The sequence below is a fragment of the Trematomus bernacchii genome, unplaced genomic scaffold (genome assembly GCF_902827165.1).
Source record: "Trematomus bernacchii unplaced genomic scaffold, fTreBer1.1, whole genome shotgun sequence".
Classification (NCBI taxonomy): domain Eukaryota; kingdom Metazoa; phylum Chordata; class Actinopteri; order Perciformes; family Nototheniidae; genus Trematomus; species Trematomus bernacchii.
In genome coordinates this window covers 989364-1055369 of record NW_022987552.1, presented here as the reverse complement: position 1 = coordinate 1055369, position 66006 = coordinate 989364, and the positions used below count along the sequence as shown (strand labels likewise).

At 42.1% G+C, this 66006-nt stretch overlaps 2 protein-coding genes across 2 annotated transcripts; both read right to left on the bottom strand.

The window, feature by feature from the left end:
* Positions 1–34422: 34422 nt before the first annotated feature.
* LOC117477212 lies at positions 34423–38035 on the bottom strand. Its single transcript, XM_034123884.1, has 6 exons — positions 37497–38035; positions 36438–36767; positions 35987–36304; positions 35775–35861; positions 35663–35691; positions 34423–34978 (listed from the first exon to the last, which is right to left on the bottom strand). The coding sequence occupies exons 1-6, from the start codon at positions 37555–37557 to the stop codon at positions 34904–34906; spliced, it is 900 nt and encodes a 299-aa protein (XP_033979775.1). The 5' UTR covers positions 37558–38035; the 3' UTR covers positions 34423–34903.
* A 3589-nt stretch (positions 38036–41624) lies between these two features.
* LOC117477172 lies at positions 41625–65735 on the bottom strand. Its single transcript, XM_034123820.1, has 8 exons — positions 65591–65735; positions 64176–64496; positions 63770–64042; positions 63359–63436; positions 63191–63277; positions 63078–63106; positions 62607–62642; positions 41625–41630 (listed from the first exon to the last, which is right to left on the bottom strand). The coding sequence occupies exons 1-8, from the start codon at positions 65649–65651 to the stop codon at positions 41625–41627; spliced, it is 891 nt and encodes a 296-aa protein (XP_033979711.1). The 5' UTR covers positions 65652–65735.
* Between the last annotated feature and the right edge of the window lie 271 nt (positions 65736–66006).

Genomic DNA, 66006 nt, shown 5'->3' with positions numbered 1-66006 from the left:
GAGAGAGAGAGAGAGAGACAGAGAGGAGAAGAGAGAGAGCGAAGAAGACAGAGAGAGAGAGAAGAGAGAGACAGAGAGAGACAGAGAGAGAGAGAGAGAGACAGAGAGAGACAGAGAGAGAGACAGAGAGAGACAGAGAGAGACAGAGAGAGACAGAGAGAGACAGAGAGAGAGAGAGAGAGAGAGAGAGAGAGAGAGAGAGAGACAGAGAGAGACAGAGAGAGACAGCGCACCAGTTACGGGGGTTGTTGTTAGCATCTGGTGCTAGCTCTGAGCTAACAGAGATTGTAAGCTGTCTCAACAGTAAGGAGAGGGAGAGCTCTCTCCTGCGGGACTGAGAGAGATCACGTCCGCTCAGTGAGCTAAAGGACTCTCTGAGGGATTAGATTGTAAACTTTAGTCTAAGTTATCTCAGTGGCTCTCAAACGCTTTGCTCATCTTTGTAAACTAATATCTCCATCTATTTAATATAGGCCTAGTTGTAACAAACAAGTTAATAAATCATTCCACTGTGTGCTATAGGTCAGTAACAAAATAAAAGACACAGTTTGAAAGGGGAGTGATTAGTAACATATGCATCAATAAAAAGAAAGGATGCAGACTAGGTGAGATACAGAGAGGAGAGAGGAGGTGATCAAATATGTGTTATTGCTTGTGAGCATACTCTAATGGTTTTTGATGATTGAAATATATACAGTTCTGTTTCATCTGAGTGTTGAGAGCTGTATCCATACATCTCTTCATGTGGCCCTCAAAGTGCACCAGATTGATGCTTTAGCTTCAATGTAAAGATACAAATCTTCCTGGGGAGCATGCCCCCGGACCCCCCTAGAGGATGTGAGGTCATCACAAATAAAACAGGTTCACATGGAGAGGATACTAGATAAGTGTGCACACTCTTATATACACTACACATTTTTCTTGGATTTGTTAACACCATAGTCCCTAATATATTTGTAGAAAGGCAGGAAATGGAATTAAATTGAGAAAATATTTCATTGCGGAGGACCCCCTGTTTTGTGCCCCCCCACTTCTCAAACCAAAGTTACACCCTTGCACACACACACCTACACACTGTACAACACGCACCTACAGCTCCTAAAGCATATCATATATATCAGGATACAGCCGTTGTGTATTTTATTATGTGAAGCACTAAATGGTTTTAGAAAAATATCGACTTTGTTTGTAGATATCTACTAAACTAAAGCAAATAAAGAGAGTAGGCCTGTTATACTGAGTGATATATATTTTACACACTGCTCTGCTTTCTGCACGGACCTCACAGCTGTTCTCGCATCGCGATGAAAGCAGTTGATAAAATAATATCCAGGGGATGCATGCAGAGCTGTCATTGGCTGAGATCAGTCCGGCCGTGCGTCACGACTCTTTGAAACATCTCTGTTGCCGGAAATGAATCCGCGGAAGAGCCGTGGAGGACCGTGGAGGACCCATCAGTCTATCCTCGGTTAGAGCTCCTCCAGAGAGCCTACTCGACGCTCGATGCTCGGTCCTCGATGTGCATTTAGAGAAATGAGATGTCCTTCAACATGGCACGCCGAAATCCATTTCAGGGTCACTACCGGAGGACCGAGGAGTCGAGGAGTCGAGGAGGGGAAACAAGAGAAATGAGAAAGGGCCAAACACAGCAGCACGTGGTGAAGGAAGCACTAAAGGAGAGTTAAACTGAAGGTAATTCACTCACATGTTGTTGAATTTGAACAGATCATCGCAGTTAAAGGGTCTTAATGTTGTCATGTCGGCTGTTTGTGTCCTTTCACCCCCCAGAGGAAGAGAGGATTACTTTACCCGAGATCAGAAAGAGAGCAGCGCCCCCTGGCGACAAGGAGGAGGTACTACACCCACTTTTACTCCACTACATGTATTTAATACCTTTAGTTACTTCACAGATGTGGATGAATGATGTGAAATCTAATCAAGTGTTAATCAGACTTTAGTTCCACCTGGAGTAAATTCACAAGCTACCCTGCAGTATACAAAGTCATTCAAACTAGCTGCACCTTTACCAGCTTTGAGAACACTTTCATGATCAATCATTATAAAACATATCATATATATTATTCTGAAATGGACCAATCTGCACAACGACTACTTTTACTGTCGCTACTTTCACTATATTTTGATGATAATACTTTTCTACTTTTACTTCAGGAACATATTGAATGCAGGACTTTCACTGTAACAGAGTATTCCTACACTCTGGTACTTCTACTTTTACAAGACCTGAGTACTTCTACTTTTCTCATTTTAGTTTGCATTCAGTGCTTAGTTATCGCCATCTGCTGTTGAAATAAGGAACATCAACCACATTTTCTACACAGTGGAGTTTGAAAGCAGAGTTGAAATCCTTTTTAACCTTTATTATTGTATTCCTTTGAAATACACTGATGACATGCTTTGAAATGAGTGAACAATAACGTAATTCTAGCATGTTTTAAAACGACCCAATGTAACCGGTGTCGTTAAGCGGTCTCTGCGTTGTGTTTTGTGTTGTTCATGGATGAGACCCGAGCCAGCATACAGCTTTAGACGATTTCCGTTTAATCATTGACAATCTGACAGCAGATATAACAATCAGTCTTATATTAGATATCCCTCACAGTGACTCCTCTCACGTGGAACATTTACAAAAAGGGAAGAGGAAACATGAGGGAGGGGAAGTCCTCAGAAAAATAATCTCCTGAGCACGGCGACCACACTTCAGAGGTTCCGCTCACTGATCTCTGACCTTGTCAGGTATTGAACGTTTAATAAATAAAGAACACAGAATTATTTAATATAAAACACAGAATTTGTGTGATTATACAAAATGATTTACAAATAAACCCCACTGCATATTTACAACTGTTACACCAATACATCAAGTAAAAGAAAAATGCATAACCTGTTAAGCCAGATATTTAAGGCTCAGTTTACCCACATTAAAATATATATTATTCTATTATATTTGCTAATATTGAATCAGAACAAATTTAAAAAAAAATCCGGGCTTTCGTTAATAACTATGGTGCTAGAAAAATACTCAAGTGATCATTTAAAGTGGACCTATCATGCTATATTTGAATAATATAGTGTAGGACCATACCTATATAAGGCATATTTATACTTTTTTTTTTCAAAATACCAAACAGATCATGCATTTTAGCCATGAGTAGTAGTAATGATGCTGTTTCAATCACATTAGTATGCATAACAAGTGACAGGTGCTGTGACAGGTCACACCTACTACCAATTATGCTAATGAGCCCCTTTGATATGCTAACGAGCCCCTTTGTTCGAGGTGTTATCGCGTGTAGGTGTGATATCACAGATAGGTGTGATATCCTTTGATGTGAGGGGTGAGGTGTTGTAACATGTAGGTGTGATATTCCCCATTGTAGTACATCCTTTGTTGTCTAATCTAATTAGCCGTTGATGTCTGCTCCTTTGTTGTCTAATCTAATTACCCTTTGATGTCTATCCTTTGATGTGAGGGGTGAGGTGTTGTGACATGTGGGTGTGATATTCCCCCTTGTAGTAGATCCTTTGTTGTCTAATCTAATTAGCCTTTGATGTCTGCCCTTTGTTGTCTAATCTAATTACCCTTTGATGTCTGTCCTTTGATGTAAGGGGGTGAGGTGTTGTAACATGTAGGTGTGATATCACACCGACGTGTTATAAGCCTTTGATGTCAATCTAATTAGCCCTTTGATGTCAGTCCTTTGATGTAAGGTGGGTGAGGTGTTATAACATGCCGGTGTAATATCGCACCGGCGTGTTATAAGCCTTTGATGTCAATCTAATTAGCCCTTGAAGTCAATCTAATTAGCCCTTTGATGTATGTCCTTTGATCAGTGTTTGTAACTAGTATTAATACAGTCTCTTTGAAGTTGTGTGAGACTGTCTCGCACCCTGTCCTCCTCCCACCCCGTCCCCCTCTCACCTCTTCTGTCACCCCCCTTCCTTTTGCTGTGATGTCAGAAGATAGAGGTGGGGGTGGAGTTAGGTAAAAAAGAAATCCGTGCAAACTAGATAAAAAGCCAGTCATTTCCACTCACCAAGTAACCTAAACTTTCAAAAACGAAAATGGCAAAGAGACGCATCGATATGGGTTTAATCAGCGAGACACCTGTGACAACTTACCGCCATCCGTCGGGAGCTCCAGTCTGGATGTGTGAGACTGCCTCCCCTCCCTCCCCTCCCACCCCTCCCCTCCCCCAGCCGGTCACCTCCTGATTTGGCTGTCAGCCATTAATTTTCACTCACCAAGTCACCTAAAACTTTTATTGTCCTCTCTAAATTAGATTAGTTTTAATATGATTTGTGTTAACTATGGATGTTCTCTTAAGTTGCAGGGCTTGTGAACTAATGTTTAATTATTTTACTAACTACAACAAAGTCTCGTTGAGAGGAAAATAATAATTTAAAGATCTTAATGACCCCTTGATCTTGTCTTTTTATTGTTTAATTACTTTATTAACTATAAGGAAGATTTACTGGTATGCTTCCCTAGATGATGTAAATAGTCTAAGTGTCATGTTAGGGGGACATTACGGAACTCAGGAGTCCGCCCTTGGAGGCTTGGAGAGCGGATAAAGAGAGGTGTATTTACTGGTGTTGAGCCCTGGATGATGTAAATAGTCCAAGTGCCGTGGTAGGGGGACATTACGGAACTCAGGAGTCCGCCCTTTGAGGCGTTGTTAACATTAATGCTTTTTGCTTTTGTTTTTGTTACTAAGATACTTTTTAGATACACTTTTGAAGTGAGCAACACTTTACAACTGGTAGAAAGTTAAGTACTTTGTATGGAATTGGGTTTTCTTTTAGAGCTGTTTTCAGTGAGACAATGCAGTTTCTGATCATTTTAAGTTTTCAAGTTTCAAGGCTTTATGGCATATGCCCATTAGCTACAGTGTAGATATGTCAATGAAAAACATAGGTCACAGGCTCCTCCAACAGTGCAACAAACAAATATATATATATATATATATATATATATATATATATACATATAGAGCACATAAAACAGATAAAATACTGCAATAGAATGTTTTGATATGACAGATTTGTGCGTAATTCTCTCACAAAGGAACTGTAAGATACACGTTTATGTATGGAAAACTTTATAACTTGGTAAAATATTCATTCATTTGTAATGAATTACTTGACTAACATTACTTTTTTTAAATATATGTTTTTAGATGCTTTACTTTTGATTTCTTTCATGTTATTTTAACACAACATTACTTTTTTCATATTTTTCAACATACTGTGATATTTGTTTTTTCTCTCCTTTTTCCATTATATTTTTGAATATACAGACATTCAACGCAATAAGTCCCACCCCAATCAGCAAATCATCTAAAACTAAGGACCCCCACTAAGACGAACAGATTTTCTTTAAGACTGTGACTCTTAAAGGCACTTTGGGATTTTAGTAAGACAATCCAGTTTTCTGGAAATAACTTAAATGATTTTTGTTTTTTCTCCTACAAAGATACTTATAGTTACACTTTAATGGATGCAAAACTTTATAACTTGGTAAAATATTCATTAATTTGTAATGAATTGAGATTCTTAAAGAATCAAACTCTAAATGGAGAGTTTGTGATTTTAACACTGTTTCGATGAAACAATGCAGTTTTGATAACTTGACTTGACTAACATTACTTTTTTAAATATATGTTTTGTTAGATGACTTTACTGATTTTTGCTTTTTTCTTCCTTGCTTTTGTTTGTGTTACTAAGATACTTTTAGATACACTTTGAAGTGTGCAACACTTTACAACTGATAGAATAGTACTTTGTAAGGAATTCGTTTTCTTGGTAGAATATAAAGTACTTTGTAAGGAATTGGGTTTCTTAACAATCCTGCTCCACCATTAAATCACTTAATCTGCTACTTCCAGGCAAAGCTTTAAAACTTGTATCGTGTATTAAGTCATGTCTTGGCAAAAATGAGAGTCCTGGGTGCTTTAAAACATTTCTTAGAACATTTTGATATATTCCAACACATAATGAACTGCAATGACTCTGGCTCACTGCTGCATCACATTTATTTTACACTGTTGTGAGGACAAGACTGTGAGACTCTCAGACCCTTTGTTGTCAATCTAATTAGCCTTGATCTATAAAAAAGTCACCTACTACTTTTATTTGTCCTCTCTAAATTAGATTTAGGGTTTTTTAAATTCTGAAAAGGCGTGCTGTGAGGGGGAAAAAACAGATGTATGTATGCGGTTTTGAATGGTGGCTGGTTGATGAAAACTGATCCAAAATAAGGGGTCAGGAATAATATGGCTTGAAATATGAGCAATCATGTTAATAGCTACAGATACGGTAAAGTACTACAACAACAACATAGGAGTGCTTATACTGCATGTTGTAAAAGCAGGACAAACAAATAAATAAAATGCTGCATTGTTTTTGAAACATATGCCCAAGGCATTTCTACATTTAGATGACATGTTCAGAACTCAGTACATTTGAACCAATAACTAATTTAACCATCAACATCAATTTAAGTGCACACAGCAGTGCAAACAAACAAAAAACAGGCTTGTGTGCATCAGACAACTCAAATTACTCCACTTTAACCATATTTAGAATGTCCTCATTTTAACTAAAGTAATTTAACCTAAGTGGAGCCAACCTAAGGAGTGGGCACTACAGTCAGGGACTAGCTTACTTTTTAACATTCTACTCAAAGGGCCCGTAAATATTATCTCCGCCAATATGCTATATTAAAATATCATTAAAAAAAAAAAAAACTTTCATGTTGAAATGATCAAGGAAAAGCCAGTCAATGTTATGTTAACACAAACAAAAGTTCTGTTTTATATGTTGAAATATAATTTAAAAAACAACGATATAGTATTTTCAAGTCTTACTTTAGTATGGCAAATTTAAGAATAAGTCACATTAAAGTTTGTCATGATTTTCCGTAAAAAAGTCAAGTATAGTTTGTCAAAAGAATATGAAAAAATCATTTTGTAGAGTAGTATGTTGAAAATCTCAGTGTTTAACTGAACACACCTACATGTGATAACACCTCGAACAAAGGGGTAATTAGCATACAAAGGGGGGTCACTAGCATCAGTAGGGGAAAGGTGCTACGAAAATGAACTTTAAGGAGGGGGAACTTGTAAGAATTTCCAAGGTGAGAGGGGGTCTTTGATAAAAAATATGAACAGAGTTATACCGACTAATTATTTACGGCGTCCGAACGCATACCTCGTCAACCATCTGTTTACAAACTCAAAAATTATGATGGAGAAGAGATCAAGGGGACTTTTTATGAGAAAGAGTTACAAAAAGTGAAGGTAGTACTTTTTTCTGAACATATTTTCTTTAAGACTGTGACTCTTAAAGGCATTTTCTAGTAAGACAATCCAGTTTTCTGGAAATAACTTAAATGATTTTTGTTTTTTCTCCTACAAAGATACTTATAGTTACACTTTAATGGATGCAAAACTTTATAACTTGGTAAAATATTCATTAATTTGTAATGAAATTAGTTTCTTAAAGAATCAAACTCTAAATGGAGAGTTTGTGATTTTAACACTGTTTCGATGAAACAATGCGGTTTTGATAACTTGACTTGACTAACATAACTTTTTTTTTTTAAATATATGTTTTTAGATGCTTTACTTTGATTTCTTTCATGTTATTTTAACACAACATTACTTTTTTCACATTTTTCAACATACTGTGATATTTATTTTTCTCTCCTTTTTCCATTATATTTTTGAAAAACTACACAGTGATTTTTATCAAAATACAACATGCAACTAATACATTATACAATATTACGACTTTTTGCGATATTTACAACACAATATACTTGTACCTTTTTTTTTTGTACGGCTTCAGGATATTTGGCATGTCATGCATAAAACCGGTGTCATCTTTCCTGAAACTGACGTGCTGTCCGTTTTACAAACAAGTTATCTTTCTGCTTCTTCACCCTCTGAATTTTCCTCCCCCGTCCCTCTTCCTTCAGCCATCACAACAACAATCAAGTCAGATCTGTGAAATTAAACACCTCTTCCCAAAGCGTGACTTCCCTATTGAGGGAGTGGGGCAGTAGGGCCTAACCCGATTGGCCTAATATACTAACATGCAGAACGTATGTTATGTTTGAAAAAAGACTAACCATCTATCCAGTTCAAGCTGTCTTTAAGATGCGACATCGCGCTCTGACTTTTTCCGTAAAATCGTGACAAACTATTACTTATTCTTAAAATTGACCTCTTGCTGCTTGGTTGAAAATGATAGATGAAAAAGCTACAACGCTTAAAGAACTTTCTAAAAACTCTCAATTCTACAGATGACTCCCCCCACTCAACGCAATAAGTCCACCCCCCACTCAGCAAATCATCTAAAATGAAGGACCCCACTAAGACGACCGTTGAAAACTAGCCAGGGATCTGAGAAAAACCAAGTATCCCCCCGCAAGTTGCAGCCAGGAAGAAACTCCTGGACTACTATCATTACCACCATTGTGGACACCCACATCTTGCAGTACTACTGCTGCTGATGTTACTCCTTGGGCCAAGACGTCTCTGTTTTTGGACATAGTGAAATCGGAGTTGGTTGATATTCTGGAGAGGGTGCTGCATCGGTACAGAGAAGAAATCTGCAATGGATGCCGAGTCAGTCACCCCGGCCAGAGGCAACACGATTGTCTGAATGACATTCCAGAATATTTCTTCAGAAACAATTACAATGCGTTAATGAAAAGACTTTGGCTCGCCGACTTCATTACAGTGATTGACCAGAGTCTTAATGATAAAAAACATTTACACGGCTGAATGGAGGATCCAAGGCGCTTCGGAGGCTTTTCTGTACAATCTCAAAAACTGCAGACGCCTCAAGGAGAGACTTGAAAAGATCCATGCCGAGCTGGATGGAGAAGAAGAAGACTAATAACCAGCGGTTGATTGAAGCCAGGATTTTTATTTATTTTTTTCGATACTTTGACTTTTCTTTAAAGTAAAATAAAAAAAATGGGTAACTACTATGGAAAACAATCTGTATATATTTATCAGAATGCAGTCAATACCTGTTTAATAAGTGTGTTGTTGATGACGATTGAAAACAGAATGAGTAGTGACCCCCGTGTAAACAGAATGGCTGAAGTTTGTAAACTAGAAGACATTTTGGATATCGTTCATTCTGGCAGTACTATTCCGGGTCATTGGGAAACGATTGTAAACTAAGTGTTTCAGTGTTTTGTGTTTCTGTGTTTCTGTGTTTTTGTGTGTCAGTGTTTTCAGTGTTTCAGTGTTTCAGTGTTTCAGTGTTTTGTGTGTCCCTGGAAGGAATATAGCAGGATGAGAGAAAAACATTTAAAAAAACGTATCTTAGAAGTGGCTATAGCATTTGATGCAATTCTAAAAGATAGTCAGATTCCTAAAAAGTTACAAACGGATGCTGGAAAAGAATTATTTAACAAGATTTTTGAAGCCTTGCTGAAGAAACAAATAATTATTTTCCAGCATCCGTTTGTAACTTTTTAGGAATCTGACTATCTTTTAGAATTGCATCAAATGCTATAGCCACTTCTAAGATACGTTTTTTTAAATGTTTTTCTCTCATCCTGCTATATTCCTTCCAGGGGAGGATCCCTGAGGATTGATCAGAGCAAAGAAAGGCTGTAAACACTGACACACTGACACACTGAAACACTGAAACACTGAAACACTGACACACAAAACACTGAAACACTGAAACACTGAAACACAAAACACTGAAATACTGAAACACTGAAAACACTGACACACAAAAACACAGAAACACAGAAACACAAAAACACTGAAACACTGAAACACTGAAACACAAAACACTGAAAACACTGAAATACTGAAACACAGAAACACTGAAACACTGAAAACACTGACACACAAAAACCTGAAACACTGAAATACTGAAACACTGAAACACTGACACACCGAAACACTGAAACACAAAACACTGAAAACACTGAAACACTGAAACACATAAACACATAAACACTGAAACACTGACACACAAAAACACAAAACACTGAAACACTGAAATACTGAAACACTGAAACACTGACACACTGAACCACTGACACACAAAACACTGACACACTGAAACACTGACACACAAAACACTGAAACACTGAAACACTGAAACACTGACACACTGAAACACTGACACACAAAACACTGACACACTGAAACACTGAAACACTGCAACACTGACACACTGACACACTGAAACACTGAAACACTGACACACAAAACACTGACACCCTGAAACACTGAAACACTGAAACACTGCAACACTGACACACTGACACACAAAACACTGAAACACTGAAACACTGAAACACTGAAACACTGAAATACTGAAACACTGAAAACACTGACACACAAAAACACAGAAGCACAAAACACTGAAACACTGAAACACTGAAACACTGAAACACTGAAACACTGAAATACTGAAACACTGAAAACACTGACACACAAAAAACACAGAAGCACAAAACACTGAAACAACGACACACAGAAACACCGAAAACTATTAAACAGCCCTGCTATATACTATGACCATTCTTTACTTATTTATAATATGATTCAAATGGAGTAATTTGAGTTGTCTGATGCACTTGATACAATTTTACTTTTTTAAATACTGATGTGTTTATTCAAAACCATTTCAACACACAATGTCATGACTTTTTCAAGATCTGTTTGTCAAACTATACTATGACTTTCTCTCATTTTTTTTTTAATTTTAGAGATCCTATACTGACATTGCAGACAAACTATATAATATAATTCTTAACTACATACTATACTAGTACTTTTACAAATAAATGTTCGGACATTCTACACTGTGACTCTTTTTTAAAATGATATGTAGGAAATACTATACTATGATTTGAAGACAAAAGTTTTTTAAAATGTAAAAACACTTTTTATTATTTGCAGAATTTCAATTTATTGTTTTCACCCCATAGGAAGCAGTAATACATTTATACTGATTGCAACATCCCCATGATCTTCTCCAGCACAGAATCCCCCAGATGAAGGGAAATATTATAATGGAGTTTTTGCACTTCGGCCAAAGTATTCGTGTTTATGCTGTTTTTGACACAAAGATGCATTACATCTATAAACAGAGCATACAATGCGAGCACATGATACACTTTTGGTGTTTGTTTCATTCTTCGGTAATGTTACAGAATGTTTCGGAAAATGAAGATTCCAGTACCACTTTAAAAGTTTAGTTTACAATCGTTTCCCAATGACCCGGAATAGTACTGCCAGAATGAACGATATCCAAAATGTCTTCTAGTTTACAAACTTCAGCCGTTCTGTTTACACGGGGATCACTATTCATTCTGTTTTCAATCGTCATCAACAACACACTTATTAAACAGGTATTGACTGCATTCTGATAGATATATACAGATTGTTTTCCATAGTAGTTACCCATTTTTATTTTACTTTAAAGAAAAGTCAAAGTATCGAAAAAAAAAAATCCCCGGCTTCAATCAACCGCTGGTTATTAGTCTTCTTCCTATCCATCCAGCTCGGCATGGATCTTTTCAAGTCTCTCCTTGAGGCGTCTGCAGTTTTTGAGATTGTACAGAAAAGCCTCCGAAGCGCCTTGGATCCTCCATTCAGCCGTGTAAATGTTTTTTTGTATCATTAAGACTCTGGTCATTCACTGTAATGAAGTCGGCGAGCCAAAGACTTTTCATTAACGCATTGTAATTGTTTCTGAAGAAATATTCTGGAATGTCATTCAGACAATCGTGTTGCCTCTGGCCGGGGTGACTGACTCGGCATCCATTGCAGATTTTTTCTCTGTACCGATGCAGCACCCTCTCCAGAATATCAACCAACTCCGATTTCACTATGTTCATAAACAGAGACGTCTTGGTCCCAGGAGTAACATCAGCAGCAGTAGTACTGCAAGATGGGGGTGTCCACAATGGTGGTGATGATAGGAGACAGGAGTTTGTTCCTGGCTGCAACTCGCGGGGGGAGACTTGGTTTTTCTCAGATCCCTGGCTAGTTTTCAACGGTCGTCTTAGTGGGGTCCTTCGTTTTAGATGATTTGCTGAGTGGGGGGTGGACTTATTGCGTTGAGTGGGGGGATTCATCTGTAGAATTGAGAGTTTTTAGAAAGTTCTTTAAGCGTTGTAGCTTTGTCATCTATCATTTTCAACCAAGCAGCAAGAGGTCAAATTTAAGAATAAGTAATAGTTTGTCACGATTTTACGGAAAAAGTCAGAGCGCGATGTCACATCTTAAAGACAGCTTGAACTGGATAGATGGTTAGTCTTTTTTTCAAACATACCATACGTTCTGCATGTTAGTATATTAGGCCAATCGGGTTAGGCCCTACTGCCCCACTCCCTCAATAGGGAAGTCACGCTTTGGGAAGAGGTGTTTAATTTCACAGATCTGACTTGATTGTTGTTGTGATGGCTGAAGGAAGAGGGACGGGGGAGGAAAATTCAGAGCAGAAAGATAACTTGTTTGTAAAACGGACAGCACGTCAGTTTCAGGAAAGATGACACCGGTTTTATGTATGACATGCCAAATATCCTGAAGCCCTACAGAAAAAGGTACAAGTATATTGTGTTGAAAATATCGCAAAAAGTCGTAATATTGTATAATGTATTAGTTGCATGTTGTATTTTGATAAAAATCACTGTGTAGTTTTTCAAAAATATAATGGAAAAAAGGAGAGAAAAACAAATATCACAGTATGTTGAAAAATATGAAAAAAGTAATGTTGTGTTAAAATAACATGAACGAAATCAAAGTAAAGCATCTAAAAACATATATTTAAAAAAAGTTATGTTATTCAAGTCAAGTTATCAAAACCGCATTGTTTCATCGAAACAGTGTTAAAATCACAAACTCTCCATTTAGAGTTTGATTCTTTAAAGAAAATCTGTTCAGAAAAAAGTACTACCTTCACTTTTTTTTAACTCTTTCTCATAAAAAAGTCCCCTTGATCTCTTCTCCATCATAATCTTTGAGTTTGTAAACAGATGGTTGACGAGGTATGCGTTCGGACGCCGTAAATAATTAGTCGGTATAACTCTGTTCATATTTTTTATCAAAGACCCCTCTCGCCTTGGAAATTCTTACAAGTTCCCCCTCCTCAAAGTTCATTTTCGTAGCACCTTTCCCCCACTGATGCTAGTGACCCCCCCTTTGTATGCTAATTACCCCTTTGTTCGAGGTGTTATCACATGTAGGTGTGTTCAGTTAAACACTGAGATTTTCAACATACTACTCTACAAAATGATTTTTCATATTCTTTTGACAAACTATACATGACTTTTCTTACGGAAAATCATGACAAACTTTAATGTGACTTATTCTTAATTTTGCCATACTAAAGTAAGACTTGAAAATACTATATCGTTGTTTTTTAAATTATATTTCAATATATAAAACAGAACTTTTGTTTGTGTCAACATAACATTGACTGGCCTTGATCATTTCAACATGAAATGAGTTTTATTTTTTTTTATTTTTTTTAAATGATATTTTAATATAGCATATTGGCGGAGATAATATTTACGGGCCCTTTGAGTAGAATGTTAAAAAGTAAGCTAGTCCCAGACTGTAGGGCCCACTCCTTAGGTTGGCTCCACTTAGGTTAAATTACTTTAGTTAAAATGAGGACATTCTAAATATGGTTAAAGTGGAGTAATTTGAGTTGTCTGATGCACACAAGCCTGTTCTTTTGTTTGTTTGCACTGCTGTGTGCACTTAAATTGATGTTGATGGCTAAATTAGTTATTGGTTCAAATGTACTGAGTTCTGAACATGTCATCTAAATGTAGAAATGCCTTGGGCATATGGTTCTTGTTTCAAAAACAATGCAGCATTTTATTTATTTGTTTGTCCTGCTTTTACAACATACAGTATAAGCACTCCTATGTTGTTGTTGTAGTACTTTACCGTATCTGTAGCTATTAACATGATTGCTCATATTTCAAGCCATATTATTCCTGACCCCTTATTTTGGATCAGTTTTCATCAACCAGCCACCATTCAAAACCGCATACATACATCTGTTTTTCCCCCTCACAACACGCCTTTTCAGAATTTTAAAAACCCTAAATCTAATTTAGAGAGGACAAATAAAAGTAGTAGGTGACTTTTTTATAGATCAAGGCTAGTTAGATTGACAACAAAAGGGTCTGAGAGTCTCACAGTCTTGTCCTCACAACAGTGTAAAATAAATTTGATGCAGCAGTGAGCCAGAGTCATTGCAGTTCATTATGTGTTTGAATATATCAAAATGTTCTAAGAAATGTTTTAAAGCACCCAGGACTCTCATTTTTGCCAAGACATGACTTAATACACGATGCAAGTTTTAAAGCTTTTGCCTGGAAGTAGCAGATTAAGTGATTTAATGGTGGAGCAGGATTGTTAAGAAACCCAATTCCTTACAAAGTACTTTATATTCTACCAATAAAACGAATTCCTTACAAAGTACTATTCTATCAGTTGTAAAGTGTTGCACACTTCAAAGTGTATCTAAAAGTATCCTAGTAACACAAACAAAAGCAAGGAAGAAAAAAGCAAAAATCAGTAAAGTCATCTAACAAAACATATATTTAAAAAAAGTAATGTTAGTCAAGTCAAGTTATCAAAACTGCATTGTTTAATCGAAACAGTGTTAAAATCACAAACTCTCCATTTAGAGTTTGATTCTTGAAGAAAACTCAATTCATTACAAATGAATGAATATTTTACCAAGTTATAAAGTTTTCCATACATAAACGTGTATCTTACAGTTCCTTTGTGAGAGAATTACGCACAAATCTGTCACATCAAAACATTCTATTGCAGTATTTTATCTGTTTTATGTGCACTGTTGGAGGAGCCTGTGACCTATGTTTTTCATTGACATATCTACACTGTAGCTAATGGGCATATGCCATAAAGCCTTGAAACTTGAAAACTTAAAATGATCAGAAACTGCATTGTCTCACTGAAAACAGCTCTAAAGAAAACCCAATTCCATACAAAGTACTTAACTTTCTACCAGTTGTAAAGTGTTGCTCATTTCAAAAGTGTATCTAAAAAGTATCTTAGTAACAAAAACAAAAGCATTAATGTTAACAACGCCTCAAAGGGCGGACTCCTGAGTTCCGTAATGCCCCCCTACCCTGGCACTTGGACTATTTACATCATCCAGGGCTCAACACCAGTAAATACACCTCTCTTTATCCGCTCTCCAAGCCTCCAAGGGCGGACTCCTGAGTTCCGTAATGTCCCCCTAACATGACACTTAGATTATTTTCATCATCCAGGGCTCAACACCAGTAAATGTAGCCTCATGTAACTTCATATGGGGATTCATTAATAGTTGTGTGAAGTAATTAAACAATAAAAAGACAAGATCAAGGGGTCATTAAGATCTTTAAATTATTATTTTCCTCTCAGAGAGACTTTGTTGTAGTTAGTAAAGTAATTAAACATTAGTTCACAAGCCATACAACTTAAGAGAACATCCATAGTTAACACAAATCATATTAAAACTAATCTAATTTAGAGAGGACAATAAAAGTTTTAGGTGACTTGGTGAGTGAAAATTAACGGCTGATAGGCAAATCAGGAGGTGACAGGCAGGGGGAGGGGAGGGTGTGAGAGGGTTTGTGAGGGGAGACAGTCTCACACATCCAGACTCCATTTTTCATGAAGAGCCTCAGACGGAGGGTCTGAACCCGGCACAGATACTGCATCCGTTTCTTGACTGGCGCTCCCGACGGATGGTGGTAAGTTGTCACAGGCGTCTCGCTGATTAAACCCATATCGATGCGTCTCTTTGCCATTTTCGTTTTTGAAAGTTTAGGTGACTTGGTGAGTGGAAATGACTGGCTTTTTATCTAGTTTGCACGGATTTCTTTTTTTTTATCTAACTCCACCCCTCACTATCTTCTGACATCACAGCAAAAGGAAGGGGGAAGGGGTGAGAGGGGGACGGGGTGAGAGGGGGACGGGGTGACAGGAAGGCGTGAGAGGGGGACGGGGTGTGGGGTGCAAGGGGGATGGGGTGACAGGAAGGGATGAGAGGGGGACGGGGTGCAAGGGGGATGGGGTGCGAGACATGTGACAACCCCTCACCACCCTCACATCAAAGGACATACATCAAAGGGCTAATTAGAGTGACATCAAAGGCTTATAACACGCCGGTGCGATATCACACCTACATGTTACAACACCTCACCCCCTTACATCAAAGGACAGACATCAAAGGCTAATTTGATTAGACAACAAAAGGATCTACTACAAGGGGGAATTCACACCTACATGTTACAAACACCTCACCCCTCACATCAAAGGATAGACATCAAGGGGTCAGACATCAAAGGCTAATTAGATTACACAACAAAGGATCTACTACAATGGGGAATTCACACCTACATGTTACAAACACCTCACCCCTCACATCAAAGGATAGACATCAAAGGGTCAGACATCAAAGGCTAATTAGATTACACAACAAAGGATCTACTACAATGGGGAATATCACACCTACATGCTACAACACCTCACCCCTCACATCAAAGGATATCACACCTATCTGTGAAATCACACCTACACGTGATAACACCTCGAACAAAGGGGCTCATTAGCATATCAAAGGGGCTCATTAGCATAAGTAGGAGGCGGGACATAGCAGGTGTGACCTGTCACTTTTTATGCATACTAATGTGATTGAAACAGTATTTGTATAACTACTGGAGGGTCTGAACCCGGCACAGATAATGCATCCGTTTCTTGACTGGAGCTCCCGACGGATGGCGGTAAGTTGTCACAGGCGTCTCGCTGATTAAACCCATATCGATGCGTCTCTTTGCCATTTTCGTTTTTGAAAGTTTAGGTTACTTGGTGAGTGGAAATGACTGGGTTTTTATCTAGTTTGCACGGATTTCTTTTTTACCTAACTCCACCCCCACCTCTATCTTCTGACATCACAGCAAAAGGAAGGGGGGTGACAGAAGAGGTGAGAGGGGGACGGGGTGGGAGGAGGACGGGGTGCGAGACAGTCTCACACAACTTCAAAGAGATTGTCTTAATACTAGTTACAAACACTTATCAAAGGACATACATCAAAGGGCTAATTAGATTGACTTCAAGGGCTAATTAGATTGACATCAAAGGCTTATAACACGCCGGTGCGATATCACACCGGCATGTTATAACACCTCACCCACCTTACATCAAAGGACTGACATCAAAGGGCTAATTAGATTGACATCAAAGGCTTATAACATGTCGGTGTGATATCACACCTACATGTTACAACACCTCACCCCCCTTACATCAAAGGACAGACATCAAAGGGTAATTAGATTAGACAACAAAGGGCAGACATCAAAGGCTAATTAGATTAGACAACAAAGGATCTACTACAATGGGGAATATCACACCTACATGTCACAACACCTCACCCCTCACATCAAAGGATAGACATCAAAGGCTAATTAGATTAGACAACAAAGGGGCAGACATCAAAGGCTAATTAGATTAGACAACAAAGGATATACTACAATGGGGAATATCACACCTACATGTTACAACACCTCACCCCTCACATCAAAGGATATCACACCTATCTGTGATATCACACCTACACGCGATAACACCTCGAACAAAGGGGCTCATTAGCACATCAAAGGGGCTCATTAGCATAAGTAGTAGTAGGTGTGACCTGTCACGGCACCTGTCACTTTTTATGCATACTAATGTGATTGAAACAGCATCATTACTACTACTGCCATGCCTCATTTTGCTCAATTTGAAAAATGTTGGCTCTGTTTTTGCAAGGGTTGATTCTGTGAGAACAGCACCATCTACTGGCCTGGCATATGTACTACAACGTCTCCAGCACTTTCGAACGGCAATGCCGTGGTTGTCTCAATAGCCGTAGCGCCACTGTCCTGACGTCAGGACAGTGTTCAAATCTGGATCAGTTTTGATCAGATCCGTTGCAGCCTCTTTTTTAGAGATTTGGGTATGGAGGAAAATAGAGAGGGTTGTGTTTTCTGACACTTGGTGAGTTCCCTGGAACACCGGGGACACATATTCATGTATCAAAGACGTACAAAAGTGCATTTTGCATGATAGGTCCCCTTTAAGTTATAACTTTTAATTCTGAGGTGGACATGAATGCGTACAACCATATTATGACAATATATTCAATAATTTTTCAGATATTTCCCCCAAAAACTACAAATACTAAAGTCATGTTGGCACTAAAGGAAATGTCAGAGGATGACTAAACTCAGCAGGGTTCATCCTCTGGGGAACAACATCTAATATCAGACACAACACAACAGTGTGCTTGTGATCCTCTGGGAACATTTCCTCTTTGTTCAGAAGTGAAAGTTAAACTCACACATTTGGGCCCTCGGGAGTCCGCCTACTTTCAGACTGACCCACAGACATTATCAATCAGTATGTAGTGTCTCTACTTTAAAGAGTCTTCTCCTGCTGATGTGCAGGTGTATATCAGTATGTAGTGTCTCTACTTTAAAGAGTCCTCTCCTGCTGATGTTCAGGTGTATATCAGTATGTAGTGTCTCTACTTTAAAGAGTCCTCTCCTGCTGATGTTCAGGTGTATATCAGTATTTAGTGTCTCTACTTTAAAGAGTCCTCTCCTGCTGATGTTCAGGTGTATATCAGTATTTAGCAGAGGTGGGGACTCGAGTCACATGACTTGACTCGAGTCAGACTCGAGTCGCATATTTTTTGACTTGAGACTTGCTTGACTAACATTGATAAAAGACTTGACTTGACTTTGACTTGGTATTCATGACTTGAGACTTGACTTAAGCTTGAGACAGATGACTTGAAAGGACTTGACTGTTTAAAATTAAATATTTGCGTTTGTTTTTGTATTGAGATATTACGTTTAGTTTTTTCGAAAAACGTGATTGGGTGATTATAGCGTTGTCGAAGTTTGGATTCAAGGATTATGTTGTCGATGACGCTAATAAGAAGAGAACAGCGGTATGCAGGGTCTGCAGCATAAAGATCAGTGACACGACCACCACAACATCCAACTTCATTCGTCACTACAAAAAAACCCACAGAGAAAGGTGCGTGAATGTGTTGTGTTAGCTAGAAAGCTAACGTTAAGTTTAAGCTACGTTAGACTTGGTTTCAAATCGATTAAGCATTACAAAGAGAAGACAAAACGGTAAATGAACACGAGAACCGCCAAGGGATTCATTTGTACTAACCCTGATACTGACGGGCTGTCAGGAGAGGGAGAGAGAGAGAGAGGAAAAGAGATGCCTCGTTTATTTCCCGTGTTATTATCAGAAGTTACTGTAAACTGTTGAATAATGTAGTTCATCTACTTTTAGTAGTTTGTTTAAATGTTTTAATTATGTTGTTTTTGTTTGTAGAAGTGCATCATTCCTTGATTTATTGTAAAATGAATCTGAACTTTTTGATCTGTTATGATGATAAACTGAAGCAATTTCTAAATTAACCCAATTAAGTGAGTTTTAAATCGTCCTACTTAGTTTATAAGGAAATTATGAAGAGGAACAAATTAAATGATTTGAAAATGATATCTATGTAGGTGCTGATGCTGTTGGCGGTTCTAGTGTTAACAGAAATTTAAATTAAATATGTGTAATGGCAAATGCCATAAATAATTTTCTTACCTGGAATTCTGCCTTTTTGAACAGACTTTTTGATTGAGTCCTAGCTATATTGTCTGCAGTTCTAGGGTTAATATGAATCTAATATGATTGTCATCGGTCTAAATTAGATTTCAAATGATTAACTGTGTATGTAATGAAGATCATAGTGTGGGTTAAATCCATTTTCATAACCACTGTCTTTTAACTGATTTAAATGCGGAAACTGAGCTTATTCATCAGAATTTTGTATGACTTGACTTGACTTGCTTGACCTGCTTGACCTGAGCAATGACTTGACTTGACTTGCTTGACTCTCACCACAGTGACTTGGGACTTGCTTGATACTTGTAGGTCAAGACTTGAGACTTGCTCATGACTTGCACATGTAGGACTTACTCCCACCTCTGGTATTTAGTGTCTCTACTTTAAAGAGTCCTCTCCTGCTGATGTTCAGGTGTATATCAGTATGTAGTGTCTCTACTTTAAAGAGTCCTCTCCTGCTGATGTTCAGATGTATATCAGTATGTAGTGTCTCTACTTTAAAGAGTCCTCTCCTGCTGATGTTCAGATGTATATCAGTATGTAGTGTCTCTATTTTAAAGAGTCCTCTCCTGCTGATGTTCAGGTGTATATCAGTATGTAGTGTCTCTACTTTAAAGAGTCCTCTCCTGCTGATGTTCAGGTGTATAGCAATGTGTTGGAGCGCTAGCCAATAGGAGCGTGAGTATTCCATAGTGATGTCACCATGTTCAGGAATTAAACAGAGGAGTCAGTTTCAGGCTTCTTACTTCAAAAGTTCCTATTGGACCAGGGAGATGCTGCCTTCAGGGTCCACTATAGAAATATGTATTTTAACATAATAATAATCACTTTTATTTGATATATAATAACTGTTGCCAAAAATAAATGAAATTAAAAAATGTTGGTTTCAAGTTGAAATGGATAGATCCTTCAGTAAGGCTTTTACTGATATCCAAGTAGAAAAATAGCTAAAAAAAGACAAAACATGAGACAATCTGACAACACAGAAGTTATTTTAATTAATGACATTATGTAATAAGCTTTAGAAAATACACATTTAGTAATACAAGTACAACTGCTGATAATGAAGTCTAAATTAGAATCTGACTGCTTTGTTACACAGAGCTGAACAAAGGAAATGACACACTGATGCATTTTTACGCCTATAGAGACTTGTGTGTGTGTGTGTGTGTGTGTGTGTGTGTGTGTATGAGTGTTTGAATTATTTGGATAATGTCAATGTTGACATTATCCAAAGAACTATTTTGGGGGTACATTTTTTCGAGAATGACGATATTTTTGAAGTGAAGAAGTGGGGAAAAATTCATAATTGGGAATTTTTGGAAAAGGAAAGACAGTTTTTGAAGGACGATTGTAAAAGCGTAAAAAGTGTCTTTGGTTGAAATAACAGTGATGGATGTACCTGAGACGAAGAGTTTCGAGAAGAGAACATTAGTTTGTAAACTACACAAAAGAAGGGTTAGGGTTCAAGATGTTTTTTCTCATTTCCTAAAATGTTGTCTCTTTGGCCCAAAACTCGATGGGTATGAACAAAGAACAAGATTATACACAACTCTAAAACAGACAGGGCTCAAGATCCCCCAAATACCAGAACATCTAAACCAATACTGTCAAGTTATGATCTTGTCTTCATGATTGACTCCTGCCTAAACTTGAAAACGGCCCGATTCCCTCCAAAAGGACACATGGGACAACTCAGATTTGCATCATTCCTCTTTATTTTGAGTTATTGCAGAATTATTTCTGCTTCATTTAGCCTCTTGATAGCCTTCTGATGCTTCATTCAGGTTGAAAACCTTAAACACAAAACATACTTTCATTCACTTCATCTCAAGTTATAATTAAACTTAACACTTAAACAAAAATAATTGCATCTCAACAAAGTAAATTATAATCCAGCATCTTATGTTTTAGCTTAACTTCATAAACTAGAAATAATAATTCATCTTAATAAAACATGGTTCCAACAGAAAAATACATTTACAAAATATATCACCAGCAGCGTCTTTGGTTGAATCCTTGAGTCTTTCTCCTCTCCCACAGTGAATTGTTTGCTTCTCTGCTGAGAGTGTGCCTTCACAGGTGTGTTGCATTAAGCTCCTTAACTAGGAGTGGCACACTCTTCCTCTGAGCCACCTCCTCAGTGGAAGCACAGACCCTAGGCTCCCTGTCTCCACCTGCTGGACTGGAGCCAGATTTAGATTTCTCTGGCTCTGCCAAAACAAATACCAACAACCAACTTAATTCAGCACACACACACACGGGCGTAATTTCCACTGGGGACAGGGACATGTCCCCCCCACTTTTCAAAATCCCATTTGTGTCCCCCCCACTTTTTCAATGTGTTTATTATTTTTTTTTTACGCAAGCGGTCATCGTCACAGAGGAGTGTCTGTGTGTGTGTGGCACGAGCGCCTTTTGTGTGAGAGAGAGAGAGAGACAGAGACAGAGACAGAGACACAGAGAGAGAGAGAGAGAGAGAGAGAGAGAGAGAGAGAGAGAGAGAGAGAGGAGAAGAGACCTAGGAGAGAGGAGATCAGAGAAGGAGAGAGCAGTAGGAGAGAGAGAGAGAGAGAGAGAGAGAGAGAGAGAGAGAGAGAGAGAGAGAGATCCCAGCCTGAAAGAGCTGTGCTGTAGCTTTATCACACACACACACACACACCAATACCAATATTTTCATGGTTAGAAATAATAAAAAGTTAGTGCATGCACGGTCACTTTAAACAATACTTTTTGGATGTTTTATTGGTGCAAAAACATAAAAAAAAACATTAAAAAACAATGAAATGATAGTCATATTGAGTCTGAGAATAACATCTTGCAGTTAATGTGAGTTATATTTCTAATTAAAGGGGAAAACAACATAACCAAGTCTTCACCCTAAAATTAATGATTCCTCCATTATGTCCCCATAAGGGAAGCCAGTCCCCACACATGACTATGTGTACACACACACACACACACACACACACACACACCTCAGTGGCAGGCTGGAGTGTGAACAGGAAGTGTCTCGTTGTATCAGGCCCTGGCCACACGAGTACGGTCGTATCTGCTACAGTTCTCTATCATATAGACGGTTCGGCCACACAAGGCCGACAGGGAAACGCAGATAACGATAACGGGTCCCAAGGTATCCCTACCCTCATCCCTCCTAAATGTAACTCTTTTATAACCATTCCTATTCTTCCAAACCTTAAACCCCTTTTATCTGACCCCTACCCTCTCTCCTAACCATAAACTATTCCCTTTCCTCATACCTTAACCTTCACTCTTCCCTCCTTTCAATCTAACCCTTCCCTTCTGTTAGAAATTGAAATCAATATTGAATGACGTAATTTAGTTTAAACAAACAGTAAGTTCAAAACTGTTTTATTCTGAAAACAGTTTCGGTTAAAGTTTACTTTGAAAAGCTGTATTGAGAGACGACAACAATGACCATTTCCGGTTTCACGTTAGGATCGATTAAAGCCGTTAAAATGCATTAAATAAAAAGTCATGAAAGAGTGTATGACAGCCGCGGCGTTATGGGTGGGCCTACTGGGCCTAGGCCCACCCACTCTGTCACTGGGCCCACCCATTCATTGATCAAAAATGACTGGGCGAAAATATAGTTTCCAACATTTTTATTTTTGATTATCAAAACTAACGATTACATAATAAAATAAGAGCAAACATGTGTTTCCCTTTAAAAAAACGTAGAAAATTAAAAGCAACATGAATGAATGTAAACGGGCAACGTAAAATGTGAATTTGGACCGAACTCATTGTTACGAACTCAGACACTTAGGATGTAGGACCCAATTGCACGACCCGGGAGACAGAGGTAAAGTATTAGTAAGATACTTTATTTTCCAAAATACAGCAATGAACAACAAAAAAGGTAACTATCAAATCTCTAACCGAGATGACAAAAATAGAGGAACAAAATGAAAGCGCTCACGTAGTGAGGAATCAAACTTTACAAGAGTACAAAGAGCATAGACCTGACCATAGCAAGAGACAATACGAACTGACAAAGAACACTTGGGAGACAGGGGAATATAAGCACAGGGTAACTAGACACAGGTGGGACCAATCAGGGGCGGGGCTGACATTGATGAGCACAGGAGACACAGGTGAAAATAATCAGGAAGCCTGGAATGAGAGAAAGCAAACGTAAATAACATGCATCTCTCTAGCATTTCTGTCGGTGCACAACAGTACCCCCCCCTCTAGGGCCAACTCCTGATGGCCCAGGCTGATTGTAAAAATCGTGGATAAGCGTCTTGTCTACGATAAATGACGGAGCTACCCAGCTTCTAGCCTCAGGACCGTAACCCTTCCAGTCTACCAGGAATTGCTTCCCCCTCCCCCTATTACGGACCTCCAGTAGCTTACGGACCTTGTAAACCTCACCCCCTTCAAAGAACTCGGGCGGTGGAGGGGGCTTGGAGGCGGGAACAAGTGTGCTCTCGCACACCGGCTTGATTTTACTGACGTGAAACGTCGGATGTACTCTCATAGTTCTGGGGAGTTGCAAGCGTACAGACACCGGGTTGATGACTCTGGACACCGGGAAAGGACCCACAAATCTCGGAGCCAGTTTCTTTGAGGCGACATGGAGTGGTAAGTCCTTAGTGGAAAGCCAAACATTTTGGCCTGGTCTGTAGGAGGGAGCGACCCTGCGATGGACGTCTGCAACAGCCTTCATCCGAGCTGAACTTCGGAGAAGAGCCTGGCGAGCACCAGCCCAAACTCGTCGACAACGTCTGATCATGGCATGAGCCGATGGAACCCTCACCTCTTCCTCGTTGTTAGGGAAAAATGGAGGCTGGAAACCATTGACACAATGGAATGGAGAGAGACCTGTGGCTGCCGTAGGAAGAGTATTGTGGGCAAACTCGACCCATGTGAGGTGGTCACTCCAGGTAGTCTGGTTCCGGGAGACGAGACAACGTAGCGTAGTCTCTAGTTCCTGGTTCAGACGCTCCGACTGTCCATTTGACTGAGGATGATATCCTGATGACAAGCTGACGGTGGCACCTATGAGTCGACAAAACTCCTTCCAGAAAACGGAAATGAATTGTGGACCCCTGTCGGAAACAATGTCATCAGGGAATCCATGGATCCTGAATATGTGATTCATCATGACCTCTGCGGTGAATTTGGCAGAGGGAAGCTTGGTCAATGGGATGAAGTGAGCCATCTTTGAAAATCGATCCACCACTGTTAGGACCGTAGTCTTGCCTCTGGATGAAGGAAATCCTGTCACAAAATCCATTGAAATGTGTGACCAAGGACGTTGGGGAATCGGCAGGGGCTGGAGCAAGCCCATCTTGACTTGTGATGAGGTCTTATTACACGCACACACCGGACAAGCCGCTACGTACTCTGCCACATCTTTCTTCATGGCTGGCCACCAGAAACGTTGTTGTATCCTGAACATTGTCCTTGTTACCCCCGGATGGCACGAAAGCACAGATGAGTGAGCCCAGTGGATGACCTTGGAGTGAAGAGCCTCAGGAACAAACAGCAGATTGTTGGGACACTCGCTAGGTGCTGGATTCTTGACATTCGCCTTTTTTACGTCCGACTCCACTTGCCAGGAAAAGGCTCCGATCACACGGTTAAGTGGAAGGATGGTCTTGGGCTCTACCGCAAGTGGTTCCGGATCATAAAGACGAGACAAAGCATCGGGTTTTTGATTCTGAGACCCGGGACGAAAAGAGAGGGTGAAATTGAACCTACTAAAGAATAGTGTCCACCTGGCCTGACGGGAGTTGAGACGCTTAGCCTTCCTTATATATTCCAGATTCTTGTGATCTGTCCAGACTAAAAACGGCTGCTCTGCACCCTCTAACCAGTGTCCTCCATTCCTCGAGGGCAGCTTTTACAGCTAACAGTTCCTTGTTCCCCACGTCGTAATTCCGCTCTGCCGTTGTCAGTTTCCGCGACAGGTAAGCACATGGATGCATCTTGTTGTCTTCTGCAGAACGTTGAGACAGTACTCCTCCAATTCCCTCATTGGAAGCATCAACCTCGACCATAAACTGGCGCTGGGGATCTGGAATGGTGAGTATGGGGGCTGATGTGAATCTCTCTCTGAGACGTTGGAAAGCGAAGTCCGCCTGGGGAGTCCACTTGAAAGGAACCTTAGGAGAAGTCAGAACATGTAGAGGGGCAGCAACAGAACTGAAATTCCTAATAAACTTCCTATAGAAGTTAGCAAACCCTAGAAACTGTTGGACCTTCTTCCTGGAGTCTGGTGTAGGCCACTGGGATACTGCACTGATTTTAGCCGGATCCATTTGCATATGATTAGGTGAGATTATGTATCCTAAGAAGGATACCTCTTTTGTGTGGAACTCACACTTCTCTGCCTTGACATATAACTGATTCTCTAGCAGTTTCTGCAAAACCTGACGGACATGGTTAACATGAGACTTAGTGTCTGGGGAGAAAATCAGAATATCATCCAGATACACAAACACTGAAATATTCAAAAATTCCCGTAAAACCTCATTCACAAGAGCTTGAAACACAGCCGGTGCATTGCATAGTCCAAAGGGCATTACTAGATACTCATAGTGACCACTCTGAGTGTTGAATCCTGTCTTCCACTCATCCCCTTTTCTTATTCTAACCAAGTGATATGCATTTCTTAAATCTAACTTGGTGAATATTTTGGCAGTTTGAAGTAGTTCAAAGGCAGATGTCATGAGTGGCAGAGGATAGCGGTTCTTCACCGTAATGTCATTTAGTGGACTGTAGTCTATGCAAGGTCTCAGAGACCCGTCTTTCTTTCCCACAAAGAAAAATCCCGCTCCGGCTGGAGAAGATGAAGGACGGATAATTCCTGATTTGAGTGAAGAGGAAATGTATTCGTCCATTGCTGCTCTCTCAGGTCTCGAAATCGAATAAAGTTTCCCCTTGGGAATGGGGGCTCCCGGGTAAGAGATCAATGGGACAGTCAAAATCTCGGTGAGGAAGGTAGCGACATGGCTTTGGATTTGTTAAAGGCTTCCTTTAAATCATGGTAACAGGAAGGTACCTTCTGTAGATCAGGATAGTCGGGGTGATCTATAATGATTTTACGAGAGTCTGTTGGTGCATTAACAGGTTGTGAAGTTTACACCTGCCCATACAATCCTCTCCCCATTCCTTAATTTTCCCTGAACGCCAGTCAATGTGAGGATTGTGGATCTTTAGCCATGGAAACCCCAAAATAATCGGGTGCCGAGCCGACTCAAAAATATGGAATTGCATGCTCTCGGTATGGTCCTTATTCACAGTAATCTGAATGGGCTCAGTGCAATGGGTGACTGTGAACAACAAGCGGCCGTCTAAGGCACTGGCATTAATAGGATGAGATAGCGGAACAGTCTTTATTTCTAGCTGATTTACTACGCCCCAGTCCATAAGACTTTCGTCAGCCCCTGAGTCTATTAACACACCCTGGTCAATGGTTTGATTGTTAATACAAATGTTTACCTGCGTAACAGGTCGAGGAGGAAAGTCTGCGGGAAACTTGCTCACCAGCGCCCTCCTTTTGACTGGTGAGCACGATCTTTTCCCGGGCATGAAGCGAGTTGATGATCCGACTGGCCGCAGTAGAAACAACAACCCTCCCGTAGACGGCGCTGCCTCTCCTCCAGAGAAAGCCTGGTTCTTCCCAGCTGCATGGGTTCCCCGGAGTCATTCGGAAGTGTAATCCTCTGACGGTGTGGTAACATGGGCTGGACATCCTCGGCTGGCGGCGCGACCCACCAAGATGCATTCTGGGAGCTGGGAATAACGTCTCGGTTGCGTCGACGCTCCCTCTCTCTTTCCCGAAGACGGTTATCGATCCGGATGGCCACGGCGATGAGAGACTCCAGATCCCGGGGTGTCTCCAGTGGAGCCAGCTGGTCTTTTATCGGTTCCGAAAGTCCCGTCATGAAGGCGTCACGAAGAGCCGGAACATTCCATCCGCTGTCCGCTGCTGCTGTGCGAAACTCGATGGCGTAATCAACCACCTGGCGGTTGAGCTGGCGTATATGAAAAAGTTTTCTGCTGGCCTCTGTAGCAGGCGATGAGTGGTCAAAAATACGACTCATAGTCTCTATGAAATCGGTCAATGAGTAACATAGTTCAGTTTCTTTTGACCATTCTGCAGTAGCCCAGGCTGCAGCTCTTCCCGTTAAATGAGACACAATAAACGCCACTTTACCATGGTCCGATGAAAAGGCTCCTGGGTTGTGTTGAAAATGCAGATCGCACCGTACCAAAAAGGCTCTGCAATTAGAAGAATCTCCGGAAAATCTCTCCGGAAGAGCCAGCCGTAAAGGGGAAGAAACAGCCTGACTTGGGAAATCAGCTGGAGCATTGACAGGCAACCTCTCAGTTGTGGATGACGTCACCGGAGGAGCAGTCTGTTGGTGAGTGAAAAAATGATTCATTTGGACAGCCAGTTGTTGCATCTGTGTGGATAATGCTTCCTGAATCCCGGCCTGGCGTCCTCTTAGTTCTTGCATTTCCTGGTTGACTAGGCCCAGCTGTTCCTCGTGATGAAAGATCTTCACGCCCTGTGCTGACAGCGCTGCGTGAAGCGTTCTTGGGTCGGCTGGGTCCATAATGGTCAGTTCGTTCTGTTACGAACTCAGACACTTAGGATGTAGGACCCAATTGCACGACCCGGGAGACAGAGGTAAAGTATTAGTAAGATACTTTATTTTCCAAAATACAGCAATGAACAACAAAAAAGGTAACTATCAAATCTCTAACCGAGATGACAAAAATAGAGGAACAAAATGAAAGCGCTCACGTAGTGAGGAATCAAACTTTACAAGAGTACAAAGAGCATAGACCTGACCATAGCAAGAGACAATACGAACTGACAAAGAACACTTGGGAGACAGGGGAATATAAGCACAGGGTAACTAGACACAGGTGGGACCAATCAGGGGCGGGGCTGACATTGATGAGCACAGGAGACACAGGTGAAAATAATCAGGAAGCCTGGAATGAGAGAAAGCAAACGTAAATAACATGCATCTCTCTAGCATTTCTGTCGGTGCACAACACTCATAGTGGAAGTGCGGGAGCAAACAAATCGTAGAACGTCTCGCGGGCGCGCGCAGATGGAGGACAGTGGACTGGACAGACACAAAAAATATACCGCACTCACTAACGATCGATGTTCAGGTTTTCATTTTAAAGAGTAAGAAGAGTCATCCTCACAGCAGGTGCCGCCTTAGAGAGACGAGAGTGTGTTTAATGCATACTTGCCAACCCTCCCGATATTCGCGGGAGACTCCCGATTTCATTGCCCTCTCCCGGTTTCCTCCCGGGGTCATATTTCTCCCGCATTTCTCCTGATTTCTGACAAAATCAGATTTACTCAGGACTGTTTCCACTCGGACTTTAATACAGCTACACCATTGTTTGGTTTCCATGGTAGCGTAGCGCGCGCAACTGAAAGGGTGAGGAAGATAGTCACAGCAAACAGAACAAGAATCGACAATTCTACCCTCTGCTCACTCTTCGTTTTGGAAATGCTCCCGATTTCTGAGGTCTCAAGGTTGGCAAGTATGGTTTAATGTTGTGCCCCGCTGAGCTCAGTCCCTCTGCGGGACGTAGCACCCGTTGCAGGTCAACAGAAAATAGCATCCCAGTGCCGGACCTCTCAGCCATAGATGACCCGGCGGCTACACAGCCAAAGCTCATAAAGCACCCTCAGACACTTCTCGGACAAAAGAAAAGGAGCTCCGCTGCCCACTGGTATGACAAGAACACATTATTGGAGTATAGCATTAGCAAGGACAGTGTGTTTTGTAAAATATGCCGGCATTTTAGTGAGAGGCGGGGCCGGCGGAGAAGATACATTCAGTCGCCATGGTTACAGGGACTGGAAACATATCGACTATGCTCTCAGTAAACACGAATGCAGCGCAGCTCATGCAATAGCTATGGAGAGAAATACAAACTACAGACAGTGCGAGAAGTCTGAGCATGGAACCATCCTCCATCAGCTACTCAACCCAGAGGGCCGACAGGGAGAGATCATTGAGAAAAATCGGGAACACGTAAAGTTTTACCGGACATAATTGTCACATGTGCAAAGCAAGAGATTCCTCATTTCATATTGAGACTAAATATCAAGGGAAATGATTGAGAAACGTTAAAATGTGGTGCCATTTGCAACTACCAGAGCGCACCCAGACGCGGCAGGCATTCTCCAGCCCAAATCAGCAAAGCTTATGAGTGTGAAGCAACAGTATCTGCTGCCCAGCTGCTTTAGTATGAAACGTATACTTCAGCTCATGAAAGCTCTGCAGTATCAGAAGGAAGTAGCCTAATGATAAATCTGCAGCCTCTGAAAAGTGCCGCGTCAGAGAACCAGTGCCTTTTACGCACGGCCGCTCACTTCGCTAGATCCGCTAAAGGACAGCAGGCTGCAATCTAACCACACAGACACACATCAGGTGCTCGGTCATTATTCCATATTCTGCCGTTGTATGCTCTTTGTTTCTAAACGTATCAATGTATTGTGAACCAAAACTAAATAACATGCAGTATAACATTTATTTTCACTCATTGCGGCGTGCCGCTTAAGCATTTAAATAATATTTAAGCTTCTCATAAGTGAAAATGTTTAAAAGAGAAGGGTTTTGAAAAAGTGTCTTTACTATAGGAAAAATGCATTACACAGTTGCCTACAATGATATGCAGGCATTTATTTTTATTACATTTTTGTTAACGAGAAACATCTATTAGAACAGGCCCAGCCGAAATTACATTGGCCCACCCACAATTGAAATCCTGGCGCCGTGGCTGGTGTATGAGGAGAAAAGGCGTGTGGAAGTTATACAATGACCACAACGTTTAAATCCTCTGTTATGTGCGATATCGGACATTGGAGAAAGAGGTGGGAGAACGACGTCACCAGCCGCCATTGAAGGAGGAGCGCTGGATCGATACAGACGGAGGACAACGCGATCTCAGGGACTTCTTGACCGGGCCGCCTCCAGACAGCAGCTGCAGCTGCTCTCTCCTCACTCCTTCTGTTTGCTTCATTACCACGCCATTTAATTAAAGTAACCCATTTGAACCTTTTCAGAGACTCCATTAGTCTCCTTATTGCAAGCTTCTCTCCTGGGACGCGAGAGAACCAACACAAATCAACACTTCCCCCCACCCTAACCATAACCACTCCCCACCTTCTTCCCTAATCCTAACCCTTAGTATTATTTTCGCCACTTCTAATCAGTTCTCCTTTAAACTATCTCGTTTTCTCCATTTCCTTATTGAATCCCCATCTTTTCCTTCCCTCCCTTAGGATTTAGTTTTTGTATTCACGTGTCCATAACCATGCCACATTACCCTAAATAAGGTAAAATACCCTCTAATAACAGCAATAGCCACGTTCACACCAAGTACTTTCCTGTACTTAGTTCCGGCACTAAGAGCCCCGGCGCTTTTAACCCCAGGGCACTTAGTACAGATCGCGTTCACACCGGAGTACTTTTCCCTGAGGGAAGATTACGCAAATGAGCCGCTGACGTCACTTCTTCTTCTTCTGCTTTGGCTTTACTGGCAGGCCACACACCACTTCACGGCGAGTACAGTAGGTGGCGGTATGCACCTTAAAGTTGTTTGCAATCCGCTGCAAAACAAGAGAAGAAGAAGAAGAAAAACTTCCCGCGTATACTGCGACGCCCACCCACTCGCTGTACATTAGGCGTCTGTTGTTTACCTTCCGACCTCAGACATGATGGAGATGGAGTCGACTGAAGTTGTGCTGTTTGTGCTCATGTTATACAGCTTTGTAACTGAGTTAATGCAGCCTGAGCAACTTGCGTACAATAACAAAACAAGCCGAGCACGAGTGGTGGTGGAGAACGCTTTTGGCAGACTGAAGGGCAGGTGGCGGTGCTTGATGAAAAGAAACGACTGCAAGATGGACAAGATCAAAATCCAGGTGGCAGCATGTTGCATATTACATAACCTTTGTGAAAGTAATGATGAGTACAGGGACGAATGGATTGCCTTACCGGCGACCCAGCTTTATGAGGCATCTGAACAGCGTGTCAATTGTAAACATTTTGACAATAAAGATGATCTTTTGTACAGTGCTTTTGTTTCTCTTTTATTTTCCAGTCAAGACAGGCAACATTACAATAGTGTACAGTGTGGCAATATAATAACAATAAACTGTGCCAGGTGTGTTGTATGCACAGTAAATAGGCTCAGCAGCAAACCCACCGTTATTATTTATCTTCCTGAGACCCACTGCATCCGTCTGCCATAAACATACATGTTAGTTTCGGCCCATAGTGGACTTCATTTTGTGTTGTGTAAAATGGGGGGGGAAATTAAAAGTTTGCAAATCCCCATGTCCTCCTCAGAGGACAATCATAAAAACATTTAGTTTTAGGTCAAATAATATTTAAAATTATATAAATTATCATATTTGTGTATGTGCCCCTGCCATTCCTCCACAAGGTTGCAACATTGATGATAAATAAATGACAAATAAAGCTTTATAAAGTTTATAACCGATGAAACATGATGGTATCAGAATAATCACTTACATGTGATGTATAGGATGCTACACAGGTCACTAAAGATAAAGTGTCAGGAGAAATAAGCAAGCTACAGGATCTGTTTAACAGTAAATAGAAGTTCACATTTTTAATGTAAATAAAATAGAAGTTGTACATGTAAATGAACATTATCAATATAAAATAAAGTGTCAGTTGTATCAAGACTATATAATAACAGTAATAACAATAATATAAAATGAACTGGTGAGCATCTTGTCCTCCGTTTCCTGGGCCTTGGTGAACAGCACCATCTGATCCCCGTGCATCGACTCTTTCACCACGGCACGCCGGTCCTCCAACGCCTGGACGGTGTCAAAGAAATTCGCATCCCGTGTCCGCTTTCCTAAGAGGGGAAGAGTGGTTTTAGATCAGGACCTGGTCTAATGTGGTCTACATGTAAAAAAGCACTGAAATCTCCCTTTTTTGTATTTTTACAAATAGAATTAAGGTTTCACAAATCTGAAACTGTGTTATAAAGAATGTTTAGCCTCTCTGGGATAAGCAGTAACACACACCTGGGTTACCCGTGTGTTTCTCTCAGATTTAACGAGGAGAGTTTTAAAGAGTCCCTGTTCTTCTTCTGTGGTGACCCTCTCCTGTAGTTCTATAGGTGTTAGTGCATGTCAATGGTCTGCAGAGGCTAAAATCCCTGAGTTCCCTCCCTGAGTTCTCCCCCTCCCCCCCAGGTCTTCACAGTCTCTGGAGATAAAGACTGAGACGTTTGGTTTCCATGTTTCATTCATTAGCTCCACTAAATGTGCAACACCTTCCTTGGCTCTGACACAAACTGTATGTTGTTTACAAAGTGAGAGCCAGGTCAAAGAGAGGTGTTAAACCCAACAAAGCGTTGTGTTGTCAGTGTGTTGGAGATAGAGAGAGAAACACAACTCATTATAACATTGATTAAAAGCACTCTTTTTATTTGGATTATATATCATTAAAGCCGTAGTAAAAAAAGGAGTAAGATATTCCATTAGGACTTAAAGGTGGGGTAGGTAATTCACTTCAGAAACACTTTTTGTTATATTCCATGGAATGCTCTTAACATCCCGATAGCAATGAATAAATGCTTAAATGCTTTGACAATAAATTTCATCTGTGGAAGCCGTGGCGCTGTAAAAAGCACGACCAATCATCTGAGCCGGCCCGGCTAAAGTAACTGGATGGCCTACCTGCCTGTCAGCCTTCCATCTGTGCACAAACTTATCTCGTGCCCTCATTGGTCATGTGCGCGTTCGTGTGTGTTGGAGGAGGGGCTCTGTGAGGAAGTCTGAAGGAAGGAGCAGATTTGTTCCAGTTGTGTATTTTCAAATTCTAGCGCACTCGAGCTGGTTTCTCCAAAATTACCTACCCCACCTTTGAGCTAATTAAAACATCCTAAGATACTGTAGGCATTTCAGGTTTAGGAATACATATAGAGTAAAAAAGAGAGTATAGTAAATATATTGTATAGACATTTGATCAGATATATACAGAATGTGCAGCAGTTACAGTAGGCAGTACAGGTATACTGTAGGTATAAGTAGACGCGATGCTAATTATAAGACATTATATGAATCAGTCATTGAAAAACGAGATAAAAGCATTTATTAAAGTTATTAAATCGACACTAGGGTGAATGATTTTCCCCAGAGAACACAATTAACAAAAACATTTTATGGATCATTTTACAATTTAAATATTTTATTAATTCAACCCAACGTATGTATGAACATGTGCAGCAGTTACAGTGAGAAGTGAAGGTATAAGGTGTAAGTACAAGTAATGCTAATATTGAGATGTCATATACAGAATAAACAGCATTAAATCAGAAATATACAGTGTAAGCAGTAATATAACTATGTATGGGAATGTGAGAGCATAATTAAAGGATGTTAAATCAGAAAGGAATGAATATAATAAGCTATGTTTCCTATTTTATGGTGTTGAGTTTCTGAAGTGGTCTGTGTGCGGGGGGGCGGGGCCTCTCTATCTCTCTCTCTCTCTGTGAGCGGGGGGCGGGGCCTAACTCTCTCTCTCTCTCTCTGTGTGCGGGGGGCGGGGCCTCTCTATCTCTCTGTCTCTCGTGCGGGGGACGGGGCCTAACTCTCTCCCTCTCTCTTTGTGTGTGGGGGGCGGGGCCTAACTCTACCTCTCTCTCACTGTGTGCGGGGGGTGGGGCCTAACAGACACGCTGCAGCGGCCTGCACACAGATTTGTAAGAGTAGTAGTACCGTTCAAAGTAAAGTGTGAAGAGAGTGAAATGTTGCTTTAGGAATTTCAACACTTGATGCTGTCACCTTGATTCCAGTTTCAGATACCTGTGTTTAACTGAATTAGTTTAAAGAGAGAAAACATTTTGACGAAAAGTTGACTAAAATGTAATGATTTTTCATCGACTAAAACTAGACCAAAGCTATGAAGGACAAAAAGGACTAAAATGTGACTAAAACTAATAACCATTTTCGTCTAAAGTCTAAATCAAAAATAGCTGCCAAAATGAACACTGCTCAGGTGTTCTCAGTCATCAGAAATGTTCCAATGATCTCATGGTTCTCCTGTTTTCTCCTGTAGAATATGAGAAGGTGATGTTTGACAGCATGGACTCTGAGGGGAGTTGATGTTGTTGATCAGTCACACAGAGGCAGAAGCCCATCCATCGTTTTCATAGTTCACCTCATCTTCATCTTCATCTTCATCATTCTGCTCCTGTCAACATGGAACAGAGACATGGTGAAAACACAGAGCAGAGCTGGAAAGTAACAAAGTACATTTACTCAGTTTTGTAATTCAGTACATATTTTAAGGACTTTACTTGACTATCATCAGTTAATGCTACTTTACACTTTAACTGCTCCTTATTCTGGAGCTTCATGTTGAACTTTTTACTCGTCTACATCCATTCATTTTTATTACACATTCTTGCTTTAACATCTTTTATTATGTATTTATTTCATTCTTAAATTGAGCAGAAATCACCATCTATGATGTATTACATGACAAATATAACTAGTTAAGCTACCCAGTAGTATGTCAAGTCATTTTAATAAACCATACTTTGCAAATGGAAGTGATACACATTAAAACATCACTTATTATAATCATATATTATATTATTACATTCTGCATAATCAGTACTTTCAATTTAGGTATATTTGTATTATGAATCATATATATATATTAGAGTATTTTTACATTGTAGTATTGCTACTTTTAATGAAGTACAATATCTCAGTACTTCCTTTAGTGCCTTGCTCAAGGGAACCACAGAGATACTTCATTTCAACACAACATGCACACTTTACTCCTTTGTTGAATCTTCTGCCTGTCTTATAATCACAGTTAAATGAAAATAATAAATATTACAAACTATTATTTTATATTTAAACTCACGAGGTTTTTTGTCATCCGTTTTTTGTCCCCTGAAAAAAACCAAAAGACAAACATGTTGACTTCAGCTTCAACGGTTTACTTTTTCTTTTCTCTTGAATCTATGAACCCTCACCTTTAGCTCTGGTCCAGATGTGGACTGTAACCACGGTGATGATGAGAGCTGCTAACCCCACAGACACCATGATGACCCACCACAAACCTTGTTGTGTAACTAAAGAGAGAAGTCCCAAGTGTGAAATATAGTCAGAGGTTTTTAGCTGTAAGGGAAACAGAAGAACTTCTGTTATGTCATCATTAGTTACTTCACAAGTAAGCAACTCAAACCTTGTTGTGTAACTAAAGAGAGAAGTCCCAAGTGTGAAATATAGTCAGAGGTTTTTAGCTGTAAGGGAAACAGAAGAACTTCTGTTATGTCATCATTAGTTACTTCACAAGTAAGCAACTCAAACCTTGTTGTGTAACTAAAGAGAGAAGTCAGAAATGTCACAGAGGCAAAGCAGGAAGACTGTGATGTCTTTATATCTCTGTGATCTTTAACCACATCTTGACCCAGAAGCAGCCACTTCGCTCTGTGATCACACCGTCCATATCTCAACACAGAGCAGCGTAACGTCACCTCATCATTGTCCAGATGTCCAGTCACTGAAGATGGAGATATTGTGAGAGAAAGACAACAAGAGTAACATTAACTTCATCACTGTAATCATTATTATTGTAATGATTTAGTATATTGCTCTATAGAGACAGTTTAAAACATCATGATGTAAATACTCACTGGTAACAACAGACAGATAAACATCAGAGTCTGGATCTTGTTGTTCTCCTGATCTGAACTGTTTGCAGTTGTAAACACCAACATCCTCCTCTGTGACCTTCTTTATAACCGGAGAACAATTCTCTGTAACTCTCAGTCTGTCTGATTTAGCTTTGGCTTCTTTGTGAATCTGTCCGTCTTTAAACAGCGTCACTGTTGGTGTTAATGGTGAATGTCTGAAGCTCCACCAAGTACTCTCACACTTATCCTGATCATGTATCACATTGTCAAAAGGCAAAGTGACTTCATCTCCAGGTCTGACAGTGAGGGAGTAATATTTCACAGCTGCAGCTGTTGGGGAAAAAAATCAGAAATAAATATAGACGTCATAAATGCTGACAGAATAATGATTTATTATATAAAAAGGTAAAGAGTTAGAGTTCTGGTTGATCTGTAGGGGTTAGAGCCATTTCCCTTTCATCATTATGGTTTGAATGTTTGTCTTATTACTAAAAGGCTTTAGAGGAAACTCTTAACTATTTATTTTTGTGAGTCACACTACGCTTTAAAAGATGTTAGTTTAAGTCTCACTTATTTGCTGTCGGATATGACGTGCATGTCTATATGTCTATATGTCTATATATGGCATGACATTGGATCACAGCTGAGGGTGTGATTAGACAGGAAGCGGTAGAGTCTTTTGACCGTGTTCTTTTTTTTCTTTTTTGATACGGAGAACTTTTAGTTACATTGAAGCGAGGAAGTTTGTCTTCATGTTTGTATGTCGCCTTGATCAAAGAATAAACCTGATGTGATTCAAAGCTACAACGATCTCTGCAAAGTTAGTTTGGAAGCAAAGAGAGGCGCATCATAACCCACAACCCCGATAGAGGAAAGTGGATATTAAATGTAGAAACTGATTCAAACTCCACGACAGAAGGTATCATTCACACACCGTTCCCCATTGGGAGCGACTTGGGGTTAAGCATCTTGCCCAAGGATACATCGATTTCAATTGAAAGACGCCCTCACTAGCTTTCATTAACAGTCGTAAACAGTGTGTGTTCTCTGCATCCTCACCTGGAAAGTGGAGCAGCAGCATCAGGAATGAAGACATCATGATCCTTCTGAATTCAGACATCGTGCTTCTCTCTTGGTCTCTGGCTCTCGACTGTCAGAGTCTCTAACCTGCTGTTTCTGTATTTCTCTTCTGAGAACTGAAGGGGAAGTGTTTCTGTGAGGATGTTGTTAACCGGGTTAACCTGGTTGTTAACCCGGTTAACCGGGTTGTTAACCCTCTGATGCTGAGCAGATAAGGTACGTGCTTAACTCAACGAGCGTCTAATGAAACTCACTTTAATGGCCTACTTTTATACACATGTATTAGCCGGTGTAATGTTCATGTTGTTTTGAAATAGTTTCATGCTCTACACACTGCAGACTCTTCTGGATGTGCCATTCTTAGAGCAGTCTCTCTGACCTGACTATAGGACGCTACACTCAACTCTCCAAGAAGTTTTATCTGACTGAGTTTCATGTTCTGCACACTGCAGAGATGAGTATTAACAGACTGTACGTGGTTTGTTGTTGCTTTGTATTCTGTTATTTTGCTTTTGTCGGGACCCCCTTAAAAACGAGATGGTGCATCTCAAGGGGTTTATCCTAATAAATACATCTCTATATAAACAAAGATAAAACTGAGGTAATTGTTTTCGGAGCCAAGGAAGAACTGGCAAAATGGGGTTCTGCTCAACAGATGAAGCGCTGACTGAACCGGAGGACCAAACTGAAAGCGTGTGTGTGTAAGTGTGTGTGTGTGTGTGTGTGTGTGTGTGTGTGTGTGTATGTGTTTGTTTGTGAGTGTGTGTGTGTGTGTGTGTGAGAGTGAGAAAGGGATCTGGTTTGCAGGGTGAGACATCTAAAGCAACACCCAGAGACTGACTGCAGGGCCACACACACACACACACACACACACACACACACACACACACACACACACACACACACACACACACACACATACACACACACACACAGTCATCTGAATCACTCTCTGCAGTGACACCAAGGACTGACTTTTTATTATTTCTAACCGATATTTTCATGGTTAGAAATAATAAAAAGTTAGTGCATGCACGGTCACTTTAAACAATACTTTTTGGATGTTTTATTGGTGCAAAAACATTAAAAAAAAACATAAAAAAACAATGAAATGATAGTCATATTGAGTCTGATAATAACATCTTGCAGTTAATGTGAGTTATATTTGTAATTAAAGGGGAAAACAACATAACCAAGTCTTCACCCTAACATTAATGATTCCCCTTTTGGGGACCTCCATTATGTCCCCATAAGGGAAGCCAGTCCCCACACGTGACTGTGTAAACAGATGTAGGTCCCCTAAAGGATAGTACACACACACACACACACACACACACACACACACACACACACACACACACACACACACACACACACACACACACACACCTCAGTGGCAGGCTGGAGTGTGAACAGGAAGTGTCTCGTTGTATCAGGCCCTAGCCATACGAGTACGGTCGTATCTGCTACAATTCTCTATCATATAGACGGTTCGGCCACACTAGGCCGACAGGGAAACGCAGATAACGATAACGGGTCCCAAGGTATTGTTATGGCAGAATGTTTAATACAGCGTATTTCTGATATTCATTAATGATCACATGGTATTCCATATGATGTGTGTTACTGAGTTGGGTCACACACAGTTAGAGAGACAATGGTCGTTCTGAATTATCAATAGATGTATTCATTTTAAGTGAGCTGACACCGAGGGTATAGGAAGTTCAGAGAAGGCCTCGGGTTATAAAAACAGTTAACCTTTGTTAGTTAACTAATCCTAAAGATGTCATGAGATGATGACATTTAAACATATACAGGTATAGCTTTCAGAGAGAAAAACATGTGACATTTGTGTGGTTGGCTGCATGATAAAATGTGTGTGCGTTAAACATGTTTGGGGAACATGTTCGTGTGTCATTTAAAAAAGTATATCTAGCCCTGTATTTCTTCTGTTCTTGGGGGCATTTCCACGATTGGCTGCTGTGGCAGCAGGTGATGTACTTCCCATTATTGTTTGTTTGTTGCAACAACTAAATAATAATTACTTATCAGCTATATCTGTGTTTGTGTTTTATTGATTCCTCTCTGTTTCATTCTTTCCTGTTGTGTTATGCTGGATCTCCACAACATTTTGGAGGTTCTACCGAGATTGCCAATGCTGGAGGTTGCTGTGTTCCTTCTCTGGAGGTCTCAACTCACCCTGATCAGGCAGCTACATAGAAAGCTGTGGTAAAATCTCAAGAAATTGAGAAACCAGACTTGAGACTTCCACAGAAGAAATGCCGACTCACAGTAAGCAGAACGTATTTGGAATGAAATTGACTTTTGAAGTTGTATTGGTTATTTTTCCAAATTTAAGAAAAAAAGCAGAGGAGTGGAGTTAAGGCACAGCTATGGCTGAGATATGTTTGTTGATTGTTCTGTCTGCTGGTTGTCATTGTTGATTCGTAAAGGTCTTGTTTTATGTTAATAAATGTTTATACTAGAGAGATCACTGTATCTGACCTCGTAGTCTGCCTGAGAAGCTAAAGGTTTGACTGAGGGGATATGATCTTTGCTAGCCGTAAGGACATGTTATGCTGGAGGAATCACTGTATCTGACCTCGTAGTCGTGAATTCTGCCTGAGAAGATCCTAATGATTGTCTTAAGGTTCAGAGATTCATTTGGCTGAGGGGATATGATTTGCTTTGCGAGCCAAGTGCACATCCGGTCCGTTCGGTAATTAAGAGATTAATAAGCCCGATCTGAGTTCAGGGAGTTAAAAGTATAAAACTTGCCTGGCGACTCTGTGAATTCACTACATACAAAAGTGGAGTTTTCCATGTTTTGTCAGGCCGTAATATAATGTAGAGCCTGTGATAAAGCGCTAAATGTTTTGGTATACCATAGTTTGTTGTTAATTGTTCAAAGAAGCCCCCTTCTCCTGAAAAGGCTGAGAGCTCCAGCCGGGGTGTGTCTGTATTTGTCTGTGAAAGTATTTCCCCCTCTTTCTGATTCTGTAGAAGAGGAGACCCTTTGTTTTATCAGTCGTGAGAGCAGCAGTGTGTCTGTTTGCTCTTTTCTCTGATGCCTGAAAGAAGGAGTGAGTTTAAAAAGAAGAAGTAGAAGATCAATGAGTGATCTGAAGTTGGAGTGAATACATTGAAAATAAATAAGAAACAATGATTTGTTGTTTTTAGCATAGTTTTTGTAGGATACAGTTACGTCACATTGTGGTTTTTATGAGAAGTTTTGAGAACTGATTGTTACCATTGCATTGCATTGTGAATTTCATGGTATTTGTCATTAACTAAGAATTGTACTTAATTATATTTCATACAGTAACATTAAGGGAAAGTAAAAAGAGATTTACTGAGTATATGAAGTAGCTATATTGAAATAAAAAGATTTAGTTCTATTTTCACCTAGAATTAAGATGTTTTGAAAAGTCTAGAGAGAGTAAAAGTTATATAAAGTTAACTACTATTCTGGAAAATGTTCCTATGGTTTACTGTTTTATGAGTAACATAAAATAAAAATAAATATATTTACTAGATATAAGAACAACATGCAAGTTAACAGAAAGTTGCTATTAACCAGTTTCAGCTGCAACTATCCTATCTTTGTTCTAAAGAGAACATAAGTTGAATTTACAATTAATGTTAAGAAAGTTCACAATGTATACCATTAAAGACCGTTTTGGATTAATAGGGCGTGTCTGTCATAAACATTCATGCTTAGATGGAATAAAGTGTTGAGATGTTCTCAAAGTGGGAGTTTTCACAATGCCTTCTTTGTTTTTATTGAAACAATTAAGTGATAAAGAAAACTGTTCCGTGATGATTTCTGTAGGTTTTAGCTTTAGTAATGAAGATTACATTTTGTGAGGAAACTTTTCCACCAATAATTCCTTTAAGGGTTCCAAAAAATATATTCATTAACTGTAATTAGATTACTTGTTTTTCAAATATAGCGCGGTCTGAATACAGTTAGTTTTGTATTATTACAACCTAACCATGCTTGTAACACAACTTGGATAAACAATTAGAAAATGAATAGAATAAGCAAATAGATAAAAGATGAGTTTATAGTGGTTAAGGAGGGTTTCCTTGTTTTGCTAATTTGACTTAGAACTGAAGTAAAGAAGAATAGTGTTTTATGAGAACTGTCATTCTTCATGGGTTTTTAAAGATAAATCATCAGTTTGTATGGACTTTGATGTAGAAATGGATCATGGTGGAGAATTAATACCTTTTTGGTTTCGAATTCAAGAAGATTTTAAAGATGATGTTTATGTTCTTTTCCTGACTAGAATTTAAAAGCAGGACGTCAACTAGAAAAAAGAGATTTTACAATGTTTTACTACTTTTAACGAAGTAAAGAATCTGGGTAAACTACCACCGTTAGTTTGTTTTAACATTCACATGTTTCAGCATTCCTGACCATATAGACACTCAGCCATTTTGTAACCCGTTGGGGGAGAGATTTAAATTGAGTTTTTATCTAGTAGCTGATTTGCTGTGATTACAGCAGCACTGGATAGTTGTGCGCCACCTTTGGGTTGTACTCTGAATCAGTGTGTTGGTGAAATGTTGCTCACTACAGAAACAGAAGAATTGTGCAAAGAACGCATCTCTGAGGAGGTTTTGACATTTTGCTTGTGCCTCGTTGTCAAGGCAACAGTGGTGTGAAGAGGACAACGTGTGTCTGCTGATTGTACCACATTGATCCAAGAGTTTCCTCCCCTCCAGACATCCAAATGCCAAAAAGAGTTTCCTTGATCCAACTGACTACAGCTGCAGAGGACAACGAATCACTGACTGTTCTCATTATGACAAGATCTTGAGACAGGCTTTTCTCAGACTGTTCAGACTCTGAAGAAATTATGCAATGATTTTATAGCATAACTGTGCAAGAGTTTTCCAGATGGTGGTGCAGAACATTATGTTTAGTTTTTAAGAAAAGAGGCTGCTTGTTTAACGATGGTCTGGAATACTGAAAAGATTAAAGTTTAATATCCTTGTTTAGCATACAATACATCTGATTATTTTATCACACAGAATAATCTTGACATATAAACTAGCTATGGGTAAAACGTGTGGTAGTTACACCATTGTTATCATGAACTAAAAATAAATAGGGAAATAGTATCTGGTTAAAGAAGAACAGATTTGATATCCTAGAGAGGGTTAGTTATATTGTGAATACTTCACAAAGTGTTTACTAATGTATTTTGAAGAACAAATAACAAAAACACGAGTCCAATTTTGTTTTGTTTTTAGATTAAATTGTCCATTACCAAAACTGTTCACCTTAGGTCTAGCTTTAGACTTTGATAGTAAAGGAGTATTAGGCTTATTTTTATATATCTGACATTTTTGAAACATGTTGGCTATTTCCTAGATGGAGAGATGGCATTACTCTCCAATTGTTAAGAACATTTCTGAAGATTTAATATTTGTTCCATTTCTAATATTCCTATTTCAAACGTAATTTTAGAGTAACGAAGGCTGATGCTGAACTTGGAAAACATGTGTTTGCATGTCGTAAACAAAGAGGCTTTGTTTGTTCAATCACCAGTTAAATCTGATACAGTAATAATGATTGATTTGGCTAAAGCTTAGTTTAATATCCTGGTGAAACATTATGAGATATGTTCACTTCTAAGGGTAAACAAATTGATTAAAATGGATTATTGTTATTATTATTGATTAAATTGGAATATTAATTAAAAAGGCCGTTATCTGCAGGTTCACTTAGGAATGCCTTGCATGAACATTTGTCAGGCTTTGTGTTTCCTAGGGGCAGTACATTAATGAAGTTTATTGATAATTTGTTTGTTTAAACCTCTGAAGAAAATTGTGCTGCGAACACGGGAAAAACTTTGTTGCATTGTTTGACATCAACACAATGATGTCACTAGTAAAAACTCCAGCTGGTAGAATATCAAAGTGCACTACTAAAGGACATGAGATCTCAAGACTGACTTAGACTTTGCAAAGACTGAATGAATGTGAATTGATTTGTCAATTCCTGAGTGTTACAGTAAAACTGACCCACCGACGAAAGGTGATTTTATTTTGGGATGCACACAATGCTTTTGGCAATGGTTTTCTGACTATGCCATATTAGTTGAACCATTGTGAGACATGACGCATGAACTTTGTTTGACTCTGCATGATCCCTGCATGGCTTAATGACTATGTAGCTTGATTTTTAACATTGCTGATTCTTTTCGACAGGAGAACGTTTTTTTTTTCCTTTGTTTTAGGTGTTCCTAATGATGAGTCATATAGGACTTTGAAATAACATTGTATGTGAAGATGGGTACTCTGAAGTATCTTACTTGGGGAAACATGGTCTCTATGGTTTGGAGGACAACGTTTCCAGGAGGGGTATAATGGGTTTATTGTTCAATTTAGTAATTTAATTTCAAGATGTATTTGATAATATTTTGTTTCCATCCCAGTTGAAATCTTTCATTATTTCTTCTGTGACACATTGGTTTCAGATTTCTTTGAATTCTTGTCATGTGAATCTTTTAACCCTCACATGATCCAGAGGGCAAATGAAACTTGTCGACTAAAAAAACTTTTTCCCACATGGTCAAGCTCTCGATTGGGTTCTGCTAAGACGTATGATTAAATGTATTGTTCAAAGTTGGGATCTGATTGGTTTCAGCACCATGGCTGAACAATGTTGCAGGAGATGTTTGTTGTGTGTTTAGGAAATTGTGGGTAAGTAAAAACACAACACAAACAACATTTCATGGTTTCAAGAAGTTTAAAAATGATAGATAAGACTCTAAGACCTAGTGGTCGACTGTAGGCTGTTAACCCAGAATGCAAGTGCTATTTTCTACCCAGGTCAAAGCTGTTTTTCCCCTTGCAATCTTGAGGAGGGAAGATGGATCATTCTGAGGCAGACTGGATGACTTCCAGCTATTCTTCTACTGCTATTGTCTTATGGGTTTGGGTCAACACGAAGTACAAAACCCAAAACTTCTGAGATGATTTACAGCCAAGTATATTAGTAATCTCAACACTCCAGAGAACATATAGAAGATCCACCGTTAACTGTTCTTTTACTGAAGTCTCAGTTTTTCTGACTACAGTTCCGTCCAATTCAAATGGTAATGATGTTGCTTCAGATGTCATCAAGGGATTTTGCTATGAGATGGGACACCACAGCATGAAGGCTAACCCCTAGATTCCACCGGGTCCGTCTGCGCCGCGTTACGGCAGCGCCACGGTTTTGGTCCGGCCTCCTCCAGCGTCATACCCTACCAGGCGTGTTTCAGAAGCATTTCAGAAGCGGAGAGTCTTGCCTGCCGGCTCGCAGTTTTTGTTGATTTGGGCATATTTCCTGGACAGGCTACTTTGTACAGACAAAGTTAATAATAACTGTAATATTCCAGTTATAAACGACATGAATCAAAGATGTGTTGCTGTATTTTAGTGGTAAAAAAAATGCATTCATCATCATAATTATTCTATATATATAATTTACACAGTGCCTGTAAACCGGAGGAGAACGCTGGCATTTCTCCTCCTACTTGAAAGACTACGGAGGGATAGGGTCTGCAAAATTAGTTTGTGTGTGTGTATATATATAGGTCTATATAGCTCTGAACGTTCCACTTCCTGCCTGCCCGACCTTACGTTACGGCTGCGCCGCGACAAAAATAGGATTCGATCCTAATTTTAGAAAAGCCCTGCGCCGAGCCGCTTCTGGGATGCGTCTGAGCCGTAACACGCCGCGTGTGGTGGAATAGCACCCATTGACTAGAGTGGCCGCGATCACCTTGAGCACCGCGGCGCAGCCGTAACGCGTCCGTAACGCGCCGCAGACGGACCCGGTGGAATCTAGGGGTAAGATAGATATTCCATCTAAAGGCTACGCATGGAGATCGGAACGTGCACACCCTGAAGAAGTGTTTACTGGACAATATAACAGAAGTAGAAAGAGTGGACGCCAGTTACATCTTGCTATAAATGTTTTGGAAGATTTTTCATTATGTATGTAAGTTTGTTAAACTTGAATGGGACAAATAGATCTTTTCCTCTGAAGCATACTGAGGTTTTTTAAATGATTTTCCATTTAAGTAGAGTAGGATTAGCGCAATTGTCTTTTCTTCCACTTTTTGTGTTATCAAAAAGGTGTTTTTTTGGCTATTGTGTACAGTACAGGTGACCTGTGACTTCTGCCTTGAGTAAAATTATTACCCATTGATAAATATTTTTCAGAAAGTCATTTTGGGCTTTCGAGGGCGGAACTCAGTAGGTTACTTGATCTTAATTAATAAAAGGAGGGAGTGTTATGGCAGAATGTTTAATACAGCGTATTTCTGATATTCATTAATGATCACATGGTATTCCATATGATGTGTGTTACTGAGTTGGGTCACACAGTTAGAGAGACAATGGTCGTTCTGAATTATCAATAGATGTATTCATTTTAAGTGAGCTGACACCGAGGGTATAGGAAGTTCAGAGAAGGCCTCGGGTTATAAAAACAGTTAACCTTTGTTAGTTAACTAATCCTAAAGATGTCATGAGATGATGACGTTTAAACATATACAGGTATAGCTTTCAGAGAGAAAAACATGTGACATTTGTGTGGTTGGCTGCATGATAAAATGTGTGTGCGTTAAACATGTTTGGGGAACATGTTCGTGTGTCATTTAGAAAAGTATATCTAGCCCTGTATTTCTTCTGTTCTTGGGGGCATTTCCGCGATTGGCTGCTGTGGCAGCAGGTGATGTACTTCCCATTATTGTTTGTTTGTTGCAACAACTAAATAATAATTACTTATCAGCTATATCTGTGTTTGTGTTTTATTGATTCCTCTCTGTTTCATTCTTTCCTGTTGTGTTATGCTGGATCTCCACAACAGTATCCCTACCCTCATCCCTCCTAAATGTAACTCTTTTATAACCATTCCTATTCTTCCAAACCTTAAACCCCTTTTATCTGACCCCTACCCTCTCTCCTAACCATAAACTATTCCCTTTCCTCATACCTTAACCTTCACTCTTCCCTCCCTTCAATCTAACTCTTCCCTTCTGTTAGAAATTAAAATCAATATTGAATGACGTAATTTAGTTTAAAGTGGACCTATCATGCTATATTTAAATGATATATTGTAGGGCCATACCTATATAAGGTATATTTATACGTTTCTGTTTTCAAAATACCAAACAGATCATGCATTTTAGCCATGCCTCATTTCGCTCTATTTGCTGTTCTCCAGCCCTGTTTTTGCAGGGGGCTGATTCTGTGAGCTGCAGCTGACCACGCCCCCCTGCAGGAGAGGGGAGCGCGCTCTGATCAAGTCAGAAGAGGGGGAGAAAAATAGATCTCCGTCCTCCGTGTTTTATTATATTATTATATAGAGTCGTTATTCATTTGTTTTAAAGCTCAATAAATAACAAAGAAGACCTTTGATCGGCACTTTTCTAATTTTGTCCGGAAGATTTAAACTTTAACGGACATCTTGACCGGCGAAAGAAAACCTAACTGAAACTCTGCCGCACGGTCCCCTCATTCCTTGGAAGAGGCGGAGAGGTGGGTGTTTGTCATCTGCTGGTGGACTAACCGGAGAGAATTACAGCAGCAGGAGGAGCAAACGCTTGCTTCGGGGAGGGAGAAAAAAAGCCACAGCAGAGAATAAACAGAAGGGTAACCATGGTAACCATGCGTGGGAAGTCTTCTTCGCTGCTTTTGTGGCAGACTACAGCGCCACTTACAGGCCTGGCATATGTACTACAGCGTCTCCAGCGCTTTCGAGCGGCAATGGCCGGCCGTGGCCCAACCCCACATTCCCCTGATAGGTGGAGAGTTGGCCCAATAGCCGTAGCGCCACTTTCTTGACGTCAGTAACGTGTTCAAATCTGGATCAGTTTTTATCAGATCCGTTGCAGCCCCTTTTTTAGAGATTTGGGCATGGAGGAAAATAGAGAGGGTTGTGTTTTCTGACACCTGGTGAGTTCCCTGGAACACCGGGGACACATATTCATGTATAAAAGACGTACAAAAGTGCATTTTGCATGATAGGTCTCCTTTAAACAAACAGTAAGTTCAAAACTGTCTTATTCTGAAAACAGTTCCGGTTAAAGTTTACTTTGAAAAGCTGTATTGAGAGACGACAACAATGACCACTTCCGGTTTCACGTTAGGATCGATTACAGCCGTTAAAATGCATTAAATAAAAAGTCATGAAAGAGTGTATGAGGAGAAAAGGCGTGTGGAAGTTATATAATGACCACACAACGTTTAAATCCTCTGTTATGTGCGATATCGGACATTGGAGAAAGAGGTGGGAGAACGACGTCACCAGCCGCCATTGAAGGAGGAGCGCTGGATCGATACAGACGGAGGACAACGCGATCTCAGGGACTTCTTGACCGGGCCGCCTCCAGACAGCAGCTGCAGCTGCTCTCTCCTCACTCCTTCTGTTTGCTTCATTACCGCGCCATTTAATTAAAGTAACCCATTTGAACCTTTTCAGAGACTCCATTAGTCTCCTTATTGCAAGCTTCTCTCCTGGGACGCGAGAGAACCAACACAAATCAACACTTCCCCCCCACCCTAACCATAACCACTCCCCACCTTCTTACCTAATCCTAACCCTTAGTATTATTTTCGCCACTTCTAATCAGTTCTCCTTTAAACTATCTCGTTTTCTCCATTTCCTTATTGAATCCCCATCTTTTCCTTCCCTCCCTTAGGATTTAGTTTTTGTATTCACGTGTCCATAACCATGCCACATTACCCTAAATAAGGTAAAATACCCTCTAATAACAGCATTAGTTTGATTAAATTAACCAAGATATGAAACATGTGCCCGTGCCTCTCCCCTGCCACCACAAGATGGTGACAGGTGACCTCTATTTTCTTACCTAACCAAGTCTTCACCCTAAAATTAATGATACCCCTTATGGGGACCTCCAATTGGTCCCCATAAGGGAAGCCAGTCCCCACACTGTGTAAACAGATGTAGGTCCCCACAAGGATAGTAATGCTAGGTCACACACACACACACACACACACACACACACACACACACACACACACACACACACACACACACACACGTTGTTTTATTCCTCAGGAGTTCGTATGTGTATGGTTTGTGAAATATAATCAAATAAAAAAACTACTACTAAATTAAAATTGAAACTAGCTAGCTGGAAGTAGAAGAGTACATTAATTTTTTTAACCGAGAGTTTGTATGTGTATTGTTTGTGAAATAAAATAAAATAATAAAAAACAATAGTAGTACTCATACATTTAAAAAAAACAATAATATGGAAAATACAAATAAAACTAGCTACCTAATAGTGAGCTTGTTTACTTTATAAACATGTGCCGATTCCTCCAGAAGACCCTAACAATTCACTATATGTTCCTATCAGATATATCACCTATTATTATCTTTAATTAAAAATATAAACACTTAATTCTAGGTTATTTATGAATGGAGTTCTGCACAGCACCGTTGTCCAGCATGTTAGCCTGCTAGCTGCTAAACAACAACAACAACAGTACACTAAGGGCCTTTCTCATTTTTGGTGATGCGCCCTGGAGGTATCAGACTATTTTAAACAACTTTTCCCCGCCTTTCAAACACTTATTCCGAGGTTTTAGCCAGTCCTTTTGCACGAAATCATTTAACATTGACGGTCTCCTGAAAAAGCACATATTCTGTGCATTTTCAGGAGAGCGTCTATGTTAAATGATTTCGTGCAAATGACTGTCTAAAACTCTCTTCCAGACATTTAAAAATACTTTCCCCGACCGATCTAAACATTATTTCTGGCTTGTAAAGTGCAGTTATGCGCCCTGGAGATATTGCACTATTTACAAAATGTAGCACTCTGTTTATTTCACACCTCCAGGAGAGACCAGGGGGAAATCACCTCTCTCTGCCCGCTCACAGAGCCCCGAAGGACGGACTAGAGACCTCCAGCACCAGTCCCTAACAGTGGGACTCTGTTTATTTCACACCTCCAGGGCGGAGACCGGGAAAATCACCTCTCATTGCCCGCTCACAGAGCCCCGAAGGACGGACTAATTACCTCCAGCATGGGCCCCTAACAGTGGGACTCTGCACCTCCAGCAGAGACCAGGGGGAAATCACCTCTCTCTGCCCCCTCACAGAGCCCCAAGGACGGACTAATTACCTCCAGCATGTCCCCATAACAGTGGGACTCTGTTTCTTTCACAGCTCCAGCAGAGACCAGGGGAAAATCACCTCTCTCTGCCCGCTCACAGAGCCCCAAGGACGGACTAATTACCTCCAGCATGTCCCCATAACAGTGGGACTCTGTTTCTTTCACAGCTCCAGCAGAGACCAGGGGAAAATCACCTCTCTCTGCCCGCTCACAGAGCCCCAAGGACGGACTAATTACCTCCAGCATGGGCCCCTAACAGTGGGACTCTGCACCTCCAGCAGAGACCAGGGGGAAATCACCTCTCTCTGCCCCCTCACAGAGCCCCAAGGACGGACTAATTACCTCCAGCATGGGCCCCTAACAGTGGGACTCTGCACCTCCAGCAGAGACCAGGGGAAAATCACCTCTCTCTGCCCGCTCACAGAGCCCCAAGGACGGACTAATTACCTCCAGCATGTCCCCATAACAGTGGGGACTCTGTTTCTTTCACAGCTCCAGCAGAGACCAGGGGAAAATCACCTCTCTCTGCCCGCTCACAGAGCACCGAAGGACGGACTCGAGACCTCCAGCATGTCCCCATAACAGTGGGACTCTGTTTCTTTCACAGCTCCAGCAGAGACCAGGGGAAAATCACCTCTCTCTGCCCGCTCACAGAGCCCCAAGGACGGACTAATTACCTCCAGCATGGGCCCCTAACAGTGGGACTCTGCACCTCCAGCAGAGACCAGGGGGAAATCACCTCTCTCTGCCCCCTCACAGAGCCCCAAGGACGGACTAATTACCTCCAGCATGGGCCCCTAACAGTGGGACTCTGCACCTCCAGCAGAGACCAGGGGAAAATCACCTCTCTCTGCCCGCTCACAGAGCCCCAAGGACGGACTAATTACCTCCAGCATGTCCCCATAACAGTGGGACTCTGTTTCTTTCACAGCTCCAGCAGAGACCAGGGGAAAATCACCTCTCTCTGCCCGCTCACAGAGCACCGAAGGACGGACTCGAGACCTCCAGCATGTCCCCATAACAGTGGGACTCTGTTTCTTTCACAGCTCCAGCAGAGACCAGGGGAAAATCACCTCTCTCTGCCCGCTCACAGAGCCCCAAGGACGGACTAATTACCTCCAGCATGGGCCCCTAACAGTGGGACTCTGCACCTCCAGCAGAGACCAGGGGGAAATCACCTCTCTCTGCCCGCTCACAGAGCACCGAAGGACGGACTAGAGACCTCCAGCACCAGTCCCTAACAGGGGGACTCTGTTTATTTCACACCTCCAGGGCGGAGACCGGGAAAATCACCTCTCATTGCCCGCTCACAGAGCCCCGAAGGACGGACTAATTACCTCCAGCATGGGCCCCTAACAGTGGGACTCTGCACCTCCAGCAGAGACCAGGGGGAAATCACCTCTTTTTGCCCGCTCACAGAGCCCCAAGGACGGACTAATTACCTCCAGCATGGGCCCCTAACAGTGGGACCTCCATAACCTTGCACACCCTGAGTCCCCGGGCCCCCACAGTTAAGCACTCCCCCACGGACTAAACACAGGTATTCACACCCACCAGAACCTCGTGCCCCTGGTGACCTTACAAGGGGGTGGTTTTATGGTGCTTCTGTGTCCGCCCATCAGCATCCATATTCGGCCTTCTTCACGGCATCACCCCCCCTTCTGGGCTGGAGGGTATTCTCGTGCCCCTGGTGACCTTACAAGGGGGTGGTTTTATGGTGCTTCTGTGTCCGCCCATCAGCATCCATATTCGGCCTTCTTCACGGCATCACCCCCCCTTCTGGGCTGGAGGGTATTCTCGTGCCCCTGGTGACCTTACAAGGGGGTGGTTTTATGGTGCTTCTGTGTCCGCCCATCAGCATCCATATTCGGCCTTCTTCACGGCATCACCCCCTTCATTCTGCTCCTGTCAACATGGAACAGAGACATGGTGAAAACACAGAGCAGAGCTGGAAAGTAACTAAGTACATTTACTCAGTTTTGTACTTCAGTACATATTTTAAGGACTTTACTTGACTATCATCAGTTAATGCTACTTTACACTTTAACGGGTCCTTATTCTGGAGCTTAATGTTGAACCTTTTACTCGTCTTCATCCATTCATTTTTATTACACATTCTTGCTTTAACATCTTTTATATTCCTTTTTTTATTTTGTATTTATTTCATTCTTAAATTGATAAGGGAATGCTCTGGTTTTTGGACAAAATTAACATGGGATCACTCCCGTCACCGGACGTACTTCGTCTCACTGGAATAGTAACGGTCATAGTGAATATAAAATCGTCCCCATGTATCCGGCCAATGACGGGAGAGTTTTGAAAGAGACAAAACACTGTTCCATACATTTAAAAACACTTAAACAATTAAACAATGTTTACCTGCCAACAAGCAGCAGTGTGCTGTCATTTCAAACATGTTACCCCACTGTTTAACACACTTTTACCTGTGTTTTGAAGACTCTTTCCTGGGTCAATGTGTGCTCCAATGTGTCCTCTTTCTCCCCCCCCTGGGTGTGTGTGAGACAAGTCAAGTGAGTCAGCCTGCCAACAAGCAGCAGTGTGCTGTCATTTGAAACATGTTACCCCACTGTTTAACACACTTTTACCTGTGTTTTGAAGACTCTTTCCTGGGTCATTGTGTGCTCCAATGTGTCCTCTTTCTCCCCCCCTGGGTGTGTGTGAGACAAGTGAAGTGAGTCAGCCTGCCAACAAGCAGCAGTGTGCTGTCATTTGAAACATGTTACCCCACTGTTTAACACACTTTTACCTGTGTTTTGAAGACTCTTTCCTGGGTCATTGTGTGCTCCAATGTGTCCTCTTTCTCCCCCCCTGGGTGTGTGTGAGACAAGTGAAGTGAGTCAGCCTGCCAACAAGCAGCAGTGTGCTGTCATTTGAAACATGTTACCCCACTGTTTAACACACTTTTACCTGTGTTTTGAAGACTCTTTCCTGGGTCATTGTGTGCTCTTTCACCCCCCTGGGTGTGTGTGAGACAAGTCAAGTGAGTCAGCCTGCCAACAAGCAGCAGTGTGCTGTCATTTCAAACATGTTACCCCACTGTTTAACACACTTTTACCTGTGTTTTGAAGACTCTTTCCTGGGTCATTGTGTGCTCTTTCACCCCCCTGGGTGTGTGTGAGACAAGTCAAGTGAGTCAGCCTGCCAACAAGCAGCAGTGTGCTGTCATTTCAAACATGTTACCCCACTGTTTAACACACTTTTACCTGTGTTTTGAAGACTCTTTCCTGGGTCAATGTGTGCTCCAATGTGTCCTCTTTCTCCCCCCCTGGGTGTGTGTGAGACAAGTCAAGTGAGTCAGCCTGCCAACAAGCAGCAGTGTGCTGTCATTTCAAACATGTTACCCCACTGTTTAACACACTTTTACCTGTGTTTTGAAGACTCTTTCCTGGGTCATTGTGTGCTCTTTCTCCCCCCCCTGGGTGTGTGTGAGACAAGTGAAGTGAGTCAGCCTGCCAACAAGCAGCAGTGTGCTGTCATTTCAAACATGTTACCCCACTGTTTAACACACTTTTACCTGTGTTTTGAAGACTCTTTCCTGGGTCAATGTGTCCTCTTTCTCCCCCCCTGGGTGTGTGTGAGACAAGTCAAGTGAGTCAGCCTGCCAACAAGCAGCAGTGTGCTGTCATTTGAAACATGTTACCCCACTGTTTAACACACTTTTACCTGTGTTTTGAAGACTCTTTCCTGGGTCATTGTGTGCTCCAATGTGTCCTCTTTCTCCCCCCCTGGGTGTGTGTGAGACAAGTGAAGTGAGTCAGCCTGCCAACAAGCAGCAGTGTGCTGTCATTTCAAACATGTTACCCCACTGTTTAACACACTTTTACCTGTGTTTTGAAGACTCTTTCCTGGGTCATTGTGTGCTCACCAGGGGCACGAGAATAACCTCCACAGAAGGGGTCGTGGTTCCGTGAAGAAGGCCGAATTTGGGTGCTCATAGGCAGCCTGCTGCAGAGTCATTTTCAGGCTCCTCTCCACAATTGTCCCCCTAAAATGATTTAAAATCATTATCTTTGCATTTAAATGCATTTATTCTATCATTTATATGGTTCCCCAACACAATGCACATAGTCTGGAGCTCACTGGGGTCCTGCATATAATTTAATCAGGCGTTTTAACACTTTTTCCCATGAAAATGATTTTTAATCACTATCATGGGGCTATGAAAATAAAATTCCGGGTAATGCAGAGCACAAGTGCACCTTTTACTATTTAAATGTATTTGTATTATATATATTTGGGCTAGAAAGGTGACCTCTCTGGGTGATTTAGTCAGTTTATGGAGCTTAGCCCACAAATCCTGGATGATCCAGGCCGAATTTGGGTGCTCATAGGCGGCCTGCCAGGCGCCCCCACCCGTGGAAAGCAAAACAAATTGAAGAAAACGCTTAATTATAACTTAAAATAATCAAAAATGAAGTTTTGAAAAATTGTCAAAAAAATGACAGAGTGCCAACGGGAGAAGGGGCCAGACTATTGGCGCTTCGGGCCGATTTTTCCCCTTCTCCGATGGTTGGTACAACGGAGAAGGGGAAAAAGTCCCTGGGCTTCATTTCCACTTCTCTGTCAAAAAGATTCATCCATACTTTTCAAACTACCGTCTGCACGAATTCGGAAACCCAGTTTTTGGGTGCACTCAGAAAAAAAACGGCTGTTGCAAATCATGGAAGAATGTATCCGCTCACCAAGCACTTTGAGTGGGCCTAATTTTGTGGCGCAAGGACCCCCCAGCCTGGTTCTCTCAATACTTAAAGTTTGACATGGAGGAATGCGAGGGCACTTTGCAGGTGACTCTACCCGATTATGAGACACTATTTTGGGGCGTATTTTTTACATTTCTCTGGTTCTCCAAATAGTTTAAGTTCGACATTTTGAGCCATGGAGGAATGCGAGGGCACTTTGCAGGTGACTCTACCCGATTTTGAGGCACTATTTTGGGGCGTATTTTTTACATTTCTCTGGTTCTCCAAATAGTTTAAGTTCGACATTTTGAGCCATGGAGGAATGCGAGGGCACTTTGCAGGTGACTCTACCCGATTTTGAGGCACTATTTTGGGGTATAATTTTTACATTTTGACCCCTTTGCCCGGTTATCACCAAAGTTGAGTTGGATGATTTCGACCATGGAAGAATGTCAGGGGAGTCCGCGGGGGACTCCTGCGGGGTCATGAGGCACTATTTTGGGGTACAATTTTTACATTTTGACCCCTTTTCCCGGTTCTCACCAAAGTTGAGTTGGATGATTTCGACCATGGAGGAATGTCAGGGGAGTCCGCGGGGGACTCCTGCGGGGTCATGAGGCACTATTTTCGGACACTTTTTTCCCATTTTCCCCCCTTTTGCCTGGTTCTTTTTATTTTTATTTTTTTTCCTGTTTTGGCCCGTTTGACCCGGTTCCTTCTGCCGGGGGCACTGCCCGGTCCCGGGTGCCCCCCCAGGGCTCGCGTACAGCCGTTTCACCCCCCACATTGACGGATTTTGACCCCTTTGCCCGGTTCTCACCAAAGTTGAGTGTGATGATTGCTGAGTCATGATGCACTATTTTGGGGTACATTTCCCCCATTATCAACACGGACTAGAGATGTCTCGGAGATGGCTCGGAGCCCACACCCTGGTTCTATGTAACCCTGGAGGAATGTCACATGAGTCGACAGGGGACTGCTGCTGGCTAATGAAGGACTATTTTGGGGTACATTTCCCCCATTATCAACACGGACTAGAGATGTCTCGGAGATGGCTTGGAGCCCACACCCTGGTTCTATGTAACCCTGGAGGAATGTCACATGAGTCGACAGGGGACTGCTGCTGGCTAATGAAGGACTATTTTGGGGTACATTTCCCCCATTATCAACACGGACTAGAGATGTCTCGGAGATGGCTCGGAGCCCACACCCTGGTTCTATGTAACCCTGTAGGAATGTCACATGAGTCGACAGGGGACTGCTGCTGGCTAATGAAGGACTATTTTGGGGTACATTTCCCCCATTATCAACACGGACTAGAGATGTCTCAGAGATGGCTCGGAGCCCACACCCTGGTTCTATGTAACCCTGGAGGAATGTCACATGAGTCGACAGGGGACTGCTGCTGGCTAATGAAGGACTATTTTGGGGTACATTTCCCCCATTATTAACACGGACTAGAGATGTCTCGGAGATGGCTTGGAGCCCACACCCTGGTTCTATGTAACCCTGGAGGAATGTCACATGAGTCGACAGGGGACTGCTGCTGGCTAATGAAGGACTATTTTGGGGTACATTTCCCCCATTATCAACACGGACTAGAGATGTCTCGGAGATGGCTTGGAGCCCACACCCTGGTTCTATGTAACCCTGGAGGAATGTCACATGAGTCGACAGGGGACTGCTGCTGGCTAATGAAGGACTATTTTGGGGTACATTTCCCCCATTATCAACACGGACTAGAGATGTCTCGGAGATGGCTCGGAGCCCACACCCTGGTTCTATGTAACCCTGGAGGAATGTCACATGAGTCGACAGGGGACTGCTGCTGGCTAATGAAGGACTATTTTGGGGTACATTTCCCCCATTATCAACACGGACTAGAGATGTCTCGGAGATGGCTCGGAGCCCACACTCTGGTTCTATGTAACCCTGGAGGAATGTCACATGAGTCGACAGGGGACTGCTGCTGGCTAATGAAGGACTATTTTGGGGTACATTTCCCCCATTATCAACACGGACTAGAGATGTCTCGGAGATGGCTCGGAGCCCACACCCTGGTTCTATGTAACCCTGTAGGAATGTCACATGAGTCGACAGGGGACTGCTGCTGGCTAATGAAGCACTATTTCCGGGTACTTTTTTTTCATTTTCACCCAAATTTCCCTGGATGAAATATTTTTTAGTTTTTTTAGTTTTTAGCCCAGTTTTGGCCACAGCGTTGCCTGGAGGATAGGACCGAGATATGACAGACTCTCTGGCCGCCTCACAAGTCACTATTGTCGGACACTTTCTTTGCTTTACCCCGGTTCTATCACTCTTTCCTCCTTTGACCATACAACCCGTTTCCTGCTGGGGTGGTGCCTGGTTCCGGGGTACCCCAAACCCTCTCATGGTCGGGGCACCATGTATTGATGCATCGGACCCAATGTTGCCATCACCAGCCCCGCGTTGGTGCGGAAGTGGGACCATCTGACCCGGTGGTAACCCAATACTTCCCTTCGTCCATGCACCATGAATTGATGCATCGGACCCAGTGTCGCAACCACCGCTCACGCTAACGCATATAAACGGAGAACTATAACATAATTTTGATCAAATTCATTATGTGTGTTTCAGGAAGGATGTCATCTGAATGCCCGGTGTGCAGACTCTTCTATCTGGCATTGAACAAACACCTTAAGCACAAGCATGCAGTGCGGAACTTGGAGGAGAGGGGAATCCTCCTGAAAATAGCCAGTGGAAGGATAAATGTTCGGACCAAACCCTGTCCCATCGCTGGGTGTTCGTACGCTGGGAAGAGACTGGACCGTCATGTAAAACATGACCACCCTGAGTTGTCCCGACATGAGGCACATCAGGTCATGGCAAGGCTGAAGCATAGTGTGGCACTGCAGTTGCTCCATGACCTCCGTGAGACTAACCCCATCATTGGAATGGCTACATCATTGGATATAGACAATGAGGAGGAATACCCCGGGCACCCTCCACCCTTCTCCCCACATACCGAGTGTGACAACGAGGACTGCAGGCAGGTGATGCTGGAAAATGTGGCATTGAGGGCTCAGAAGGATGCCCTCAATGATGAGGTGAAGACCCTGCGCTCCAGGCTGAAAAAGGAGCTAAAACCCAGGAAGCAGAGTGCTGCTGTTCTTGAGGAAGAGGACGAATGTATACGATTTAAGGGCCTGGCAATCCCAAGTACCTCCGGCATAAACACAGTAGCCTCAGGCAGCAATACCCCTGTGAAGAGCCCGGTGAAGACTGTCATGCAGTCCCCAGTAACCTCCGGTAGCGAGACCCCTGTGAGGAGCCCGGTGAAGACTGTCATGCTTGCAGTAGCCTCCGGTGGGAAGAGACCGGTCAAGAACCCTGTGAAGAGCCCAGTGAAGACTGTCATGCTTGCAGTAGCCTCCGGTGGAAAGAGACCGGTCAAGAACCCTGTGAAGAGCCCAGTGAAGACTGTCATATTACCAGTTTCCTCCGGTAGCGAGACCCCTGAGAAGAGCCCGGTGAAGACTGTCATGTTTGCAGTAGCCTCCGGTAGCGAGACCCCTGTGAAGACCCCGGTGAAGACTGTCATGTTTGCAGTAGCCTCCGGTAGCGAGACCCCTGTGAAGACCCCGGTGGAAACTGTCATGTTTGCAGTAGCCTCCGGTAGCGAGACCCCTGTGAAGACCCCGGTGGAAACTGTCATGTTTGCAGTAGCCTCCGGTAGCGAGACCCCTGTGAAGACCCCGGTGGAAACTGTCATGTTTGCAGTAGCCTCCGGTAGCGAGACCCCTGTGAAGACCCCGGTGGAAACTGTCATGTTTGCAGTAGCCTCCGGTAGCGAGACCCCTGTGAAGACCCCGGTGGAAACTGTCATGTTTGCAGTAGCCTCCGGTAGCGAGACCCCTGTGAAGACCCCGGTGGAAACTGTCATGTTTGCAGTAGCCTCCGGTAGCGAGACCCCTGTGAAGACCCCGGTGGAAACTGTCATGTTTGCAGTAGCCTCCGGTAGCGAGACCCCTGTGAAGACCCCGGTGGAAACTGTCATGTTTGCAGTAGCCTCCGGTAGCGAGACCCCTGTATGCCGGAAGACCCGTGCCTCTAAGCTGGCTAATGACTTGCCCTCTCCCTCAAATTACTGGTCCACTGGGTGTGGACGGGGGAATACCATGCGTGAAATCACGTTGCCTAGAAGCATGGAGGCGTACCTTCAGACATACTTGGATCACTGTTTGGGTGTCGCTCCGACAGTAAAACAGAAAGACAATGTTGTGTCGAAGATCAGCCGGATAAAGAACTTCATAGTATACATGGCCCATGGTGTTAACCGCCTGTCAGACTGGCTGTTCCTAAGAAACATGAAGATGATCCGTGGCTGGAGCGAGTATATTGTAAAGCCGGGCCGGGCAGTCACAACATCAGAGTTCTTCCTGAAGAATGTGCACCAGTTCATGGGGTACATGTCTGAGTCAAAGCCCCGGGGGTGCAAGCTCACCCAGTCTGATATGACCCACATAATGAGAGAGGTGAAAGCCAACATGAAACACTTGAATAAGGCAGTCACTCTACATCAGTTTAAGGTGAAGAGGAACAAACTGGATCGTCTGCCGAGCCAGGCGGAGCTTCTCGCCGCCATGGCGGCCGCTGAGAAGCGCATCCCGGAGCTCCTCGACCTGATGGCCGGCACGCCGACCTCAACCACCCAGAAGCTTCTCTATGGCTATCTCACCCTCCATTGGAGCCTCCTGTATGGCCACCGTACGGGCGTGTACGCAAACATGAAAAACAGTGAGGTCTTAGAGGCAGCCATAAGGGGAACTGCTGAGGGCTACATCATCCATGTGCAGGATCACAAGACGGCCAAGACATATGGCGAAGCACAGCTGGCGCTTACAGTAGAGGAGTTTAGCTGGGTCATGCGGTGGATGGGGATTAAAGAGGCATTGCTGGGTCCTCAGAATGAATTCTTCCTTTTCACAAGGGGGAATCGGGCCTCCAGGAACCTGAACGCTCACTTGAAGAGGGCATGGGCTGATGCTGGGCTAGAAACAGCCGTCACCTTCACAATCCTGCGCACTGCCCTGGCTGACAATATCAAGCATCACCAAGATCCAGAAAGCCGGTCGATTCTCGCCAGGTTTATGTGTCACGACGTAACCACGGCGGACCGGTTCTACGCGAATGCGCCAGGTATAAAGGAGGCATTGAGAATCCGCTCCATGTTCAGGGCGTCATCAGATGCGGCAGCAGCTGCATCATCATCAGAAGGATGTCTACCGCTGTCAGATGGGGAGACCTCCGAAGAGGGCTGCTATAACAGTACTGCTCTATCATCTTCACCTGATGGGTCATTGGAGCGGCAGCAGCAGCGGAAGCGGAAGCGGGAGGGAAAGAGGCCAATGAAGTCGGGACCGGGGCTGGTTGACACTCCTGATGATGGGGCAGGGGCCGTGGACTCAACCTGTTTGCCCTGGTGCACCGTAAGAATTAGACGCCTAATTTGGTCCCCTGAATCCCGCTAAACATTGTGAATATGTATACCGTGTATATAATTATTATTATAATCCTGTGTATACATTTTGTAAATAGTACAATATCTCCAGGGCGCATAACTGCACTTTACAAGCCAGGAAAGGTGCCAGAATCCTGGGCATACATTTTGTTAATAGTGCAACACCTCCAGGGCGCATAACTGCACTTTAAAACGTAGGTTAAGAAATTTAGTAGTACTGTTATAGCAGCAGTAGTACGTGTAAATAGTTTATGTTTTAGGCTCTGTGTACTGTGGTTTTTGTTAAAATAAAATAAAAAATAAAAAAAAAACAATAACCTTGATGGTTACCAGGGGCAGAAAAAGTGCCACTTTCCATCAGCACCGGGGAGGCACTCTCCTTGGTGCTGAACCCTGTGATGAGCGCTCAAGTGTTGGCGGAGGAGGTGTAAGCCAGAGGAGGGTGAACAAAAGTTAAAGTGTTTGAACCTCCAGCCCAGAAGGGGGGGTGATGCCGTGAAGAAGGCCGAATATGGATGCTGATGGGCGGACACAGAAGCACCATAAAACCACCCCCTTGTAAGACCACCAGGGGCACGAGAATACCCTCCACAGAAGGGGGGGTGATGCCGTGAAGAAGGCCGAATATGGATGCTGATGGGCGGACACAGAAGCACCATAAAACCACCCCCTTGTAAGACCACCAGGGGCACGAGAATACCCTCCAGCCCAGAAGGGGGGGTGATGCCGTGAAGAAGGCCGAATATGGATGCTGATGGGCGGACACAGAAGCACCATAAAACCACCCCCTTGTAAGGTCACCAGGGGCACGAGAATACCCTCCACAGAAGGGGGGGTGATGCCGTGAAGAAGGCCGAATATGGATGCTGATGGGCGGACACAGAAGCACCATAAAACCACCCCCTTGTAAGGTCACCAGGGGCACGAGGTTCTGGTGGGTGTGAATACCTGTGTTTAGTCCGTGGGGGAGTGCTTAACTGTGGGGGCCCGGGGACTCAGGGTGTGCAAGGTTATGGAGGTCCCACTGTTAGGGGCCCATGCTGGAGGTAATTAGTCCGTCCTTGGGGCTCTGTGAGCGGGCAAAAAGAGGTGATTTCCCCCTGGTCTCTGCTGGAGGTGCAGAGTCCCACTGTTAGGGGCCCATGCTGGAGGTAATTAGTCCGTCCTTCGGGGCTCTGTGAGCGGGCAATGAGAGGTGATTTTCCCGGTCTCCGCCCTGGAGGTGTGAAATAAACAGAGTCCCCCTGTTAGGGACTGGTGCTGGAGGTCTCTAGTCCGTCCTTCGGTGCTCTGTGAGCGGGCAGAGAGAGGTGATTTTCCCCTGGTCTCTGCTGGAGCTGTGAAAGAAACAGAGTCCCACTGTTATGGGGACATGCTGGAGGTAATTAGTCCGTCCTTGGGGCTCTGTGAGGGGGCAGAGAGAGGTGATTTCCCCCTGGTCTCTGCTGGAGGTGCAGAGTCCCACTGTTAGGGGCCCATGCCTGGAGGTAATTAGTCCGTCCTTGGGGCTCTGTGAGCGGGCAGAGAGAGGTGATTTTCCCCTGGTCTCTGCTGGAGCTGTGAAAGAAACAGAGTCCCACTGTTATGGGGACATGCTGGAGGTAATTAGTCCGTCCTTGGGGCTCTGTGAGGGGGCAGAGAGAGGTGATTTCCCCCTGGTCTCTGCTGGAGGTGCAGAGTCCCACTGTTAGGGGCCCATGCTGGAGGTAATTAGTCCGTCCTTGGGGCTCTGTGAGCGGGCAGAGAGAGGTGATTTTCCCCTGGTCTCTGCTGGAGCTGTGAAAGAAACAGAGTCCCACTGTTATGGGGACATGCTGGAGGTAATTAGTCCGTCCTTGGGGCTCTGTGAGGGGGCAGAGAGAGGTGATTTCCCCCTGGTCTCTGCTGGAGGTGCAGAGTCCCACTGTTAGGGGCCCATGCTGGAGGTAATTAGTCCGTCCTTGGGGCTCTGTGAGCGGGCAGAGAGAGGTGATTTTCCCCTGGTCTCTGCTGGAGCTGTGAAAGAAACAGAGTCCCACTGTTATGGGGACATGCTGGAGGTAATTAGTCCGTCCTTGGGGCTCTGTGAGGGGGCAGAGAGAGGTGATTTCCCCCTGGTCTCTGCTGGAGGTGCAGAGTCCCACTGTTAGGGGCCCATGCTGGAGGTAATTAGTCCGTCCTTCGGGGCTCTGTGAGCGGGCAATGAGAGGTGATTTTCCCGGTCTCCGCCCTGGAGGTGTGAAATAAACAGAGTCCCACTGTTAGGGACTGGTGCTGGAGGTCTCTAGTCCGTCCTTCGGGGCTCTGTGAGCGGGCAGAGAGAGGTGATTTCCCCCTGGTCTCTCCTGGAGGTGTGAAATAAACAGAGTGCTACATTTTGTAAATAGTGCAATATCTCCAGGGCGCATAACTGCACTTTACAAGCCAGAAATAATGTTTAAATGGTCGGGGAAAGTATTTTTAAATGTCTGGAAGAGAGTTTTAGACAGTCATTTTGCACGAAATCATTTAACATAGACGCTCTCCTGAAAATGCACAGAATATGTGCTTTTTCAGGAGACCGTCAATGTTAAATGATTTCGTGCAAAATGACTGGCTAAAACCCCGGAATAAGTGTTTGAAAGGCGGGGAAAAGTTGTTTAAAATAGTCTGATACCTCCAGGGCGCATCACCAAAAATGTACAAGCCAGGGAAGATGCCTGAATCCCGGATACTTTAGGTCTGTCACTTAGGGTGACCGCACCACTCCGACGCTCCCGAGAGCGGACGTCCATTGTTTGTAAGGCACCTAAGAGGGAGCAGAAATCACCATCTATGATGTATTATATGACAAATATAACTAGTTAAGCTACCCAGTAGTATGTCAAGTACTTTTAATAAACTATACATTGCAAATGGAAGTGATACACATTAAAACATCACTTATTATAATCATATATTATATTATTACATTCTGCATAATCAGTACTTTCAATTTAGGTATATTTGTATTATTAATCATATTTATATATTAGAGTATTTCTACATTGTAGTATTGCTACTTTTAATGAAGTACAATATCTCAGTACTTCCTTTAGTGCCTTGCTCAAGGGAACCACAGAGATACTTCATTTCAACACAACATGCACACTTTACTCCTTTGTTGAATCTTCTGCCTGTCTTATAATCACAGTTAAATGAAAATAATAAATATTACAAGCTATTATTTTATATTTAAACTCACGAGGTTTTTTGTCATCCGTTTTTTGTCCCCTGAAAAAAACCAAAAAGACAAACATGTTGACTTCAGCTTCAACGGTTTACTTTTTCTTTTCTCTTGAATCTATGAACCCTCACCTTTAGCTCTGGTCCAGATGAGGACTGTAACCACGGTGATGATGAGAGCTGCTAACCCCACAGGCACCATGATGAGCCACCACACAGCTAGAAAGAGAGAAGTCCCAAGTGTGAAATATAGTCAGAGGATTTTAGCTGTTAAATGTATTTCTTCTCTTCAGTCACTACCTGGTCCTTTTTCTTTGTTGTTGTTGTTTTCAGATGTCCATTCATGAATTGTTGGTGTTCCAGTTGTTGTAGCATCTCCTTAAGGAATAAAACAACATCATGCAAAAAACTGTAGTTGCAAAAATGTTTTCTCCATAAATCAAATGACAAAATGATGTGACGTCAAAACCTCAAATCCCAAAAGCATTATCTGTGATTAAATGTGTGATAAGTGATTTTAAACAACTCATTATATTCTAACCTGATTTCTCAATTAAGAGCTTCTCTTTTTTATCATAACCATCTGTCACTTCACATTTCAGAAACTCATTCAATCCCTGATAAATGTGAGATGTTGTAAATGTGTTGTTTCAATATATTCTTATAACAAGACTGTTAGAAGTGATTTGAAACAGCATAACATGTTCTCACCTGAGGACTGATCGCTGAAGAGAAACACCTGTACGTCTCCTGTGAGCTCATCAGTTACTTTACAAGTAAACAACTCAGACCTTGTTGTGTAACTAAAGAGAGAAGTCAGAAATGTCACAGAGGCAGAGCAGGAAGACTGTGATGTCTTTATCTCTCTGTGATCTTTATCCACATCTTGACCCTGAAGCAGCCACTTCGCTGTTTGATCACACCGTCCATATGTCGACACAGAGCAGTTTAACGTCACCTCATCATTGTCCTGATGTTCAGTCACTGCAGATGGAGATATTGTGAGAGAAAGACAACAAGATTAACATTAACTTCATCACTGTTATCATAATTATTGTAATGATTTAGTATATTGCTCTAAAGAGACAGTTTAAAACATTATGATGTAAATACTCACTGGTAACAACATGCAGATAAACCACAGAGGCTGAACCTTGTTGTACTCCTGATCTGAACTGGCTGCAGCCGTAAAGACCAGCATCCTCCTCTGTGACCTTCTTTATAACCAGAGAACAATTCTGTGTAACTCTCAGTCTGTCTGATTTAGCTTTGGCTTCTTTGTGAATCTGTCCATCTTTAAACAGCGTCACTCCTGAGCTTCTTGAATGTCTGAAGAGCCACTCAGTACTCTCACACTTATCCTGATCATCTATCACATTGTCAAAAGGCAAAGTGACTTCATCTCCAGGTCTGACAGTGAGGGAGTAACCTTTCAAATCTGCAGGTGTTGGGGAAAAAAAGCAGAAATAAATATAGACGTCATAAATGCTGACAGAATAATGATTTATTATATAAAAAGGTAAAGAGTTAGAGTTCTGGTTGATCTGTTTAATGAATCATTTAACGACACATTCAAACCAGAGTTAATTACAGATCCACATAACTAACTGAAGTGTTCATAGTGAGTGTGACGATCACTTTAAAGAGTATTGCTATGTGGGTTTTAGTGACCAAGAGTTCACTAAAGTCACCACGTTACAAACACAACTCATCATTCTCAGTTAAAGGAACAGTACGTAGTAAAGTACCGTTAGTGATATTAAAGCTGTTTTATTTCATGTAATTGGTAAATGGTAAATGGACTGTATTTATAAAGCGCTTCATCCAGTCTTTCACCCCCTCAAAGTGCTTTACATACAACAAGTCACCCATTCACACCCAATGCATACAGAGCAATGTGCCCCTTGCTCAATGAAGGGGTTAGAGCCATTTCCCTTTCATCATTATGGTTTGAATGTTTGTCTTATTACTAAAAGGCTTTAGAGGAAACTCTTAACTATCTATTTTTGTGAGTCACACTACGCTTTAAAAGATGTTAGTTTAAGTCTCACTTATTTGCTGTCGGATATGACGTGCATGTCTATATGTCTATATATGGCATGACATTGGTTCACAGCTGAGGGTGTCATTAGACAGGAAGCGGTAGAGTCTTTTGACCGTGTTCTTTCTGTTCTTTTTTGATACGGAGAACTTTTAGTTACTTTGAAGCGAGGAAGTTTGTCTTCATGTTTGTATGTCACCTTGATCAAAGAATAAACCTGATTTGATTCAACGCTACAACGATCTCTGCAAAGTTAGTTTGGAAGCAAAGAGAGGCGCGTCATAACCCACAACCCCGATATAGGAAAGTGGATATTAAATGTAGAAACTGATTCAAACTCCACGACAGAAGGTATCATTCACACACCGTTCCCCATTGGGAGCGACTTGGGGTTAAGCATCTTGCCCAAGGATACATCGATTTCAATTGAAAGACGCCCTCACTAGCTTTCATTAACAGTCGTAAACAGTGTGTGTTCTCTGCATCCTCACCTGGAAAGTGGAGCAGCAGCATCAGGAATGAAGACATCATGATCCTTCTGAATTCAGACATCGTGCTTCTCTCTCGGTCTCTGGCTCTCGACTGTCAGAGTCTCTCCCCTGCTGCTTCTTTAACTAGAACTCAGTACCGATGATAACAGCAGGTAAGCGACAGAAAAGGGGAAGTTGAACGTGGGAAGATGTTTTCTGGTTCCTCATTTCACCTCCAGTGTTTTTCTTCTGAGAACTGAAGGAGAAGTGTTTCGATGTGAAATGGGGTCACACCAGCAGCTCTGAAGGTATGACACCATAAAGAAAACCACAGGCACGTATTCAGCAGAGCAACAGAGGAATAATTCAGGCCGATATGAGACGGATCAGTTTGAGCTGACATCCAGTCACTGTGGAGGACCGAGCCAAACTTACAT

Bases quoted from the DNA above. Each gene is read 5' to 3' on its own strand.
- LOC117477212 (XM_034123884.1), bottom strand. From the start codon at position 37,557: ATGTCTGAATTCAGAAGGATCATGATGTCTTCATTCCTGATGCTGCTG. The intron at 36,768-37,496 runs GTGAGGATGCAG...TTTCCCCAACAG, and splicing joins GCTGCTGCTCCACTTTCCAG to CTGCAGCTGTGAAATATTAC. The intron at 34,979-35,662 runs GTGAGTTTAAAT...CCATGTTGACAG, and splicing joins AACGGATGACAAAAAACCTC to GAGCAGAATGATGAAGATGA.
- LOC117477172 (XM_034123820.1), bottom strand. From the start codon at position 65,651: ATGTCTGAATTCAGAAGGATCATGATGTCTTCATTCCTGATGCTGCTG. The intron at 64,043-64,175 runs GTGAGTATTTAC...CTCCATCTGCAG, and splicing joins TTATCTGCATGTTGTTACCA to TGACTGAACATCAGGACAAT. The intron at 62,643-63,077 runs GTGAGTTTAAAT...GCTCCCTCTTAG, and splicing joins AACGGATGACAAAAAACCTC to GTGCCTTACAAACAATGGAC.